Consider the following 72089-nt stretch of genomic DNA (forward strand, 5'->3'; position numbering starts at 1 on the left):
ATTGGAGTGCCTTTTTCACGACTCCATTGAACTGCCTCCGGATGTTGTTAAAATGTGACAAATGGATGTGATTCTTTGGATTGCATCCAAATGCGGTTAAAATGTGAGGAATGTAGTGCCTTTTTCACGACTCCGTTTGAACTGCATAAAAACATGCCGTGAAAGAACTAGTCTACATTGCACTACTTCCAATTTATTTTGCTGGGTAAATTACAGCTACTTCGGTCCAAAAATGTATCTAAAATCCTCAAAATACTAAAAATCTGGAGGTATCGTTATATGGGGGCTATACCAAAACATTGACCTATGTTGAAGATTTTTTGGTGGAGATGTTTTGTGACCACTGTGAAATTAAAGGTAGTTCGGCCCAAAAATGTAGCTAAATTCCTCCATATACCGAAAATCGGGAGGTAGCGTTAATGGGGGCTATACCAAAACATGGTCCGATATAGCCCATCTTTGAACTTGGCTTGCCTACGACACAAATAATCTCGGTTACTAAAATATAGCTTTCTAGCTCAATTATTGCGGACCCTAGAGTGATTATAACAAATCACCCTAGAGTGATTATAACAGACGGACAAGGCTATATCGAACCAGAATTTTATCTTGATCAAGAATATTTTGTTTTTCAAAATAGTCAGGCTTAATCCCATAGTCGTTGTTTTAATATTTTATTAAATTAATTTTTTCCCACTAATAAATTAAAGTTGTTTTAATAAAATATTAAAACAACTAGTATGGAATTAAATCCTGACTATTTTGAAAAACAAAATAGAAGTCGTCATCCCAAACAAAAAACGCCAACCCTCCTAATTGTGAGACCGGGCACCGTCAAAATGTTGTTTATTGCTGTAGTATGCAATACCAACAAATTAGTTATGTGTTTTTTCGTCGAGAATCGACGAACGCATAGCAGTGGGAAAAATTTGGTTTTGTTTGCAAGTGAAGTTGCTAGAGTTTAGGTAGTGCCAAAGAAATTCTCGATCAGAGTGTTTCTTGCGCACGTATCTATTTGAGCTAGCAATTGACACTTGGGTATAAAAAGTTTCTTGTTGAAAAACAAGAAATAAGGGAACTGATGAAGATCTGTGGCGAGATCTGAAACTATAGTATTCCCTGCCTTACCCCTTGGTAAACATCGCCAATTTTTTCCCACTAATAAATTAAAATTGTTTTAATAAAATATTAAAACAACGACTATGGGATTAAGCCTGACTATTTTGAAAAACAAAATAGAAGTCGTCATCCCAAACAAAAAACGCCAACCCTCCTAATTGGTCAAGAATATATATTCTTTATAGGGCCGCTATCACTTATAAACGGAAAAATAAACTTAATATACCCTTCATACTATGGCGGAGGGTATAAAAAATAAGATAAAGGTACGATACAGTGCGTAAATAACCTAGTACCAAGCGGAATTAATGTTCTGGATGAGTGTCACAACGTGTAGTCATCATCGCGTTAGCGACGTGAGGTCACACAGACATATGTGCCTTGAGGTCAACAGTACTTTTACATGCAACTTATAGGCAAACATAGCAACAAGGAGATAGCTATGCCCACAAGCGTTCAATTTTGACCAAACCTTCTTAGAGACAGTTATCAACTCACACTCCGAATACGAAAGCAATAGCTTCAGAAACACAAATGTTACAACGATGGAAGACGAAGTCAGCGAGAGTATTGCAAATCGCACAACAAAGAAGAAGCAGTGTCGAGGGGCACAACAACTCAAGATAAACCAGACGAAGCTAAAATAGGAAAACAGCTGGATGCTCCAAGGAAATCAAACCCACTACCTTCACTTCCTCGGAGGCGATGAAGAAGGATACTAACTTCCTGTCTTCAAATAGTGCTAGTCAAGATAGGGATAGGTAATGGAATGCAATAATCGATTTTCGACTTTTCGAATTTGGTCTAAAACCAAAAATGCGATTTTTCGGACTGGCGATTATTATAAAACTATAAAACCGCCAAGTCAACAATCTATGGGCAAACTCTCAGCATTTATGCTAACGAGGGTATATACGAGTACACTTTCATACGGGCAAAATGTGCCTCATCGAAATAATGGTTTTAGACCCCAAGTATGTTTGGACGAAATGTGTTTCAGACAATTTGGAGTCGATTGAGCAATGTCCGTCCGTCTGTCTGGCTGGCTGGAGCGCACGATAACTCTCGAACGGATAAACCGATTCGGTTCAAATTTTGGCTTTCGTAATATTTTACCCAAGCTTAGTTTAAGTTCGAAGATGAGCTATATCTGTCCAGATGAGCTATTCGGAAAATTTGTGCGCACGATAACTCTTGAAGGGAGTAACCGATTTGTTCCATACTTTACCCATCGTGAAATGTGTACCAGACTTAAATAAGGTTTCAATATGGACTCAATCGGTCCACTCATTGGGCTACCTCCCGCACAAAATTTCGGAAAAGTTCAGTCTAGGGCCATCTGTCGAATCGCTTTGATTCATCAGGGGTAAGGCCATACTTCCTGAGAAAATAGCCTGAAAGTTGCAAAAAACCGCTATGACACCGTGTGAGGTGGTTGGAGCGCAAGATAACTCTCGAACGGATCTGCCGATTCGGTCCAAAACTTGGCTTTAGTAATATTTTGTCCAAACATAGTTTAAGTTTGAAGATAAGCCATATCGGTCCACTCCTTCACGTACCTCCCCCAAAAAAGTTCAAAAATGTTCGGAAAAATTGTTCATACGGTAACTCTTGAAGGGAGTGGCCGAATTGGTCTATAATTTATACATCCTAATATATCTGCCAGATATAGAACAGGTTCAAATATGGACTATATTTGTCCCCTCCATCCGGTACCTCCCACACAAAATTTCAGATAAGTTCACTTTAAGACCTGATATAGAATCACTTTAATTTTTGTTGAAGCAACTTGCATTCGCTGCCTCAATTACCCCCTATGCCACCATATGTTGTGGCTGGAGATTCACTTCCATAACGGTCAATGTCGAACCATTCCTTTTAGTATCTCCTCCGCAAAAATTTTGATATCTAATCCTAATCGACATTTTTGTCGGTTCAAACGCCCAAAACTGTTAAAACCCCCTTAATACATAGTCCCATTTACATTAGGCGAGTTTACTTGCGGCAATTTTTCTCGTTCCCTTTTAAACTTGCCTCTTGTGTTTATAAAAGGCAATTCTGTTCCGACAAGTTTTATTTACAAAGCAATGAAAATAATGTCAAATACGAAAAATATAAAATGAATTGCCTGAGAATTGCCGGTACGATAAATTTTTTTCCATTTCCATTCTCCTTACGTGTCTCTTCTACAAACTGGGACTTGCCGCAAGTAAACTCGCCTAATGTGAATTGGGACATACGTATTTTGGGAAAAAATTGTTTCAAATGGCAAAGCCTACTGATACTTTTTACCTGTTATGTATGTCGACCGAAAGGTTTCTTGCGCTTCCGAAGTGGAAAAAATCAATTTCTATTCATGTAAACACCTTCGAAACGAACATCTATGCGACCAACATAGCTATACGAAATAACACGTAAACGCACACTTTTCCATGTAAATTTGGGTTGATGTATTTCGAAAGGACTGTCTTTAATAGAAAGAGAATGTTAAAATCACTCACTTGATTTGTAGCTGTCGAGTAGAATGCAAACTCTCGAATAACACAGAAAATCTTAAAACAAATTTGTGCAAGACATTCTTGAAACAAAATAAAAATTTTATAGACACGTTTTAAAGGCGGTTTCATTCATTATTTTGAAGAAATCAATTAAATAAAATAATTCAAAATACCGAAACATTTTTTTTTTCTCAAACAAAACAAATCACACATATTCCAATGTTTGTATGTACATACATATATATGGATTTTGTTTTTATTTCTCATTTGGCTCTCATTTATTGAACATAGTTGTACAAATGTGCATTCAAATTAGTAGTATTTCGCACTATAGTTTGCGAAATACATGAACGCCTTTTTAGACGGAAGTGAGTGACTGCTTTCCTTTCGTACGGGTTTTCGTGCGACATACATGAACAGGCTGTTAGACTTTTGACTGCAAAAAGTCGATTAATCGAAAGTCGACTTACCTATAAAACATGAGGAAGGTGTGATCGACCGCTGAATCGTCTGAGAAGCCTGGTAATTCTAAGAGGAAATTCCAGATCTTTCCGAAGAGGAATACAGCCGTTGAGGCGACTAAGGAGCTGCAATCTTTTTACGCAAAGAAAACATACAGAGACAAACTGTGGTATGCGATCCCCGCCCCTCTAGAGGCATGGTCCAATTGAAATCGTCAACAGCGCCTTGATGGGGCCACGTGCTTTCCACTCCTTGGAAAGGATGCAAACTTAAGCTGATGAGGAAAAATTACATTTTTCGCCTGACGAAAGTGGCGGTGTAACCTATGCTCGAAGTCATTGACAACCAAAATAAGACTTTGGACGTGAAGATATTGAAGTTTTCCACAGGAAGAAGAAGGAGGATGGAACTCTCCTTGTAGTGGGTCTCGACGATCTCTCCTTGACCAGTCTGACAAATATAAGGGACATGACGTATTACCTCTCAAGTGCCTTATATTTAAAAATAGACAAGAATAGGAGAGGACGAGGATGCCAGGGAGTTTAAAAGCGCAAGGAACACACAATAGAGAGCCGAAACCATCTGCGACTCCCGAAAATCACGTTTACTGAAGAACCAGTTATCGACGTCATCCAGATAAACTTGCATTGGAGAAAAACGGAAAGTGAGGCCCAGATAGGGAAAATAGACACAGGTCACTTACACCTTGGTTTAATTCAGGGTTTCAGGACCTAACCATATAAAAGATCAAATTTTATACGGTAATAGTGGACTCGACGGAAAATCATTACAAATCTGTATTGTATCAGACCGGATACCCGAAAAGGAACTAGTTCCGTAATGAACTAGTTCCGTAATATAGTTCCAAATAATTCCGAAACCGAAATAGTTCAACGAATCTTTCTCTTTCGTCGCTCTTTTTGTTTCCTTCGTTCCAAATAGTTCCGAGACCGAAATGTTTTCATGGTTTGGTGAATGAATTGACATAAAAATAAATAAATTGCGGCGAACAAACAGCAGCAACGAAAGATCGACGCAGGCGTTAAATTGAAGGAACGAGAAAAACCAAAGGAACTATATAAACGCAAGAGCTGGATATAGTTCCTTGTCCGGAACTATACAACTACACAACTCAACATATCATAGGGAAAACATCAAAATCCTATGGGGAATCTATTATTAGAGAATAATAGACTGACAGACATTTATACGGGGCACCTTGGTTTACAAGCAAATCTGCACCGAATGGGATATAAAGAAAACAAGTAAAAAAGTGTCAGTCGGCTTTGCCGACAGATATATACCCTCAGCCAATGTGAAGTGAAACTTTCACCTACGGACAGATCGAATGTATTTAAGGTCTCTTCAGAATATTGTGGCCCGTTTTTGGACATTTGAACTTACCGACAAAAAATGTGGATTAGGAATTAACTGCACTAAAACACAAATGCTGAACATTTGTGGAGAAGGTACCTTTAGGGAGGACCGATATCGGCCATTTTAGAAGTTAAACTAAATTTTGACAAAATATTAGGAGATCCGGAGTTTGGACCAAATTGGTTGCCCATTCAAGTGATATCGTCCTAGCATTTTAGTAACATTTTTGTAATATTGGGGAGAAGTACCGGAAGTTATGGAGCGGTATTGCCCCATGAAACTAAGTTTGGATATAATATGACAAAGACCAAATCGGTTGAACAGTGCGAGAGTTATCGTGCTCTCCGACAGCCACATATGGTGCTATAGGGATTTTTTACACCTTTCGGGCTGTTTTCCTAAGAAATATAGACTTGCCCCTGAAAGAACTTTTACCGTCGTAATGGACGTAGCGAATGCAAATCGCTTTAATAAAAATCAAGGTGATTCGAGAGCAGGCCTTAAGGTGAAGTTATCCGAAATTTTGTGTGAGAGGTACCAGAAGGAGTAGACAAATATAGTCCATATTCGAACCTGATCTATATCTGGTAGATATATTAGGATGTGCAAAGTATGGATTACATCGTTCACTCCCTTCAAGAGTTATCGTGCGCACAATTTTTCCGAACGTTTTTTAACTTTTGTGGGTGAATTACCTGAAGGAGTGGATATCGGTCCATCTTCGAATCAATACTATGTTTGGACAAAATATTATGAAGGCCAAATTTTGGACCAAATCGGCAGATCCGTTCGAGAGTTATCTTGCGCTCCATCCACTACACTCGGTGTCATAGGGGCTTTTTGCATCTTTCAGGGTATTTTATCAGGAAGTATGGACTTGCCCCTAATGAAACTTGTACCCTCGTATGGAAGGCAATGAATGCAAGTTGTTGCAACAAAAATCAAAGTGATTCGAGAACAGGTCCTAATCTGAACTTATCCGAAATTTTGTGTGGACCAATTGAGTCCATTTTGGAACCACATCTAAGTTTAGTAGAAGTTTCACGATGTGCAAAGTATTGATCAAATCGTTTACTTCCTTCAAGAGTTATCGTGCGCACAAATTTTCTGAACATTTTCGAACTTTTTGTGGGAGGTACCGGAAGGCGTGGACCGATATAGTCCATCTTCGAACTTAACCTAAGTTTGGGCAAAATATTACGAAGGCCAAATTTTGGACCGAATCGGTTAATCCATTCGAGAGTTATCGTGCGCATCAGCCAGCCAGACAGACGGACGGACATTGCTAAATCAACTCCAAATTGTCTGAAACGGATTTCGTCCAAACATACTTTGGGTCTAAAACCATTATTTCGATGAGGCACATTTTGGCCGTATGAAAGTGTATATACCCTCGTTAGCATAAATACTGAAGGTATAATTATGAATGCAGAATAAGTGTAGAAAACAACAAAATTTTTGAACGCTTTCTTCGCCATTGTGCAGCTTTCGTAAACCTCTGAACCCAGATTTTGGGAAAGGATACAATACGGACAATATTTTTTAGTCTTAGCAAGTGTTAGCGTTGGCTCTGTGCAACGACTTCCAAGTAATCTACCTCCATCATCATTCCACCTCCTATCCACAGAGAGCAGGTAATGCGTATAAATGTTGCGTTTGCATAGAAATTATTAAGATTTCATGTCTGTACAAAGTAGACAAAGTGGTTTCATTATCGGCATAAATTACTCGTGCTACTGTTTCGGTTAAGCCAACTTCCGTCCGCACATTCATTTGTAATAACAGCACGACAGCCCGACTGGCTGGCTGGCGGTCAGTCTGTCTTTCGGAGTCTGTGGTGTGTGTAAATGCGTGGTTTATGCAAACAATTATCTTGGTAAGACGTTATTTGAGCCAAGTTAGTAGCAGCTAGGCAGCCACACATGGCTAAGCCAAGCGAACTGTTTGTTGTTGGTGCTGCTTCAAAATCATGGTCTTGGGAAAAAGGTGATTAGTATCGGTGATTTCCTACTGTCTTCTTCTCTTTCCATGTAAATCAGAAAGGTGTAAGGTGGGTAAATATTTTGTGTCCAGTTAGGGGTACAAATGTTGTTACACATGTTGCCAGACACTTCGGAACAATGAACGTGCTGCAGTTCTTGTACATTTTTTTGAACATCTTGTTACCTACCACCGCAAGTGTTATCTTCATTACAAACAAATCGACATTACTTATAAGTTTTCCTTTATCTTTTGGTGGCCTAGGAGGCCAGGCCACTTGACTTCCTTTCCTTCGTACATACATAGGTCTAGGTTGGGTTATTTAATACCCAGTTGCAGTTACTTCACTCGTGTTTTGCAATTCACAGGCCATGACGTTGCAAGGTGCAAATTATTGAGTTTCCCTTCTTCTTCGTCGATCTTCTGGCATCTGTCAAATGTTAAAAAGGTATTTCCTTTTGTTATCGTTAACGCCACTTTAGCTGCTGCTGCTGTCGCCCTGATGCTGTTGTTGTGAAATGGATGGATGTTAAGGTATCACTTATGTAATCAGATGTTGTCTCATCATTCACCGAAGCAATAAAACAAATCTTAAAGATAATATTGCGTGTAATCTCTTCAATGGCAATCGCCGCCTTGCTTTTTCTTTTCATTGCCATAAATCTTATCGTTCGTGAAATAGTTTTTGACACCGAACCCTTTGGGCTCTTCTAATGAACTAGAATTTTTGATTTTATTGCCAATATTTATAGAAGTTTCTTTTCGTAAGAAATAGATCCGTTATAGATAATCTTTTAATTATTAAGCCGATAATATTCTAAATTTGAAGATGAAGAGAAGTAGGTCATCGCATCACAGTTAGATGGAAATGTAGGCGGCCATAGACACTTTAGGGGGGAAATAATAAAAAGGTTTGTAGATCGCGGGGGAAAAAAATCCATTCTATTGCAATCGTTGGCAACAAGATGAAGATGAAGATCGCGACTGCGATCACCTTGAAGGAATATTCATTCGATGGATATCTTTCAGTTCGAAAATAGGCATAAGAAAATTATTATTATATATTATATCATTAAGAACATTATTCGTCATTTTCGCCCACACATAACTCTGGCGTTTTGCATTCATTTTTATGGACTTAAGTTGTTTTCATTGTTACATAAAGGCACAGTCGAGCCCAAAACACACAGCTTGGCGCCAATATTGTAAACAAGATCTAGGTACTCGAGAAGTGGAGGAAATAGCAGCAAGGAGGTGATGCCGTGAAGGTGGCTGGAAAAGCCTGGAAGGCAGTAACGACACTATAAACAAGTAAAAAAGTATCAGTCGGCTTTGCCGACAGAGATATAGCCTCAGCCTATGTGAATTGAAATTTTCATCCACGGTCAGATCGAATTTATTTATGGTCTTTTCATTATTTTGTGGCCTTTTTTTGGACATTTGAACTTGACGACGAAAATATGTTGCAGAGGAGGTACTTAAAGGAATGGACCGACATTCTCCATTACGGAAGTGGATCTTATTTTGGGAGTCATATCTTTTCGATAGATATCGCGCCCACTAGTCATTTCATCGTATAACTTTTGGACCAGAATGCCGGGAAGCATGGACTTGTCCACGAAAAACATAATACCACTGTAAGCAGAACAACAACGAACAGCATCGGTATACATTTCTAAAGGATCTTTGAACAGACCTTAAACTGCACTTAGACTCAAATGTTGAACTTTTTAGGAGATTCAAAGTTTGGACCAAATTTGTTCATTTAAGTAAAATTTTTTAAATATTCGGGGGAAGTACCGGAAGTTGTGGACTGGTATTGCCTATCATCGAACTAAAAGTATGACAAAACATGAGGAAGCCCAAATTTTGGACCAAATCGGTTAGTTCGAGAGTTATCGTGGTCTCTAGCCACTAAATATGGTGCCATATGGGTTTTTTTACACCTTTCGGGCTGTTAGCTCAAGAAGTATGGACTTGCCCCTAACAAAATTTTGCCGTCGTAATTGAGTCAGCGAATGCAAGCTGCTTCAAAAAAATCAAAGTGATTCGAGAGCAGGTCTTAAAGTGAACGTATCCGTAATTTTGTGTGATACGTACCCGAAGGAGTGGACAAACATAGTCCATATTCGAACCTGATCTATATCTGGGAGATATATTAGGATGTGTAAAGTATGGACTAAATCGGTCACTCTCTTCGAGAGTTACCGTGCGAACAATTTTTCCGAACATTTTGTACTTTTGTGGGGGAGGTGCCTTAAGGTGTGGACCGATATGGCTTATGTTCGAACTTAAACTATGTTTGGACAAAATATTACGAAGGCCAAATTTTGGACCGAATCGACAGATCCGTTCGAGAGTTATCTTGCGCTCTACCCGTTACACACGGTGTCAAAGGGATTTTTTTGCAACTTTCAGGTTATTTTTTTCAGGAAGTATGGACTTGCCCCTGATGAAATTTGCACCGTCGTATGGGGGGCAGTGAATACAAGTTGTTACAACAAAAATCAAAGTGATTCGAGAGCAGGCCCTAAACTAAACTTATCCGAAATTTTGTGTGGGATGAGTTCATATTGAAACCTTATTTAAGTCTGGTAGACATTTCACGATTTGCAAAGTATGGACCAAATCGGTTACTCCCTTCAAGAGTTATCGTACGCACAAATTTTCCGAACATTTTCGAACTTTTGTGGGGGAGGTACCGGAAGGAGTGGATCGATATAACCCATCTTCGAACTTAAACTAAGTTTGGTCAAAATATTACGAAAGCCAAATTTTGGAACAAATCCACCTATCCGTTCGAGGGTTATCGTGCGAATCAGCCAGACAGACGGTCGGACATTGCTAAATCGACTCCAAATTGTCTAAAACACATTTCGTCCAAACAGGCTTGGGGTCTAAAACCGTTATTTCGATGAGCATAAATGCTGAGGGTATAAAAATGAAAATAACACTATACCAGACTATGGAGACTTGCATAAGCAGATGAGGCAGAATTTGGTCTCAGTTAAAAAATGATTCGAAAAATTTATGGGCCAATGTGCGTTGAAGGTAAAACCGGCGTCGTATGAACATGTTATACCAGCTGACCGACATCGATCGATTAGTAAAACGTTTATGCTACAGGGCGTGCGTTGGCCATGTCATGTCTACGGGATGGATAAAGAAGCCATAAAACTTGAGGTCCCATGCCATTGAACTAAATATATAATCGAGCTGAGAGAAGTATGCTCTTGCCCCGTAGTGGTTGTTCTTGGGAAAGTGTTATATCGAATTTAGAGACTTGAACATTTTGGCAAAAATTAATATAATTCTGTAAATTGACTTTTACGTGATTTCGAAAGAAATTTTAGATTTGTTGGGCATGTTGAAATTCAGCAGGTTTGGTTGGACAATTGCAAATCTATTGGTGCCTTTATTGGTGGTCATGCAAACATGTGGGCTTTAACAGCAATTTTTGGTAAGAAGTTTTCATGTGCACATAGAATTCGAAATATCGAACTACAGCTGATTTGAGTTGAAAATGAGTTTAAATCTTTCGAAATACCTGAAATCGGTAGGATTTATATTAAAATATAGACCTAAGTCAATGAGCTTTGAAAAAGGTAAATTGTATCCATAGTTAACTCAAAATTATGAATTACAGCTTGACAAAGTTTGGACCATATCGGATTTGGTATTAACATAAATGGGGTGTAACGGAAAACCACAGAAGTCGAACACAGGTAAGTAACATCCCATTAGTTTCAAAAAATAACTTAAAATTAGCGATCGAAACAATAAGACACACAATTCAATATCAATGCATTTTTATTTTTTTTTCTGCAATTTTGACCAATTAAAGAAAAGTAATTTACCGACTGTCCACCAATTAACCTTTTAAACACTTTCACACAATGCCAATATTGACTGTTTTTGTTTCGGCTTTCTTGGAGGGGAATTTTTACTCTATTGTAATTATTATTTACAAAACGATGCCAAACAAATGCAGCACAGTGGATTAGATAAAATATTAAAAGAAAAAAAATTGAGTGCATACCATCGAAGTTTTTATCACTTGAGCAAAAAAATCTTAAAACGAATTTTTATGGCGTTCGGTTAACGGTAAGAAGTAAGCGAGCCCATGTTACCATAGTAATAGAGCTTAAAATACCTAAAATCTACTAAATACATATGTACATATATGGGAGCTATATAAAAATCAGAGCCGAATTGTCCCTTTTGTAAGAGACTGCTTCTCGAGATGGGGAAGAGTAGTGTTTTAAAAAAGTTGCTGGCCGAATGATACAGATTGATATCCGCACCTGTATCATTCGTCTCTGCTGTTATCCTTGCAGAATACGATTACATAATTTACTCCTGTTTTATACAGTTCTTTGACATTCTGTTTGAGCATCCGTATTCTTAATCTCCATAAAGTCCTTAATATTACTTAAAGAGTGGTATGAAGGAGTGAAATGCCGAAATTCGAACGCGTTTCACTCTCTACTCGAATTCGAGTAGAAAAAAAAAATCGAATATACTAGTCTAGTTTTCTATGCTACTCTAATAAGTACGATATGTTTTGCTCGTTTTCGAGTTGGCATAAAACAGGATCGAAATCAAGCATACTCTACTCTTGCCGAGTACTCTTTTAGTTTTTGTACAACCTGTACCAATAAGCGTGGGTGTGAGTTTTTTACACTATCTCCCTGGACTGAAGAGCACAGCAGCATTAAATACCAAACAAACACAGAAAAAATTAATTTTTTTTCCACTCGATTTCACTCTCGGAATAAACATTTACTCTATTTTCATAATATCGACTCCCACTCTTATTTTTTAACAAGGAGTACTCGCGAGTGCTGTCACATTAAACAAAAGAATCGAGAGTAAACTTCTTGTACAACTCGGATGGCTTCTCACAATATGCTCGCGGGCAATCATTTTCGGATACACAGAAAAAAAAATCGCCGATAAAAAAATAATCATCATATTGGCGAAATTCGATAAAATCATTTGATACCACAAAAATTTTAATATTGACTAAAATATTTATCGATTTTTTTGTATTGTACTGATAAAATATTTCACATATTGACATATCAAGCAAAATGTTGAATATTTTGATAAATAGGTGATCAATAGGTGAAATATTTTATCTTTTTACTTTGTGATCAAATAATATTATTGAATTTTGTCAATATGACAATTTTTTTATCGCCGGAAAATCGAACAATTTTTGATTGAATCTTTGAATTTTATTATCAAATGGCTTAATTTTTTTTCTGTATTGGCTTGACGAGGACGAGGACTATGTTTGCTCGATAGTACTTGATATGCAGTTCTGGTTCCTCTGTGTGCAGATTCAAAACTTCTGCAACCCTGATTGCGTCCATAAAGAATCAGGAGACAATTGAGTGGGGTTAGGTGGGCAGCTAAACAAATGCGAAGGTTGTGCGGTGCCAATCCACATACAGGGCACGAGTTAGGTATAGTGTCATCTATTCGGGCCCAACGTAAATTGAGTCGGCTGCATCTTCCGGATCTTAACTGGGCTAAAACGAGTCGTGTTTTCCTTGGCATGGTTTCCAAGTACGGCATTCACATTGCAACTTTTGTACTGCCTGCGTAACTGCATCAGTATGAATGCTATTCAAGTCTGTTAGATAGGCTCGTTGATATAGTGATTATTGCTAAATCGACTCCAAATTGTCTAAAACACATTTCGTCCAAACAGGCTTGGGGTCTAAAACCGTTATTTCGATGAGCATAAATGCTGAGGGTATAAAAATGAAAATAACACTATACCAGACTATGGAGACTTGCATAAGCAGATGAGGCAGAATTTGGTCTCAGTTAAAAAATGATTCGAAAAATTTATGGGCCAATGTGCGTTGAAGGTAAAACCGGCGTCGTATGAACATGTTATACCAGCTGACCGACATCGATCGATTAGTAAAACGTTTATGCTACAGGGCGTGCGTTGGCCATGTCATGTCTACGGGATGGATAAAGAAGCCATAAAACTTGAGGTCCCATGCCATTGAACTAAATATATAATCGAGCTGAGAGAAGTATGCTCTTGCCCCGTAGTGGTTGTTCTTGGGAAAGTGTTATATCGAATTTAGAGACTTGAACATTTTGGCAAAAATTAATATAATTCTGTAAATTGACTTTTACGTGATTTCGAAAGAAATTTTAGATTTGTTGGGCATGTTGAAATTCAGCAGGTTTGGTTGGACAATTGCAAATCTATTGGTGCCTTTATTGGTGGTCATGCAAACATGTGGGCTTTAACAGCAATTTTTGGTAAGAAGTTTTCATGTGCACATAGAATTCGAAATATCGAACTACAGCTGATTTGAGTTGAAAATGAGTTTAAATCTTTCGAAATACCTGAAATCGGTAGGATTTATATTAAAATATAGACCTAAGTCAATGAGCTTTGAAAAAGGTAAATTGTATCCATAGTTAACTCAAAATTATGAATTACAGCTTGACAAAGTTTGGACCATATCGGATTTGGTATTAACATAAATGGGGTGTAACGGAAAACCACAGAAGTCGAACACAGGTAAGTAACATCCCATTAGTTTCAAAAAATAACTTAAAATTAGCGATCGAAACAATAAGACACACAATTCAATATCAATGCATTTTTATTTTTTTTTCTGCAATTTTGACCAATTAAAGAAAAGTAATTTACCGACTGTCCACCAATTAACCTTTTAAACACTTTCACACAATGCCAATATTGACTGTTTTTGTTTCGGCTTTCTTGGAGGGGAATTTTTACTCTATTGTAATTATTATTTACAAAACGATGCCAAACAAATGCAGCACAGTGGATTAGATAAAATATTAAAAGAAAAAAAATTGAGTGCATACCATCGAAGTTTTTATCACTTGAGCAAAAAAATCTTAAAACGAATTTTTATGGCGTTCGGTTAACGGTAAGAAGTAAGCGAGCCCATGTTACCATAGTAATAGAGCTTAAAATACCTAAAATCTACTAAATACATATGTACATATATGGGAGCTATATAAAAATCAGAGCCGAATTGTCCCTTTTGTAAGAGACTGCTTCTCGAGATGGGGAAGAGTAGTGTTTTAAAAAAGTTGCTGGCCGAATGATACAGATTGATATCCGCACCTGTATCATTCGTCTCTGCTGTTATCCTTGCAGAATACGATTACATAATTTACTCCTGTTTTATACAGTTCTTTGACATTCTGTTTGAGCATCCGTATTCTTAATCTCCATAAAGTCCTTAATATTACTTAAAGAGTGGTATGAAGGAGTGAAATGCCGAAATTCGAACGCGTTTCACTCTCTACTCGAATTCGAGTAGAAAAAAAAAATCGAATATACTAGTCTAGTTTTCTATGCTACTCTAATAAGTACGATATGTTTTGCTCGTTTTCGAGTTGGCATAAAACAGGATCGAAATCAAGCATACTCTACTCTTGCCGAGTACTCTTTTAGTTTTTGTACAACCTGTACCAATAAGCGTGGGTGTGAGTTTTTTACACTATCTCCCTGGACTGAAGAGCACAGCAGCATTAAATACCAAACAAACACAGAAAAAATTAATTTTTTTTCCACTCGATTTCACTCTCGGAATAAACATTTACTCTATTTTCATAATATCGACTCCCACTCTTATTTTTTAACAAGGAGTACTCGCGAGTGCTGTCACATTAAACAAAAGAATCGAGAGTAAACTTCTTGTACAACTCGGATGGCTTCTCACAATATGCTCGCGGGCAATCATTTTCGGATACACAGAAAAAAAAATCGCCGATAAAAAAATAATCATCATATTGGCGAAATTCGATAAAATCATTTGATACCACAAAAATTTTAATATTGACTAAAATATTTATCGATTTTTTTGTATTGTACTGATAAAATATTTCACATATTGACATATCAAGCAAAATGTTGAATATTTTGATAAATAGGTGATCAATAGGTGAAATATTTTATCTTTTTACTTTGTGATCAAATAATATTATTGAATTTTGTCAATATGACAATTTTTTTATCGCCGGAAAATCGAACAATTTTTGATTGAATCTTTGAATTTTATTATCAAATGGCTTAATTTTTTTTCTGTATTGGCTTGACGAGGACGAGGACTATGTTTGCTCGATAGTACTTGATATGCAGTTCTGGTTCCTCTGTGTGCAGATTCAAAACTTCTGCAACCCTGATTGCGTCCATAAAGAATCAGGAGACAATTGAGTGGGGTTAGGTGGGCAGCTAAACAAATGCGAAGGTTGTGCGGTGCCAATCCACATACAGGGCACGAGTTAGGTATAGTGTCATCTATTCGGGCCCAACGTAAATTGAGTCGGCTGCATCTTCCGGATCTTAACTGGGCTAAAACGAGTCGTGTTTTCCTTGGCATGGTTTCCAAGTACGGCATTCACATTGCAACTTTTGTACTGCCTGCGTAACTGCATCAGTATGAATGCTATTCAAGTCTGTTAGATAGGCTCGTTGATATAGTGATTATCGCTTTTATATTCGGACCTCTCTCTCCAGGTCATGAAGATGTCTTCTAAAGTGCTTTGGTGGGTAAGCCTGACCACTAGATCGTGTCGGGGATGCTCATGGCGATAATACCCAAGCAGGTACTACATCGACAACATCTTGTTGCGGTGATGTACCGATAAATCTTCATATCCTCATGAATATGGTCCACTGATGTCATGAGGAGAAACCTTGTTGCAGTCCTTAGTGTGGCAATCTGGCAGGTTTGAATAATGCTTCCACTGCGTACCATTTGCATACCACACTAGCCGCATAGCTTACCACAGATCCGTTTATAGCTTTATAAGAAATCAACAAGGTTGCTTTGTCAGCACGCCAAGTGCTGCCGTCCAGCGACTTGAGAAGAATTTTTTCTAATTCTGACCTGATTGCCAATAGCTGTGGCTTTCACGGACTACTTAAGCATGCTTTCGAATTATATACCCAATATTTTGGGATAGTTTGTGGTCGGAATCAGGTCACCATCGACAGATATGTTCAGTGGAGCCTCATTTCAGTTATCCAGATGGTGAATGGTGTGGTAGTGTATTTAGCGGCGGATATTTCTATATTCCTCAGATGGAAGAACTGAACTATGTCACTGCACTATGATGTAGGTGTGCTGAAGCAATTCGGCTTGGAGTATTCCGGTTTGGTGTAGACGGGTCGAAGGGACTCGACTTGATTGATGACATTTGGCTTGCTGAAGGCGTGTTGATGAGGCTCGGCTTGGTGCATTCGGAATGGTGAAGTCGTTTTAATTATACTTGGCTTGGTGTTGTCGGGTTAAAGAGACTCGACTTGGAGTAATGAGGTTGATGATACTCGGCTTTATGTAATCGGGCTGATGATACTCGGTTTTACGCAATCGGGTTGATGATATTCGGCTAGGTGTAGTCGGGTAGAAGAGACTCATTTTGGTGTTAATGATACTGGGCTTGGTGTAGTCGTGTTGATGATGCTCGGCTTGGTGTAGAGTCGGGTTGAAGATACTTAGTTTGGTGTTTTCGTGTTAATGCTACTGGGCTTGGTGTAGTCGTAACGTGCGGTAGTACATTAAGGTGGGGTGTGAATTAAGTAGGGATAACAAATGAAACAATGGACAATTAAGTTGAGAAATGAAAAGAAATGCGAGTGTCTATTATTCCATATTAAATCAAGATGGTGGAGTAAGGATAAATACAACTGTCACATTATTCTTCGTCCGTTGTCAGTAGTTTTACTGTAGAAAATATTTCCTGACAGTTACGCCAATGATATTCTCCTTGTTATACAAATCACGTAGAATATTCTTTATCTAGGCGCTTCATTACTGATGAGAGAGTCCTTGTCTTGGGACGGATCATTGGCACTAACATAATTTATGTTGATGAATTGTACCTCTATGAATACCAAGCTATATAGTTTACCAGTCACAGACCTGCAGCTAAACTATTATTACGGCCGCCTGTAAAGTCGAAGCCGCTATATTGAAAACGTTTATGTATGTCTGACCATTGACTAAAGAGACGTTTGATTTCGAAACATTAGCTGGTGCACATAAGAGCGGAAAATAAAACTTGGTATGAGTTGAAGTCTAGAAGAAGAGAATCGAGGCGGAGGAAAGTCCAATCCTACACTCGGCTTGAAGAGCAGGTAATTATTAGACAGCGGATTTTTATGCAACCCCTATTTTTGGTCCGATTTATGTCAAATTTTGGGACTGGGCATATTTTTGGCTTCTGATTACATTGCAATCGAAACATACGACATATGCAAAATTATGCAAAATGCATAAATTTTTGCATATGCCATTTCGGCGGGATATTGAGGACACAAGTTTCAAAATACCAGCAATCCGGAGGTACCGTTCTATGGGGGCTATATGAAGACGTGGACCTATGCCGACAAATTTCAGTCACCACAACGAAGACAAAATGCCAAATTTCAATCATTTCTGTGGGATATTGAGGCCACAACCTTCAAAATACCGAAAATCGGAAGGTACCATTCTATGGGGGCTATATGAAGACGTGGACCTACACCGATAAATTTCAGGTGGAAAGTTTTATACCCCCAACGAAGACTTCATACCAAATTTCAGCCATTTCGGAGGGGTATTGAGGGCACAACCTTCAAAATACCAGAAATCTGGAGGTACCGTTCTATGGGGGCTATATGAAGACGTGGACCTATACCGACAAATTTCAAGTGGAAAGTTTTGTACCCACAACGAAGACAAAATGCCAAATTTCAGTCATTTCGGTGGAATATTGAGGCCACAACCTTCAAAATACCGAAAATCGGGAGGTACCATTCTATGGGGGCTATATGAAGACGTGGAGCTATGCCGACAAATTTCAGGTTGAATATTTTATACCCCCAACGAAGACTAAATACCAATTTTCAGTCATTTCGGTGGGATATTGAGGTTACTACTTTCGAAATACCGAATATCGGTAGGTACCGTTCTATGGGGGCTATATGAAGAAGTGGACCTATGCGGACAGATTTCAGTTGTAAAGTTACATACCCCTAACGAAGACTTAATACCAAATTTCAGTCATTTCGGTGGGATATTTAGACCACAAATCCTTGAATATATTTTTGCATATGCTCATTTTATGCTGATGTGTAAAAATATGTCAAAATATGCACGATATGCAAAATATGCAAAAATTTCTGGGTCTAATTCGTTTTATTTTGTTATAAAACGAGTTTCTGTCTAATCAGATTTTCTCTACGACCATCCAAACCATATATGCATTTGCATAGGATTCCGCTGTCTAGTAATTATTAGACGGCGGAATTTTATGCAACCCCTATTTTTGGTCCGATTTATGTCAAATATTGGGACTGGGCATATTTTTGGCTTCTGATTACATTGCAATCGAAACATATGACATATGCAAAATGCATACATTTTTGCATATGCAAAATTTATGCATTTTGAATATTTTCGTATGCAACAAATATTTCAATAATAGGTACATGAAGGCCTGAACCTAAACCGACAAATGTTAGGTGGAAAATTTTTTAACCCCAAGGAAGATTTAATACCGAATTTCAGTTATTTCGGAGGGATATTGAGGGCACAACCTTCAAAATACCAGAAATCTGGAGGTACAGTTCTATGGGGGCTATATGAAGGCGTGGACCTATACCGACAAATTTCAGGTGGAAAGTTTTATACCCACAGCGAAGACAAATGGCCAAATTTCATTCATTTCGGTGGGATATTGAGGCCACAACCTTCAAAATACCGAAAATCGGGAGATACCATTCTATGGGGGCTATATGAAGACGTGGACCTGTGCCGACAAATTTCAGCTGGAATGTTTTATACCCACAACGAAGACTAACTACCAATTTTCAGTCATTTCGGTGGGATTTTGAGGGCACAACCTTCAAAATACCAGAAATCCGGAGGTACCGTTCTATGGGGGCTATATGAAGACGTAGAGCTATGCCGACAAATTTCAGGTTGACCAATTTTCAGTCATTTCGGTGGGATATTGAGGCAACAACTTTCAAAATACAGATTATCGGTAGGTACCGTTCTATGGGAGCTATATGAAGAAGTGGACCTATGCGTACAGATTTCAGTTGTAAAGTTGCATAACCCTAACGAAGACTTAATACTACTTAATAAAATTTCAGCCATTTCAGTGGGATATTTAGACCACAAATCCTTGAATATATTTTTGCATATGGTTTTGCATATGCTCATTTTATGCAGATGTGTAAAAATATGTCAAAATATGCACGATATGCAAAATATGCAAAAATTTCTGGGTCTAATTCGTTTTATTTTGTTATAAAACGAATTTCTGTCTAATCAGATTTTCTCTACGACCATCCAAACCATATATGCATTTGCATAGGATTCCGCTGTCTAGTAATTATGTAAGAATTTTTCCAGATTATTCCACTGTGCACCTCATCACTGCATTTTTTTGCAATTTACAAATAAGCCACAATACAAACAACAGCAATGGAAACTGCAGAATTATAGCCATAAAGAATTAAAAAAAAAGAGATTAAAGAAATAAAAAAGCAAACACTTAAATGAAAGTATTAATCCAAATTTTGCTGCTCTTAATGAGTTTTATAAATAACAGAAAATAAACAAACAGCGAATAATTCCAACGTATACGGCGCGTATTCTCAACACTTAAAGATGGCAAAATCAAACTTTCTGATTTTTGGAACATTGTAAATGTTTACTTTTTTTGCATGAAATTTATTTCTGCGGACGATGTGTTGTGGTGATGCGATATGATTCACGCAATTACATATCGACACTCTTACATGGGATTTCAAGAGCTTGATATGTGGCTGGGATTGTGAAAATGCCATGATTTGTTTTTTCATGACACTTCTTTCATTTTTTTGATGGACAAGTCGACAATTTGTTAATTTTTTTGCAGGCTAGTCATTGTTGATGTAATTATGGATGATTGTTATTAAAATCTCCCAAAAAAGGTCTTTAATGAAAACAAATTACAATTTTACCTTATTGCGAATGTATCCAAAAAGGTTAAAGAGCTTTTATTTTATCCCACCTTACATTCAAGCGAAAACTTAATTGTCAAATGCGGAAATGGAAACATATTAAAGGTGAATGTAAGTAAACTCACGTAATAGTTGGGCCTTGTTTAATGATTTTGGTTTGGGATATGTGTGTGAAAAATTTGACAAAATCCATATGTTCAATTGTGTGAACAAATTTGCAAAAAAGAAAAAAAAACAATACAAATTCCATAACTTCCGTTATGGAATAAAACATTAACTCACTTATGGGGTGTCCCAATTTCGTCTAAAATAAAAATATCAGCTATGACGTGCCACTAACTTTTGGATCAAAAACAAAACGACAAGTTCCCTCTCTATAGCTTGGATAGCTTGCGGGGGACCAGAGTCTGTCACAGGAATTTATCTTATAGAGACTGAGAGAGTAACAACACACGATTATTTGGGCTTTAATCAAAAGTTCGAGTTTATTAGGGGTTTGTTTCTAGTTTGTTTCTGACAAGGATCGGAAATTAAATGGTAACTCGGTGTCGACACGCTTTTCGGGCTAACGGTAGGGTTCCAATCGAGTGACCCTGCTGGTTTGTCTCTTTCAAAGGTCTGAGGTTGGATCTCTAGTGAAATTCGAGGGAGGCCTTGCTAAGCACTCCCTATGGTCCGGTTGTTGGCAAGGGGTTGGGCTGGTGTTTCTACCGAAACTCGGAGGGGATCTGGCTAGTACTCCTTATTGCCCTGCTGCACTTGGAGACCTGGATAAGTACTCCTATCGACGTTCGGGGAAGGCTTGGCTAAGTACTCCTCGTCGTCCGATTGCTCATGGAGACCTGGATAAGTACTCCTTGTGATGCGTTAACGGAGACCTGGATAAGTACTCCACTGGGTTACACGTTTGGTAACAGTGGACAGGTACCAGCGGTAATGGAAGGGGTTGAACCTAAGGAACGGGGCAGCTTCTAAGAGGGTTAAAGGTGTAGAGCTAGGCGCGGGGCCGGGATCTAGATTGGGGACCCAAGGGTTACGGACACCTCAGAGGGTTATACGCGAGACACAGTTCTAGGCCAAGGACCCAAGGGTTACGGACACCTCAGAGGGTTACACGGAACACGATTCTAAGCCGAGGTCCCAAGGGTTACGGACACCTCAGAGGGTTAGCCACGTAACGCGATTCTAAGCCGAGGTCCCAAGGGTTACGGACACCTCAGAGGGTTAGGCGCGAGAGCGGAGACCCAAGGGCTACGGACGCCACAGAGGGTTATGCGCGAGGGCGGAGTTCTACGTGGGAGACCCAAGGGCTACGGACGCCACAGAGGGTTATGCGCGAGGGTGGAGTTCTACACAAGACCCAAGGGCTACGGACGCCACAGAGGGTTAACGCGAGGGCAGAGTTCTAGATTGAGGACCCAAGGGCTACGGACGCCACAGAGGGTTAGACGCGAGGGCAGAGTTCTAGGTTAAGGACCCAAGGGCTACGGACGCCACAGAGGGTTAGACGCGAGGGCAGAGTTCTAGGTTAAGGACCCAAGGGCTACGGACGCCACAGAGGGTTAGACGCGAGGGCAGAGTTCTAGGTTAAGGACCCAAGGGCTACGGACGCCACAGAGGGTTAGACGCGAGGGCAGAGTTCTAGGTTAAGGACCCAAGGGCTACGGACGCCACAGAGGGTTAGACGCGAGGGCAGAGTTCTAGGTTAAGGACCCAAGGGCTACGGACGCCACAGAGGGTTAGACGCGAGGGCAGAGTTCTAGGTTAAGGACCCAAGGGCTACGGACGCCACAGAGGGTTAGACGCGAGGGCAGAGTTCTAGGTTAAGGACCCAAGGGCTACGGACGCCACAGAGGGTTAGACGCGAGGGCAGAGTTCTAGGTTAAGGACCCAAGGGCTACGGACGCCACAGAGGGTTAGACGCGAGGGCAATACTAGAAACTAAGGGGAAAACACCACTCTAACTCACCTGGGGTACTTTGTTTGGGTAGCTGTTTGCTTCACTATCCACTTCACGACTGAACCCTCTTCAATTTCCTGCCGTCCTTTTATAGGAAATTCTGGTGATACCTATTACTCCTTAAATACACTAATTAAATTTAGTTTCTGGTTCTTAGGGAACCTATTACCCTCTGGTGATAGGTACCACCTATTACTCCCTCGTGACCATGGATTTTGTCGGCCAATGACCCTAACGTACGACATGGGTAGACAATTACATCATGTAATTCAGATTTATTTATGAAATTCACTTATTAATTACATAATAATATTTCAATACCCAGATAATGTGTGGGCGAAAACGAAAGTATTGACTTTCGTCATCACACTACCCCCCTCCGCTAAATTTCTGTTTCTCCACGAATCGTGACGATTATCTTCCCTTGGCGATTGATTAGAACCCGCAACTTATGTCCTGCCACTGGAAATACCCGCTTATATGGCTGGGGGGGCTTCCTCCGACGTAATGCTTCTCGCAGACAGGGTTGGAGCTTTCGCTTCACTTCCTCGGATAGCTCCTCCCGGCATAAGAACGGTATGTCTCCCCGCGAAGGTGATGGAGGGGGAGGCACGACCACCACGCTTCGTAGATTCGGTGTTAATTCTCCTCGAAGATTTTCCAGCCTTCGATTGCCTCTGGGTGTCCTGGGTTCGGATTCCGAATCCGATGCGTAGCGTGGTGAGAAACATGAGGGAAGGTCTCGTCCTGGGGTTGGCGGCAAATCCAAGTCTAGGGAGGCACTGCGTCCTGGGGTGGAAAAGACATTTTGTCCGGGGGTTGGCAGCGAATCCAAGTCTATGGAGGCACTGTGCCCTGGGATATTCCGTCCGGGGGTTGGCGGCAACTCAACGCCCAGGTTAATATTACGGCCCGGAGTGGGAGGTAGACTACTGCCTATGGCGTTAGGTGGTGGAGACACAGACGGGGAAGGGGTAGCCGGATAATCGCTGGGATAATCTCTGGGATCTGGGGTAGCTGGGACTCCGAGTGGTGGTGTCGCCGGTTCTTCTCTCGAAGGTGGGACTCGGCGTGGTGGTGTCGCCACCTCGTCGTCGGAGGACAGAACGATCGTTTCTACGATCATTGGGGCCGGCCTCGACAAGTTTGGACGAACTCTCTTTTGGTATAATGGTCCAAACCGTGTGGTAGATGGGCGCACCTTACCAACAGGCTTGGGGGTGGAAACGGTGGTGGCCTTCTGAGTTCCTTTGGACGTGGCAGTTCCTTCGACATTTCCGGCTCTGTACTCCTTCCCTTTAACTTTTGAGAGTCGAACTGAGCAGGGCTTCATGGCGTCCATTAGCTGCCTCTGCTGTTTGGAGTCGGCTTTTGTGCGCAAGGGTTGTGTTGGATGCGACATTATGGGTTGGTTTGTAAGGTGTTCTGTGGAGAAAAAAGGTTGCATATTAGCATGGATGAAATGACAATTTTCCTTTGCATTAGATATGGAAACAAAAGGTTTGATGTCGCTAAGGTGGGCCGTTTTCGTATTATGTTCATCCGGCCGACGAACACGAGCTATGACCGGGGATAGAAAATCAACGACCTCAAAAGGACCGTCATACTTGGGGGCCAGTTTTGCCGCGAACTTGTCTATGGCTTTGGACAGGGGGTGCTGTTTGACAAGTACCAAATCCCCTATCACCGGGGTCCATTCGCGACGTCGTAGATTGTACCTACGCCGCTGGTCCTCTCCCGCTCGTGCCAAGCTTCTCCTCACGATTCCAAAGATCTCCTCCAGTTCGGAGGCCCTTTGCGTTGGGTTGGGGATTCGTGCTCCGGTACCTGTGGCGACTTCGTCAAACAATGTCCCCGGCAATCGGGGCTCCCGACCTTGTACCAAAAATGCCGGGCTATACCCTGTTGATTCCGAAGTGCCAGAATTCACCGCCAACATTATCTCTGGCAAGTATTCGTCCCATTGGTGGTGTTTATCCCGGGCCAGCTGGGCAATTATTGTTTTTATGGTTCGATTTGCTCGCTCGGTGGGATTTTCCTGGGGACAATACGGTGCCGTAAACTGCCTTCTAACCCCAATCCCCTTCAGGTACTTATCCAGGATGCGGCTGGTGAATTGGCTCCCGTTGTCGGTGATGATGAGCTTGGGGGTACCAAAACGAGCTAGGATCCGTTCCCTGAAAGCTTTGACTACTCCTTCCGCCGTGGCTTTCCGGAGTGGAATGAGCTCGACCCATTTTGAGAACCTGTCGAGAAATACTAAAAGCATACAGTTACCATGTTTGCTGCGTGGTAGTGGGCCCACAAAATCGGCACATATGGTAGCCCACGGTTCCTCTGGCACCGATAACAGCATCTCGCCTGCCGGGGCCATTTGGTTAGGTTTATACTTTTGACACAACTCACAACGCTGTACAAACCGTGTGATATCGCGGGTCATGCCAGGCCAGTAATAGCGCCCACATGTCCGGTGGATCGTCTTCCGGATACCCAGGTGTCCTGCCGATGGCTGACTATGGTTCTCATGCAGGACTCGTTCCCTTAGTGGTGTAGGGACGCATAATTTCCAAGGCGTATCGTCGTCGTCATTGGTGGTCTTTTGTATGTGCCGGTAGAGTTGTGTCCCTACAATAGAGTAATCAGGAAAATTCTTCGGGTTAGTTCTGACAGCATCCAACTTGTTTTCAAACCACCGGCATCGGCTAACAGATCCTTCCACCGCTCGTTGCAGGGACTCGGTGGGATTACGTGATAAGGCATCCGCTACCACGTTCAAACCTCCTCTTCGGTATTCGACCGTGAACGTATACTGTTGTAGTTCCAATGCCCAGCGGGCTAACCTTCCTGTGGGGTTATCTATTGAGTTTAGCCACTTAAGCGCCAGATGGTCGGTAATCACTTGGAAGTGGTAACCCTCCAAGTACTGCCGCATCTTTCTGATTCCCCACACTATCGCTAGGCATTCTTTCTCCGTGGCGGAATAGTTCTTTTCTGCTCCACTGAGGGTGCGGCTGGCGTAGGCTATTACCCGCTCACCTTCGTCGAACACTTGCGTAAGAACAGCTCCAAGGCCACAGTCGCTGGCATCGGTCTGCAAAACGAACTTGCGGCTAAAATCGGGACAGGCCAGGATTGGCGCCTGTGTGAGTCGGGCCTTCAGTATCTCGAATACCGTCTGCTGATCCTCCGTCCATCTCCAGTGCTTCCCCTTCTTTAGTAACGAGGTAAGAGGTTGTGTTAAGGTAGCAAAGTCGGGAACGAACCTCCGGTACCACGATACGACCCCTAAGAAACGCCTCAGCTCCTTAAGTGTTGTTGGAGCGGTCATCCCCTCGATTGCGGAAATTTTGTCCGGGTCCGTGTGTATGCCCTCGCCACTGACGACATGGCCCAAATATTTGGTCTGCCTTTTGAAAAATTCACACTTCTCTGGATTGATCCGCAGCCTGGCTTCCCGTAAGCGCCGAAATACTTTTTCCAAATTAGTCAGATGTTCCTCCAAGGTTCTGCCAATGACAACGATATCGTCGAGATATGCGAATGCATGGGGTTCCATCTCAGGACCGATTATGCTGTCCAACGCTCGTTGGAAGGTGGCGGGCGCGGAATGGAGACCAAATGGCATAACCCGCCATTGGAACAACCCTCGTCCGGCCACGGTGAAAGCGGTGTACTTCCTACTTCCTTCCTCGAGTGGAATTTGCCAGTAGCCATCCTTCAGATCCAGACTACTGACGTATTTCGCTTCTCTGAGACGATCCAGGATGGAATCGATACGGGGTAAGGGGTAAGCATCCGGTTCGGATCTGCTGTTCAGCTGGCGGAAATCGATGCACAGTCTCCATGTTCCATTCTTCTTTTGAGCCAGAGTAATAGGGGAGCTATAAGGGCTGTGGGACGGTTCGATATATCCTGAAGCTAGGAGTTCGCTTATCTTTTCATCGATTATAGCTTGCATGGCTGGGTTTCGAGGAGCATATCGAAATTTGAAGGGGCGGTCATCTTTCATGGTAATCCGATGGGTAGCAATAGTCGACGGTCCTTGAATGGTCTCAAAACTTCGTAGCTCTTTCTCTAAAAATTCCAGTATCCTGACCTGTTCATCCTGCGTATGCTCACTTACCATTCTGTGTCCGGAGCTTCCGGGCTCCTGAGCAACTGGCTCCCTCGAGGTAGTAGTGGTTGTCAGGTTTCGGTGGTGCTGGGTCTCTGCGGCCCGGCGGAACTCGCATGTGAGACCGGCGCATGTGATACGGGCCTCGCCCTTAGTTAGAAAGTCCAGCCCCAAGAGTAGTTCCTCGGTAGCATCGGGCATCACAAGGAAACGTAGCTGAAGTTGCCGTGCTCCGAACGTGACGACTGCGTCGACGGCCTCCGAAATTTGCCGCCGAGACCCGTCAGCCAAGGTGACTGTCGCTGCATACGGCACGGTCCGGACTTCATGAGTTATAAGGTCCTTAAGTTTCTCACTTATGAAGTTACTGGTGGCGCCGGTGTCGACCGTGGCAGATATCCGACGACCTGCGAGTAATACAGTTGCCACCAGCCTGGTAGACTCGGCGAATAGTGAGGTTTGTACTGGAGGATAGCTTCCTACATCATCGGGTCCGCTTCCCCCCGACTCTGGCGGACCCGGTTGCCGTTTCCCGACACGGGACGACAGCATGCTATTGTCCGCACCCCACGTCGCCCGCAATCCCAGCAAAATAACACTTGGGGGTTCCTGCACTGTGCCGCGAAATGATTCGGTTGCCCACAACGTCGACAAGCCGTCTTTGGATCAATTCGAGAATCCTGCTCGCTTTGATTCCCAGGATCGAGAAGACGATGCTGTTCACGAACAGGGCCGGTCCCCGGTGGTAGACTTTCTAAATCTTCTGCCATCTCGAGCAGGTCCCCAAGAGTATGGAAATCGCGGCGACGAATATACCATTGATACTCGGGTAGTGCGTTGCGAAAAATCCGTTCCAATTTCTGGTCATTCTCATAGTTTGTATGCCGCATAAGATTTTGCATGCCAAGGGTGTATGCCTTGAAGCTTTCTCGTGGCTTCTGTTTCCTCCTCCGAATCTCGTCCTCCAAATGCTCGAAATGGCGAGCTGGCAAGAAAAACCGCATGAAGTCCTCTCGAAAGGATTTCCACTTCCTCCAGTGTTGGTTATTGGTGCGGAACCAAACCAGGGCATTATCCCGTAGTACCTCAGGCATCATCCGCGGCAGTTCGTCCATGTCCACCTCGTACATGAGGGCCAGCTCCTCCAGTCGTTCTATGAATTCGAGCGGACCGCGTGTCCCATCGTAACTGACGTTCCACTTCCGTACCTGATCGGCTAAAGACCGGGGGTCCCTGACAGGGCGTCCCGTGTTTGCATCGGCTCGGGGATGCGTCGGGGACTTGTGGGCATTACAGTCGCCAGGTAAATCGAGGGTCGACTGGCCGGTTTTTTCCGAACTCGCTTTTCTGGAAACAGGGGAGCTGGGTGAGGTAACCGATATGAGAGGGATCTTGAGGGGAGTGGGGGATTTCGCCGCCTGGCTCGATGATGGTTTCTCGTGAAGGTCCTGCAATTCCAATATTCTTTCCAGTCGCTCCGCCTCGTGGAATTCTGCCAAAAAATGGGCAAAACGCCGACGCAGCTGGTCGACGGTTCCAGATGTAGAGCGCTTAAATTCCTCCAAATAGGCCACTAGGTCCTCCTTTCGAAGGGTGTATGCCCAGGAGATACGCAGTGATCCTGGCATATCCGTTCCCGTCAGCCAAACTATCAAACAATCCTATTCACCGGTTATATACTCTCTCGGTCCCTGCTCGGGCGCCACTGTAACGACAAGTTCCCTCTCTATAGCTTGGATAGCTTGCGGGGGACCAGAGTCTGTCACAGGAATTTATCTTATAGAGACTGAGAGAGTAACAACACACGATTATTTGGGCTTTAATCAAAAGTTCGAGTTTATTAGGGGTTTGTTTCTAGTTTGTTTCTGACAAGGATCGGAAATTAAATGGTAACTCGGTGTCGACACGCTTTTCGGGCTAACGGTAGGGTTCCAATCGAGTGACCCTGCTGGTTTGTCTCTTTCAAAGGTCTGAGGTTGGATCTCTAGTGAAATTCGAGGGAGGCCTTGCTAAGCACTCCCTATGGTCCGGTTGTTGGCAAGGGGTTGGGCTGGTGTTTCTACCGAAACTCGGAGGGGATCTGGCTAGTACTCCTTATTGCCCTGCTGCACTTGGAGACCTGGATAAGTACTCCTATCGACGTTCGGGGAAGGCTTGGCTAAGTACTCCTCGTCGTCCGATTGCTCATGGAGACCTGGATAAGTACTCCTTGTGATGCGTTAACGGAGACCTGGATAAGTACTCCACTGGGTTACACGTTTGGTAACAGTGGACAGGTACCAGCGGTAATGGAAGGGGTTGAACCTAAGGAACGGGGCAGCTTCTAAGAGGGTTAAAGGTGTAGAGCTAGGCGCGGGGCCGGGATCTAGATTGGGGACCCAAGGGTTACGGACACCTCAGAGGGTTATACGCGAGACACAGTTCTAGGCCAAGGACCCAAGGGTTACGGACACCTCAGAGGGTTACACGGAACACGATTCTAAGCCGAGGTCCCAAGGGTTACGGACACCTCAGAGGGTTAGCCACGTAACGCGATTCTAAGCCGAGGTCCCAAGGGTTACGGACACCTCAGAGGGTTAGGCGCGAGAGCGGAGACCCAAGGGCTACGGACGCCACAGAGGGTTATGCGCGAGGGCGGAGTTCTACGTGGGAGACCCAAGGGCTACGGACGCCACAGAGGGTTATGCGCGAGGGTGGAGTTCTACACAAGACCCAAGGGCTACGGACGCCACAGAGGGTTAACGCGAGGGCAGAGTTCTAGATTGAGGACCCAAGGGCTACGGACGCCACAGAGGGTTAGACGCGAGGGCAGAGTTCTAGGTTAAGGACCCAAGGGCTACGGACGCCACAGAGGGTTAGACGCGAGGGCAGAGTTCTAGGTTAAGGACCCAAGGGCTACGGACGCCACAGAGGGTTAGACGCGAGGGCAGAGTTCTAGGTTAAGGACCCAAGGGCTACGGACGCCACAGAGGGTTAGACGCGAGGGCAGAGTTCTAGGTTAAGGACCCAAGGGCTACGGACGCCACAGAGGGTTAGACGCGAGGGCAGAGTTCTAGGTTAAGGACCCAAGGGCTACGGACGCCACAGAGGGTTAGACGCGAGGGCAGAGTTCTAGGTTAAGGACCCAAGGGCTACGGACGCCACAGAGGGTTAGACGCGAGGGCAGAGTTCTAGGTTAAGGACCCAAGGGCTACGGACGCCACAGAGGGTTAGACGCGAGGGCAGAGTTCTAGGTTAAGGACCCAAGGGCTACGGACGCCACAGAGGGTTAGACGCGAGGGCAATACTAGAAACTAAGGGGAAAACACCACTCTAACTCACCTGGGGTACTTTGTTTGGGTAGCTGTTTGCTTCACTATCCACTTCACGACTGAACCCTCTTCAATTTCCTGCCGTCCTTTTATAGGAAATTCTGGTGATACCTATTACTCCTTAAATACACTAATTAAATTTAGTTTCTGGTTCTTAGGGAACCTATTACCCTCTGGTGATAGGTACCACCTATTACTCCCTCGTGACCATGGATTTTGTCGGCCAATGACCCTAACGTACGACATGGGTAGACAATTACATCATGTAATTCAGATTTATTTATGAAATTCACTTATTAATTACATAATAATATTTCAATACCCAGATAATGTGTGGGCGAAAACGAAAGTATTGACTTTCGTCATCACAGCTTCTGATTACATTGCAATCGAAACATACGACATATGCAAAATTATGCAAAATGCATAAATTTTTGCATATGCCATTTCGGCGGGATATTGAGGACACAAGTTTCAAAATACCAGCAATCCGGAGGTACCGTTCTATGGGGGCTATATGAAGACGTGGACCTATGCCGACAAATTTCAGTCACCACAACGAAGACAAAATGCCAAATTTCAATCATTTCTGTGGGATATTGAGGCCACAACCTTCAAAATACCGAAAATCGGAAGGTACCATTCTATGGGGGCTATATGAAGACGTGGACCTACACCGATAAATTTCAGGTGGAAAGTTTTATACCCCCAACGAAGACTTCATACCAAATTTCAGCCATTTCGGAGGGGTATTGAGGGCACAACCTTCAAAATACCAGAAATCTGGAGGTACCGTTCTATGGGGGCTATATGAAGACGTGGACCTATACCGACAAATTTCAAGTGGAAAGTTTTGTACCCACAACGAAGACAAAATGCCAAATTTCAGTCATTTCGGTGGAATATTGAGGCCACAACCTTCAAAATACCGAAAATCGGGAGGTACCATTCTATGGGGGCTATATGAAGACGTGGAGCTATGCCGACAAATTTCAGGTTGAATATTTTATACCCCCAACGAAGACTAAATACCAATTTTCAGTCATTTCGGTGGGATATTGAGGTTACTACTTTCTTAGGGAACCTATTACCCTCTGGTGATAGGTACCACCTATTACTCCCTCGTGACCATGGATTTTGTCGGCCAATGACCCTAACGTACGACATGGGTAGACAATTACATCATGTAATTCAGATTTATTTATGAAATTCACTTATTAATTACATAATAATATTTCAATACCCAGATAATGTGTGGGCGAAAACGAAAGTATTGACTTTCGTCATCACACTACCCCCCTCCGCTAAATTTCTGTTTCTCCACGAATCGTGACGATTATCTTCCCTTGGCGATTGATTAGAACCCGCAACTTATGTCCTGCCACTGGAAATACCCGCTTATATGGCTGGGGGGGCTTCCTCCGACGTAATGCTTCTCGCAGACAGGGTTGGAGCTTTCGCTTCACTTCCTCGGATAGCTCCTCCCGGCATAAGAACGGTATGTCTCCCCGCGAAGGTGATGGAGGGGGAGGCACGACCACCACGCTTCGTAGATTCGGTGTTAATTCTCCTCGAAGATTTTCCAGCCTTCGATTGCCTCTGGGTGTCCTGGGTTCGGATTCCGAATCCGATGCGTAGCGTGGTGAGAAACATGAGGGAAGGTCTCGTCCTGGGGTTGGCGGCAAATCCAAGTCTAGGGAGGCACTGCGTCCTGGGGTGGAAAAGACATTTTGTCCGGGGGTTGGCAGCGAATCCAAGTCTATGGAGGCACTGTGCCCTGGGATATTCCGTCCGGGGGTTGGCGGCAACTCAACGCCCAGGTTAATATTACGGCCCGGAGTGGGAGGTAGACTACTGCCTATGGCGTTAGGTGGTGGAGACACAGACGGGGAAGGGGTAGCCGGATAATCGCTGGGATAATCTCTGGGATCTGGGGTAGCTGGGACTCCGAGTGGTGGTGTCGCCGGTTCTTCTCTCGAAGGTGGGACTCGGCGTGGTGGTGTCGCCACCTCGTCGTCGGAGGACAGAACGATCGTTTCTACGATCATTGGGGCCGGCCTCGACAAGTTTGGACGAACTCTCTTTTGGTATAATGGTCCAAACCGTGTGGTAGATGGGCGCACCTTACCAACAGGCTTGGGGGTGGAAACGGTGGTGGCCTTCTGAGTTCCTTTGGACGTGGCAGTTCCTTCGACATTTCCGGCTCTGTACTCCTTCCCTTTAACTTTTGAGAGTCGAACTGAGCAGGGCTTCATGGCGTCCATTAGCTGCCTCTGCTGTTTGGAGTCGGCTTTTGTGCGCAAGGGTTGTGTTGGATGCGACATTATGGGTTGGTTTGTAAGGTGTTCTGTGGAGAAAAAAGGTTGCATATTAGCATGGATGAAATGACAATTTTCCTTTGCATTAGATATGGAAACAAAAGGTTTGATGTCGCTAAGGTGGGCCGTTTTCGTATTATGTTCATCCGGCCGACGAACACGAGCTATGACCGGGGATAGAAAATCAACGACCTCAAAAGGACCGTCATACTTGGGGGCCAGTTTTGCCGCGAACTTGTCTATGGCTTTGGACAGGGGGTGCTGTTTGACAAGTACCAAATCCCCTATCACCGGGGTCCATTCGCGACGTCGTAGATTGTACCTACGCCGCTGGTCCTCTCCCGCTCGTGCCAAGCTTCTCCTCACGATTCCAAAGATCTCCTCCAGTTCGGAGGCCCTTTGCGTTGGGTTGGGGATTCGTGCTCCGGTACCTGTGGCGACTTCGTCAAACAATGTCCCCGGCAATCGGGGCTCCCGACCTTGTACCAAAAATGCCGGGCTATACCCTGTTGATTCCGAAGTGCCAGAATTCACCGCCAACATTATCTCTGGCAAGTATTCGTCCCATTGGTGGTGTTTATCCCGGGCCAGCTGGGCAATTATTGTTTTTATGGTTCGATTTGCTCGCTCGGTGGGATTTTCCTGGGGACAATACGGTGCCGTAAACTGCCTTCTAACCCCAATCCCCTTCAGGTACTTATCCAGGATGCGGCTGGTGAATTGGCTCCCGTTGTCGGTGATGATGAGCTTGGGGGTACCAAAACGAGCTAGGATCCGTTCCCTGAAAGCTTTGACTACTCCTTCCGCCGTGGCTTTCCGGAGTGGAATGAGCTCGACCCATTTTGAGAACCTGTCGAGAAATACTAAAAGCATACAGTTACCATGTTTGCTGCGTGGTAGTGGGCCCACAAAATCGGCACATATGGTAGCCCACGGTTCCTCTGGCACCGATAACAGCATCTCGCCTGCCGGGGCCATTTGGTTAGGTTTATACTTTTGACACAACTCACAACGCTGTACAAACCGTGTGATATCGCGGGTCATGCCAGGCCAGTAATAGCGCCCACATGTCCGGTGGATCGTCTTCCGGATACCCAGGTGTCCTGCCGATGGCTGACTATGGTTCTCATGCAGGACTCGTTCCCTTAGTGGTGTAGGGACGCATAATTTCCAAGGCGTATCGTCGTCGTCATTGGTGGTCTTTTGTATGTGCCGGTAGAGTTGTGTCCCTACAATAGAGTAATCAGGAAAATTCTTCGGGTTAGTTCTGACAGCATCCAACTTGTTTTCAAACCACCGGCATCGGCTAACAGATCCTTCCACCGCTCGTTGCAGGGACTCGGTGGGATTACGTGATAAGGCATCCGCTACCACGTTCAAACCTCCTCTTCGGTATTCGACCGTGAACGTATACTGTTGTAGTTCCAATGCCCAGCGGGCTAACCTTCCTGTGGGGTTATCTATTGAGTTTAGCCACTTAAGCGCCAGATGGTCGGTAATCACTTGGAAGTGGTAACCCTCCAAGTACTGCCGCATCTTTCTGATTCCCCACACTATCGCTAGGCATTCTTTCTCCGTGGCGGAATAGTTCTTTTCTGCTCCACTGAGGGTGCGGCTGGCGTAGGCTATTACCCGCTCACCTTCGTCGAACACTTGCGTAAGAACAGCTCCAAGGCCACAGTCGCTGGCATCGGTCTGCAAAACGAACTTGCGGCTAAAATCGGGACAGGCCAGGATTGGCGCCTGTGTGAGTCGGGCCTTCAGTATCTCGAATACCGTCTGCTGATCCTCCGTCCATCTCCAGTGCTTCCCCTTCTTTAGTAACGAGGTAAGAGGTTGTGTTAAGGTAGCAAAGTCGGGAACGAACCTCCGGTACCACGATACGACCCCTAAGAAACGCCTCAGCTCCTTAAGTGTTGTTGGAGCGGTCATCCCCTCGATTGCGGAAATTTTGTCCGGGTCCGTGTGTATGCCCTCGCCACTGACGACATGGCCCAAATATTTGGTCTGCCTTTTGAAAAATTCACACTTCTCTGGATTGATCCGCAGCCTGGCTTCCCGTAAGCGCCGAAATACTTTTTCCAAATTAGTCAGATGTTCCTCCAAGGTTCTGCCAATGACAACGATATCGTCGAGATATGCGAATGCATGGGGTTCCATCTCAGGACCGATTATGCTGTCCAACGCTCGTTGGAAGGTGGCGGGCGCGGAATGGAGACCAAATGGCATAACCCGCCATTGGAACAACCCTCGTCCGGCCACGGTGAAAGCGGTGTACTTCCTACTTCCTTCCTCGAGGGGAATTTGCCAGTAGCCATCCTTCAGATCCAGACTACTGACGTATTTCGCTTCTCTGAGACGATCCAGGATGGAATCGATACGGGGTAAGGGGTAAGCATCCGGTTCGGATCTGCTGTTCAGCTGGCGGAAATCGATGCACAGTCTCCATGTTCCATTCTTCTTTTGAGCCAGAGTAATAGGGGAGCTATAAGGGCTGTGGGACGGTTCGATATATCCTGAAGCTAGGAGTTCGCTTATCTTTTCATCGATTATAGCTTGCATGGCTGGGTTTCGAGGAGCATATCGAAATTTGAAGGGGCGGTCATCTTTCATGGTAATCCGATGGGTAGCAATAGTCGACGGTCCTTGAATGGTCTCAAAACTTCGTAGCTCTTTCTCTAAAAATTCCAGTATCCTGACCTGTTCATCCTGCGTATGCTCACTTACCATTCTGTGTCCGGAGCTTCCGGGCTCCTGAGCAACTGGCTCCCTCGAGGTAGTAGTGGTTGTCAGGTTTCGGTGGTGCTGGGTCTCTGCGGCCCGGCGGAACTCGCATGTGAGACCGGCGCATGTGATACGGGCCTCGCCCTTAGTTAGAAAGTCCAGCCCCAAGAGTAGTTCCTCGGTAGCATCGGGCATCACAAGGAAACGTAGCTGAAGTTGCCGTGCTCCGAACGTGACGACTGCGTCGACGGCCTCCGAAATTTGCCGCCGAGACCCGTCAGCCAAGGTGACTGTCGCTGCATACGGCGCGGTCCGGACTTCATGAGTTATAAGGTCCTTAAGTTTCTCACTTATGAAGTTACTGGTGGCGCCGGTGTCGACCGTGGCAGATATCCGACGACCTGCGAGTAATACAGTTGCCACCAGCCTGGTAGACTCGGCGAATAGTGAGGTTTGTACTGGAGGATAGCTTCCTACATCATCGGGTCCGCTTCCCCCCGACTCTGGCGGACCCGGTTGCCGTTTCCCGACACGGGACGACAGCATGCTATTGTCCGCACCCCACGTCGCCCGCAATCCCAGCAAAATAACACTTGGGGGTTCCTGCACTGTGCCGCGAAATGATTCGGTTGCCCACAACGTCGACAAGCCGTCTTTGGATCAATTCGAGAATCCTGCTCGCTTTGATTCCCAGGATCGAGAAGACGATGCTGTTCACGAACAGGGCCGGTCCCCGGTGGTAGACTTTCTAAATCTTCTGCCATCTCGAGCAGGTCCCCAAGAGTATGGAAATCGCGGCGACGAATATACCATTGATACTCGGGTAGTGCGTTGCGAAAAATCCGTTCCAATTTCTGGTCATTCTCATAGTTTGTATGCCGCATAAGATTTTGCATGCCAAGGGTGTATGCCTTGAAGCTTTCTCGTGGCTTCTGTTTCCTCCTCCGAATCTCGTCCTCCAAATGCTCGAAATGGCGAGCTGGCAAGAAAAACCGCATGAAGTCCTCTCGAAAGGATTTCCACTTCCTCCAGTGTTGGTTATTGGTGCGGAACCAAACCAGGGCATTATCCCGTAGTACCTCAGGCATCATCCGCGGCAGTTCGTCCATGTCCACCTCGTACATGAGGGCCAGCTCCTCCAGTCGTTCTATGAATTCGAGCGGACCGCGTGTCCCATCGTAACTGACGTTCCACTTCCGTACCTGATCGGCTAAAGACCGGGGGTCCCTGACAGGGCGTCCCGTGTTTGCATCGGCTCGGGGATGCGTCGGGGACTTGTGGGCATTACAGTCGCCAGGTAAATCGAGGGTCGACTGGCCGGTTTTTTCCGAACTCGCTTTTCTGGAAACAGGGGAGCTGGGTGAGGTAACCGATATGAGAGGGATCTTGAGGGGAGTGGGGGATTTCGCCGCCTGGCTCGATGATGGTTTCTCGTGAAGGTCCTGCAATTCCAATATTCTTTCCAGTCGCTCCGCCTCGTGGAATTCTGCCAAAAAATGGGCAAAACGCCGACGCAGCTGGTCGACGGTTCCAGATGTAGAGCGCTTAAATTCCTCCAAATAGGCCACTAGGTCCTCCTTTCGAAGGGTGTATGCCCAGGAGATACGCAGTGATCCTGGCATATCCGTTCCCGTCAGCCAAACTATCAAACAATCCTATTCACCGGTTATATACTCTCTCGGTCCCTGCTCGGGCGCCACTGTAACGACAAGTTCCCTCTCTATAGCTTGGATAGCTTGCGGGGGACCAGAGTCTGTCACAGGAATTTATCTTATAGAGACTGAGAGAGTAACAACACACGATTATTTGGGCTTTAATCAAAAGTTCGAGTTTATTAGGGGTTTGTTTCTAGTTTGTTTCTGACAAGGATCGGAAATTAAATGGTAACTCGGTGTCGACACGCTTTTCGGGCTAACGGTAGGGTTCCAATCGAGTGACCCTGCTGGTTTGTCTCTTTCAAAGGTCTGAGGTTGGATCTCTAGTGAAATTCGAGGGAGGCCTTGCTAAGCACTCCCTATGGTCCGGTTGTTGGCAAGGGGTTGGGCTGGTGTTTCTACCGAAACTCGGAGGGGATCTGGCTAGTACTCCTTATTGCCCTGCTGCACTTGGAGACCTGGATAAGTACTCCTATCGACGTTCGGGGAAGGCTTGGCTAAGTACTCCTCGTCGTCCGATTGCTCATGGAGACCTGGATAAGTACTCCTTGTGATGCGTTAACGGAGACCTGGATAAGTACTCCACTGGGTTACACGTTTGGTAACAGTGGACAGGTACCAGCGGTAATGGAAGGGGTTGAACCTAAGGAACGGGGCAGCTTCTAAGAGGGTTAAAGGTGTAGAGCTAGGCGCGGGGCCGGGATCTAGATTGGGGACCCAAGGGTTACGGACACCTCAGAGGGTTATACGCGAGACACAGTTCTAGGCCAAGGACCCAAGGGTTACGGACACCTCAGAGGGTTACACGGAACACGATTCTAAGCCGAGGTCCCAAGGGTTACGGACACCTCAGAGGGTTAGCCACGTAACGCGATTCTAAGCCGAGGTCCCAAGGGTTACGGACACCTCAGAGGGTTAGGCGCGAGAGCGGAGACCCAAGGGCTACGGACGCCACAGAGGGTTATGCGCGAGGGCGGAGTTCTACGTGGGAGACCCAAGGGCTACGGACGCCACAGAGGGTTATGCGCGAGGGTGGAGTTCTACACAAGACCCAAGGGCTACGGACGCCACAGAGGGTTAACGCGAGGGCAGAGTTCTAGATTGAGGACCCAAGGGCTACGGACGCCACAGAGGGTTAGACGCGAGGGCAGAGTTCTAGGTTAAGGACCCAAGGGCTACGGACGCCACAGAGGGTTAGACGCGAGGGCAGAGTTCTAGGTTAAGGACCCAAGGGCTACGGACGCCACAGAGGGTTAGACGCGAGGGCAGAGTTCTAGGTTAAGGACCCAAGGGCTACGGACGCCACAGAGGGTTAGACGCGAGGGCAGAGTTCTAGGTTAAGGACCCAAGGGCTACGGACGCCACAGAGGGTTAGACGCGAGGGCAGAGTTCTAGGTTAAGGACCCAAGGGCTACGGACGCCACAGAGGGTTAGACGCGAGGGCAGAGTTCTAGGTTAAGGACCCAAGGGCTACGGACGCCACAGAGGGTTAGACGCGAGGGCAGAGTTCTAGGTTAAGGACCCAAGGGCTACGGACGCCACAGAGGGTTAGACGCGAGGGCAGAGTTCTAGGTTAAGGACCCAAGGGCTACGGACGCCACAGAGGGTTAGACGCGAGGGCAATACTAGAAACTAAGGGGAAAACACCACTCTAACTCACCTGGGGTACTTTGTTTGGGTAGCTGTTTGCTTCACTATCCACTTCACGACTGAACCCTCTTCAATTTCCTGCCGTCCTTTTATAGGAAATTCTGGTGATACCTATTACTCCTTAAATACACTAATTAAATTTAGTTTCTGGTTCTTAGGGAACCTATTACCCTCTGGTGATAGGTACCACCTATTACTCCCTCGTGACCATGGATTTTGTCGGCCAATGACCCTAACGTACGACATGGGTAGACAATTACATCATGTAATTCAGATTTATTTATGAAATTCACTTATTAATTACATAATAATATTTCAATACCCAGATAATGTGTGGGCGAAAACGAAAGTATTGACTTTCGTCATCACAGCTTCTGATTACATTGCAATCGAAACATACGACATATGCAAAATTATGCAAAATGCATAAATTTTTGCATATGCCATTTCGGCGGGATATTGAGGACACAAGTTTCAAAATACCAGCAATCCGGAGGTACCGTTCTATGGGGGCTATATGAAGACGTGGACCTATGCCGACAAATTTCAGTCACCACAACGAAGACAAAATGCCAAATTTCAATCATTTCTGTGGGATATTGAGGCCACAACCTTCAAAATACCGAAAATCGGAAGGTACCATTCTATGGGGGCTATATGAAGACGTGGACCTACACCGATAAATTTCAGGTGGAAAGTTTTATACCCCCAACGAAGACTTCATACCAAATTTCAGCCATTTCGGAGGGGTATTGAGGGCACAACCTTCAAAATACCAGAAATCTGGAGGTACCGTTCTATGGGGGCTATATGAAGACGTGGACCTATACCGACAAATTTCAAGTGGAAAGTTTTGTACCCACAACGAAGACAAAATGCCAAATTTCAGTCATTTCGGTGGAATATTGAGGCCACAACCTTCAAAATACCGAAAATCGGGAGGTACCATTCTATGGGGGCTATATGAAGACGTGGAGCTATGCCGACAAATTTCAGGTTGAATATTTTATACCCCCAACGAAGACTAAATACCAATTTTCAGTCATTTCGGTGGGATATTGAGGTTACTACTTTCGAAATACCGAATATCGGTAGGTACCGTTCTATGGGGGCTATATGAAGAAGTGGACCTATGCGGACAGATTTCAGTTGTAAAGTTACATACCCCTAACGAAGACTTAATACCAAATTTCAGTCATTTCGGTGGGATATTTAGACCACAAATCCTTGAATATATTTTTGCATATGCTCATTTTATGCTGATGTGTAAAAATATGTCAAAATATGCACGATATGCAAAATATGCAAAAATTTCTGGGTCTAATTCGTTTTATTTTGTTATAAAACGAGTTTCTGTCTAATCAGATTTTCTCTACGACCATCCAAACCATATATGCATTTGCATAGGATTCCGCTGTCTAGTAATTATTAGACGGCGGAATTTTATGCAACCCCTATTTTTGGTCCGATTTATGTCAAATATTGGGACTGGGCATATTTTTGGCTTCTGATTACATTGCAATCGAAACATATGACATATGCAAAATGCATACATTTTTGCATATGCAAAATTTATGCATTTTGAATATTTTCGTATGCAACAAATATTTCAATAATAGGTACATGAAGGCCTGAACCTAAACCGACAAATGTTAGGTGGAAAATTTTTTAACCCCAAGGAAGATTTAATACCGAATTTCAGTTATTTCGGAGGGATATTGAGGGCACAACCTTCAAAATACCAGAAATCTGGAGGTACAGTTCTATGGGGGCTATATGAAGGCGTGGACCTATACCGACAAATTTCAGGTGGAAAGTTTTATACCCACAGCGAAGACAAATGGCCAAATTTCATTCATTTCGGTGGGATATTGAGGCCACAACCTTCAAAATACCGAAAATCGGGAGATACCATTCTATGGGGGCTATATGAAGACGTGGACCTGTGCCGACAAATTTCAGCTGGAATGTTTTATACCCACAACGAAGACTAACTACCAATTTTCAGTCATTTCGGTGGGATTTTGAGGGCACAACCTTCAAAATACCAGAAATCCGGAGGTACCGTTCTATGGGGGCTATATGAAGACGTAGAGCTATGCCGACAAATTTCAGGTTGACCAATTTTCAGTCATTTCGGTGGGATATTGAGGCAACAACTTTCAAAATACAGATTATCGGTAGGTACCGTTCTATGGGAGCTATATGAAGAAGTGGACCTATGCGTACAGATTTCAGTTGTAAAGTTGCATAACCCTAACGAAGACTTAATACTACTTAATAAAATTTCAGCCATTTCAGTGGGATATTTAGACCACAAATCCTTGAATATATTTTTGCATATGGTTTTGCATATGCTCATTTTATGCAGATGTGTAAAAATATGTCAAAATATGCACGATATGCAAAATATGCAAAAATTTCTGGGTCTAATTCGTTTTATTTTGTTATAAAACGAATTTCTGTCTAATCAGATTTTCTCTACGACCATCCAAACCATATATGCATTTGCATAGGATTCCGCTGTCTAGTAATTATGTAAGAATTTTTCCAGATTATTCCACTGTGCACCTCATCACTGCATTTTTTTGCAATTTACAAATAAGCCACAATACAAACAACAGCAATGGAAACTGCAGAATTATAGCCATAAAGAATTAAAAAAAAAGAGATTAAAGAAATAAAAAAGCAAACACTTAAATGAAAGTATTAATCCAAATTTTGCTGCTCTTAATGAGTTTTATAAATAACAGAAAATAAACAAACAGCGAATAATTCCAACGTATACGGCGCGTATTCTCAACACTTAAAGATGGCAAAATCAAACTTTCTGATTTTTGGAACATTGTAAATGTTTACTTTTTTTGCATGAAATTTATTTCTGCGGACGATGTGTTGTGGTGATGCGATATGATTCACGCAATTACATATCGACACTCTTACATGGGATTTCAAGAGCTTGATATGTGGCTGGGATTGTGAAAATGCCATGATTTGTTTTTTCATGACACTTCTTTCATTTTTTTGATGGACAAGTCGACAATTTGTTAATTTTTTTGCAGGCTAGTCATTGTTGATGTAATTATGGATGATTGTTATTAAAATCTCCCAAAAAAGGTCTTTAATGAAAACAAATTACAATTTTACCTTATTGCGAATGTATCCAAAAAGGTTAAAGAGCTTTTATTTTATCCCACCTTACATTCAAGCGAAAACTTAATTGTCAAATGCGGAAATGGAAACATATTAAAGGTGAATGTAAGTAAACTCACGTAATAGTTGGGCCTTGTTTAATGATTTTGGTTTGGGATATGTGTGTGAAAAATTTGACAAAATCCATATGTTCAATTGTGTGAACAAATTTGCAAAAAAGAAAAAAAAACAATACAAATTCCATAACTTCCGTTATGGAATAAAACATTAACTCACTTATGGGGTGTCCCAATTTCGTCTAAAATAAAAATATCAGCTATGACGTGCCACTAACTTTTGGATCAAAAACAAAATGTATTTAACTGTTTTATAAAATTCCGTTTATTAAATACAGATTAGGTCAACAATACAGTAGGTGTGGGCTAATCACAATTTAATTGAATAAAACCTTTATTTCTAAGAATTAAAAAAGCCAAGATTCCGCAACTCTGCGCAATATTTAAAATCCCATTAAGCATTTTGCGATGTAATTGAGTTATTTTCATGTACAAACAGCACCGATTTTGATTTATAACACCTATTTGAAAACCCAACATCCGCCTTAACTAATTCACACAGTTATTTTAAACAAATGGATTTTAACAAAGTTAATGGTCAAATTGGGCAATTTCATAAATAATATCATTTATAAAAGCCATGAATAGCAAATAATGTAGAGTAGCAGGGGGGGGGGGCACCCATCTACCAATACCGCTTATATTACAATATGCAACACTGAAAATGCAAACAACTTCAAGTACGCATTTTTTGAAAGTACATATTTAGACTACAAAAACCCTAGTAGGGTTTTGTCCTGTCAGATCCAGTTCGGATTTTATGGCCTCATCTAAAGCGGGCTAAATCTACACTTTTTGGCATTTATCAGGCCTTTATGACAGAAAGGAATAGAAATTTGGCCTTGCTGTCTTTAGCAATATTGTAGCCCTAAACTAGTAGAACTTATCTTTTGAAAAAACCACACAAGAAAAAATCCATATAGGTCATCAAAATCTATAAAATATAGAACATTTTACATAATTGCTGAAATTCTGGTCAGTATCGGCTAAACTATTGGAAGGTGAACCAAGTAACCTGTTGCAAAAATCTTCCAAATAAAGTTCTTAACAATTCTTTAGAACATTCTGAAACAATAAAATGCTTACTTCATGTTGTATCAGCGATATTTTGCATCATATCTTGTACAACACGTATTTCAAACACAGTTCACACCAAGAGTTTATTCTCGCATTTCGGATTTCACTACATTATTGACATTTTTATTAAATCGTCGTTGAAAAATGTACTGAAAACAACGGGATAGAGGCATTTTACAATAATGACATGTTCTGAAGAGTAGTGTATTACTTACTTACTTAGTTGGCCCATTACATAACATTTGTTACATAGACCGAACTAAGAAAAGATCTCCATTCCTCTCTGTTTTTCGCTTGACTTGAAGAGTAGTGTATTACACTCCAATATTTTTCTAAAACAAAATATTCAGAAAAAATTAACTGTTTTGGAGATACGGTGCGAAATGTAAAAAAATTGTGGAATTTTTGCATATATTTTGAAATTTGAGGCAATAAATGTAGTGTTTCGAGTTCATTATTTCTCCCAATATTTTATTCTTGTCCTTATCTACAAATTTGCTTCAGAGGTCAGAAGAAGATTCGCATTGGTTTCAGAGATATAGCCCCGAATTTCTTTAAAAACTCAATATTTAACCATTTTTAGATGGGACCATAAAATCCGAGCTGGATCTGACATAACAAAACCCAACTAGGGTTTCTTGTCGTTTGGGTCTGTACTTTCAAAAAATCCTCAGTTCGAATTGTTTGCTTGCACAAGATCACCTTAAAAATGTTGCACAGTGTTATCTATCTATACATATAAAAGAGCTCAGTGATAAGTAAGTTACTAACATATCATCGCCCAGACGAAACCGCTAAAGCTAGAAAGTTGAAATTTTGACTGTGGGTTGCTGTCGGTGTGTAGGGCTGAGATAAGGCTGGGTTTTTGGAAATTCGACCTAGAAGGGTACGAAAAGTACTAAAAGGTATTAAATATGGTACCCTTTGTATTAGGCAAACGAGAAGAGCTAGAATTCTGACATTTGGAATGAGGGTAACTGATGGAGAGTTAGAAAGATGTACGAAAGTGTTTTTGGAAGTTCGACCTCTGAGTGTACGAAAAGTACTAAATTTAGTACCAATTGTATATTTTGAACGGATTTAGCTAGAAACTTGGAATTTGGTATAAAATGAAGGTTGGGAAGTAATGTTTATAAAAGGAAATGATTTGTGAACTTCGTACTCATGTGTACGAAAAGTACTAAATTTAGTACAATTTGGATTTCGGTGAAAGGGTAGAGCTGGAAATCTGAAATTTGGAATTAAGATTATTGACGGAGTATAGGATTGAGATATGCGGGGTAGTTTTGGAAATTCGTACTTATGTGTTCGAAAAGTACTAAATGGTACTTAATTTGGATTTGGGTGAACGGATAGAGCTGGAATCCTAAAATTTGGAATTAAGATTACTAACGGAGTATAGGATTGCGATATGGGGGTAGTTTTCGAAATTCCTATATATGGGTACGGAAAGTACTAAATGGTACTAAATTTGGTACAAATTGGATTTTGGTGAACGGATAGACCTGGAAACTGAAATTTGGAATTAAGGTTACTGTTGGAGTATAGGATTGGGGAAGTTTCGGAAATTCGTACTTGTGGGTACGAAAAGTACTAAATGGTACTAAATTTGGTACAATTTGGATTTGGGTGAACGGATAGAGCTACAATCCTGAAGTTTGGAATTTAAGTCATGTTTATATTACAGCCTTTTACAGGGTTAACCTTCTTTATGAGGATTTATTTGAAATATAATCAATGGAATTGACATTTGAACCAGTGGGTTTGTTAAATCCAGTTATATATAAACATACTTGATCTGTTCCAGAACCTGCAAGAAGCTTCTACTTTTTACTAAAAATTTTTCCTTTATGTTATCGAAAAAAATAGTAAAAATTAGTAGATTCTTGCAGTTCTGGAACAGACCAACTATAAGATTACTGTTAAATTGTAAGATTGAGTTAGTCTTGGAAATTCGTACTTATGGGTACGGAATGTACTAAATGGTACTAAATTTTGGTGCAATTTAGATTTGGGTGAACGGTTAAAAATAGAATCCTGAAATTCCAATTAAGGTTACTTTTCGAGTGTAGGATTGAGGAAGTTTTGGATATTCATACTTATGGATACGGAAAGTACTAAGTGGTATTAGATTGGAATTTGGGTGAACGAATAGAGCTGGAATCCTGAAATTTTGAATTAAGATTACTGTTGGACTTGGGATTGAGGTAGTTTTGGAAATTCGTACTTAGGGGGTACGAAAAGTACTAAATGGTACAATTTAGATTTGGGTGAACAGATAGCGCTGGAATTTTGATATCTGAAATTAAGATTACTCAATGGTAGAATTTAGATTTGGGTGAACGGATAGCGCTGGAATCCTGATATCTGAAATTGGTGTTGGAGTGTAGGATTGAGGAAATTTTGGGACTATATTTGGTACTATATTTGTAACAATTTGGATTTGGGTGAACGCATAGAGCAGAAATCCTGAAATTTTGAGTTAAGGTTACTGTTGGAGTGTAGGATTGAGGAAGTTTTGGGAATTCATACTTATGGGTACGAAAAGTACTAAATTTGGTACAATTTGGGGTTGAGCGAACGGATAGCGCTGGAATCCTGATATCTGAAATTAAGATTGCTGTTGGAGTGTAGGACTGAGATAGTTTTGGAAGTTCGTACTTATGATTACGAAAAGTACTAAATGACACTAAATTTGGTACAATTAAGATTTTGGTGAACGGATAGAGGTGGAATCCTGAAATTCGCAATTACTGTTGAAGATAGTTATTGAAATTCGTACTTTCATACGAAAAGTATTAATGGTATTGTGTGTGTAGGGTCGAGATATGGATGTGGTTGTGGATATACGTACAATAAGTGAACGAAAATTACTAAATGGCACAGAATTTAGTTCAAAATGTTATTGTGTAAAGGGGTAGAGCAGAAATTGTGAAATTCGGTATTAGTATAGCAGTTGGCGTTTAGTGTGGAGATAGAGAGGAAGTTTTGGAAATTCGTACATATGTATACGAAAAATACTAAATCGCGGTTGGGATATAGTTTTGGATAAAAGAAAGTAATTTTTGAAACTTATACATATTATAAGTACTAAATTTGGTACAATGAAGGGATATACTTATATATACCAAAATGAATGTCTCGACGAGCTGAGTCGATCGGATCGTCACCACATTTTGGGTGTTGATGAGGGTCCCGGAGGGGAAGAAGCCTATTAATTTTGGTGATGGTCGGGTAATATTCAGCGGTCGGAATAGGTAAAGAACTTATTTGGAGAAAAAGTCAACGTTTTATTGCAAATCGAGTATCTCCGCATCTATAAGGGGTATATAAAAAGCAAAACCTGCTAATGAAAGTAGAAAATATCACCTTTAAAACGATGATGTCGTAGGTGGTCAAACAACGAAGATATCGCAATAGTCGCTTATACAACCCAACTTTTGTGATTTTAATTTTTTGGGATTTTAATTATAATGACAAATATCACAGATTTAGTTGGGGAGCTTCCAAAAGCAAAGCCTGACTATGAAAGTAGAATCTCCTACCTTTATAATGATGCAAATTATGTTGGGGTAGGTGGCCAAAAAACGGAGATATAGCAATTGTCGGTAATACATCCCATTTTTAAAATGTTTTCGAAATTTTGGGGGTTAATGGTGGTTCCACAGAGGAAAAAGCCTATTGATTTTGTTGGTAATCGGATAATATTTAGAATTCGGAATAAGCAAAAAGCTTATGTGGAGAAAAGTCAACGTTTTTTTCTTATGCGAATATCTCCGCTTTTGGTAGAAGTATTCCAAAAGGAAAGACCGTTAATGGAAGAAGCAAATATCTCCTTCATATTGATGCTAAGTATGTTGGCGTAAGTGGGCAAACAACCGAGATATCGCAAAAGTCAGTAATATATCCAATTTTTCCATTATTTGTAATCATGCTACAGGTTAAAATTTTGATCAGATAGTCACGAAATTTTGTGGGTTGATGGGGGCCCCACAGAGGAAGAAGCCTATGGATTTTGGTGATAGTACGATAATATTTAGGAGTCGGAATGGGGAGACAAATTCAATGTTTTATTCTTTGTGAATATATCGGCTGCTACTAGGGGTATTCCAACGGCAAAGTCTGTCAATGGAAGAAGAAAATATTACCTTTACATTGGTGTAAAGTACAACAACATGGTCACGAAATTTTGGTTTCTTATGGGGGTCCCAGAGAGAAAGAGGCTTATTATGTTTGGTGGTAGTCGAATTATATTCCCTAGAAGAAATGTTTACCAGTGAAAAGCTTATGCACAGGGGTAGTGGTCTAGGGTATTACATGGTCGGCCACGTCCCGACTATAGCCTTTACTCACTTGTTTTTACATAATTTTTGCCATAAACGAACAATTATTACGACATTTTTTACATTTTTGGTCTTTGCAATACATTTGTTAACTAACTGTATGTACCACATAAGATGTTTTTAGGCTTCTTATTACTTGTCGTTCGACATTAATCCGTCGAATTTTTAGAATACATGAATAAATCCACATTTCAAAAGAATTTAGTCGTTTAACGCCGGCTACTTTTAGCGTCCAGATCACGGCAGAGTATAACAATATTGACCATATGTACTGACATTATAGTATAGTATGATGACATTATAATAGTATTCAAATTGGAAAGACAATGTAATCGATTGGAGATATTGGAAATTTTGCATTAGCTCGGCTTGTGGGAGAATAGTTCTGTATTAGACCACCTAAACAATTATATAAGTATGTAGGTATAAATTATGAATTTACTATTTTAACCTATAATAGTAGTTTTATTCCTTGACCGTATATTTTCTACCTGTATACCGAAACCTCAATATGTGTTTTGACTGAACAAAACGAGATAAACATTTGGTGAATGTTAAAATAGCGGTTTATTTTTGGTTTAGTTTGCGCGCAAAGTGTATAATTAAAGTAATTAAGACTAGCCAATAAAATTAACAAGATGCTTGTTACACAAATGACAACAACATTAGTTTAATGCCACAATTAACAGAAAAGAACACAACAACTAAAGAAGCACAATAAACTTTTGTCTGCATTTTTTTCCAATTTATCGGCCATCTGAACCATGCGCGTCGTGTTGCAAATGAACAATTGATGCATATTTAATTGCATATCTCAGCCAAATAATAATTAAAATACTTTAAAAGCATTTGTTCTTCGTTTTCTTTGTCGTTTTCTTGGTTGACTACTCTAAGACATTATGTTTCTTGGGTGCTTCTTAGCCAGAACAAGTCTTCACCAAATGTGAAATGCAGAGAATTTTCATTTCAATTTGGCGCATCTTGGCGATGTATAATGGGAAGCTTAAAATTGTTAACAAAAAGGCAGAATCTTAAACTTTTTTTATGGTTATTAATTGGACACGTAACCAAAAATGGCATGTGGTATATACGAATTATTTATGCCCTGCAATTGTATTCTTGGGGAAAACTACTGACGACAAGACATGGGATGCTGCATGTTAATCAAAACTTCAAATAAAAAATTCTGATATTTTTGGGTGATTTTTAAATATTTGTGTCATATTTGAATATAATATATTCAAATATGTTAGGTTAGGTTGAAAAGAGGGGTGATGCAGGATCACCACATGTCCGTGTGGACATACACTTAAGCCATAAAGTAGGCCTGTTGTGCGCTCTAATTTGCGGTCAGTATGAGGTTGTAAATTTAGTGTATGAATTAGTTAAAATTCATGATTATTCTATTGACGTTAGTCTGAGATTTCTGTCATATTGACATAGTCTCTTAATGTTTTGAGCTCGATTGCCTGATGTGGCCGAGTCCTTGTATTATGTCGCTCCCTAGTAGCTGTTTTCTCGGGTTTGTGAAGGCCTGGCAATGACAGAGTTAGTGTTCCAACGTTTCGTCGTCCTCTGTGCATGCCCTGCATTCACTGCTCCCTGAACAACCTATTTTGTGCAGGTGCGCTTGTAGACCCAGGTGTCCTGTAAGGATACCCGTCAGTCTACTAATGTCTTTTTTACTTAGTAAAAGTAGTCCCTTTGTTTTGTCCTCGTCTGGGTTCCCCCATAGGATTTTTGTGTTTTTTCCCTTGTCTTCTCTATTGCAGAGGGATATATGTGCATCTTTTGCCCATGCCTTTAGCTCTATGCGCGTCGCCTTTAAGGGCTTGGTGTTATCTACTCGTAGGCTGACTATAGGTTGCTCCCTTGCCTGTTTTACTAAGGAGTTTGCTATTTCATTACCCCTAATCCCAATATGCCCTGGTACCCATTTAATGTTTACCGTACCATGTTGAGAGTAGTTGTTAAAAAACTGTATGCATTCCAAAAAAAAATTCTTCGAAAGATCTACGGGCCAATCTGTGTTGACGGCGAATATCGGCGTCGTATGAACAACGAGCTGTATCAACTATACAATGTAGTTGAACGAATCGAGATACAACGATTGCGATGGCTAGGCCATGTTATAGGAATGAGTGATGATGAACCCGCTAAAAAGGCGTATAAATACGGGCCGCATGGAGGTTCTCGCAGATCTGGAAAGCCAAAGCTTCGTTGGATCGAACAAGTCAAACGAGATATCAGAAAGCTACATATCTTAGATTGGGAAAATACGGCAGCAAACAGAGAGGATTGGAAATTTTTTCTTAGTTCGGCTTATGGAACAAATGTTCTGTAAATGCCAGCTAAGGAAGGAAGGAAGGCATTCCATGACAGTTCTAGATTTCACTGTCTTGGCCGTTATAGCCGTGATGGCTGCTTTGCTGTCCGTAAGGATGTTCGCAGTGGTAGGCTTTGTGTGAGTGTCAAACCAGTTCAGACACTCTGTTATCGCTCGGACTTCCGCCTGAAGAATCGTATTATGATTCGGCAGTCGGAGGGAGATTTTCGTTTCCGGTTCCATTATATATAGACCCATTCTGGTTCTCCCCTCTAGCACAGCCCCATTCCAGCGGGAATCTGTGCTAGAGTTCCATCGATCCACATGTCTCTGTCTGGTATTGAAACTTCACACAAAGCTACTTCACTAGTTTCAGGTATGCGGTCTGATACTATTTGGTTTATAGATTCACCAGTTGTGACCTTTAGTATGTTTTGGTGGTCTCTACTGATCCACTCGCTCATCGACTTTAGCCTTGTAGCTGCGATGGCTGCCTCATACCTTACCTGAATTTCTATTGGGTGTATAAACAAAATTGTTTCTAGAGCCCTAGTCGGTGAGGTCCTCATTGCCCCGCTAATGCTTAAGCAACGTGTTCTTTGGACTTTTTGCAATATCTTCATATTGCATTTTTTGTCCATAGCTGTCCACAATACAACAGACGCGTATGTTAAGATTGGTCTAATTACGCCTCTGTGTAGCCAGTGTGTCATCCTAGGATTGAAACCCCATTTTGAGCCTATTGCCCTTCTACATGTTGACCAACATCTTTGTGCCTTGTCGGCCCTTTCCTGAATATGGTCTTTCCAATTTAGTTTCCTATCCAGAATTACTCCTAGGTATTTAACTGTGCGGGGAATATTTATTTATGTATTTATCGTCCTATTTAAGAAAACTGGTTCCTCGAAGTTACCCATTTTCGTTTTCCTCGTAAATAGACATATTTCCGTTTTTTTCGCGTTAACGTTCAGGCCTCTCGGTCTGACCCAGTTGTATGCAATTTTGAGAGCCGTTTCTGCTCTTTTGCAAAGTATATTCGGATTCTTTCCCCTTAGAAGTATTATAACGTCGTCTGCGTAGCAGACTGGGACAAATCCTTCTTCGGTTAAGGTCCTTAAGAGACTGTTTATGGTGGTAACCCACAAAAGAGATGATAGTATCCCTCCCTGTGGTGTTCCTTGTCCGACTTTGTCTCTTATTTTGACGTCATATAGCCCGCAGCTTATCCATCTGTTCCTTAGCATATGGTTAATCCAGTTCCTTAAGGCCCTGCCCATCTGAAACTCGTCTAAAGAGTGGATAAGCGTTTCGGTGCTGACGTTGTTAAGTGTATACATCTTAATTTCAAAGGTTCTATCTATATGGTGTACTACCTCTTGCAACGCGGTTTCCACTGATCTGCCTTTAATGTATGTGTGTTGTTTGAATTTGAGTAAGGATGAAGTTAAACTTATCGGGCGATAAGATTTTGGTATTGCTAGCTTGCCTTGCCAGCTTTAGGGATAAAAACTACCCTTGCCTCTTGCCAGACTAGCAAATTTTAGACAAGCGTTGAAGATCCCGACCAGTTTGGACGCATTAAGGTCCACTTCCCGCTGTAATAGGGCCGGGAAGATCTGGTCTGGTCCCGCTGCTTTGTATGGTGAAAAGCTCGTGATGGCTTGTTTGACCATCGAGCTGTCAATTTTTGGTGCATATTGTGATGAGTAACCCGACTCAATTGGGTGCCACCGTGGTGCAATGGTATACACGCCCGCCTTGCACGCAGAAGGTCGGGGGTTCGATTCCCCGGCCAACCAACATCAAACATTTTTCAACGGTGGCAAAATACCCCTCAGTAATGTTGGCGACATTTCCTGAGTATTTCAGCCTTGAAAAACTTCTCCATAAGTGGTGTCTTAAGACACGCCGTTCGGACTCGGCGATAAACAGTAGGTCCCATATCATTGAGCTAAATATGAATCGGGGTGCACTCATTGATATGAGAGAAGTCTCCCTTGTCCCGTATGGGATGTTGTGGAACAATTTTTTTTTTGTTTTAACCCGACTCAATCGATGACTCGGTGCTGGCGTTTTCATCAGAAGCCCTAGAGTTTCTTCTGTTGTTTCCGTCCTTTTAGTATGGGTTTTGGACATAAACTTCTTAATTTTCGAAACGTCGTTAACACTATCCACCTGTTCGCAGAATAGCTTCCAGAAGTTACGTTTGGCGTTCCTTGTAATTTTGTTGTATTCCTTCAATTTTACCTGGTAGTTGTCGCAGAATACAGCAGCTTTTTTACATTTTGCCCTATTATAAAGTCTGCGGACCTCCTTGCCTTTATTCCGAATTTCCCCTGTCATTCAGGGTTTTTCGTAGGCAGATTTCCTCTCTCGAAGGGGAAAACTTTTCCCGAACGACTTTACTAGTGCCTCAGTTAACTTTAGGACATTCCTATCTATGTCCTCCTTACTTAGGCATTCCTCAACTGCTTGCCCTAGTCTTTCTTTTACTCGTTTTCTGAATTTAGTCCAATTTGTTTTAGATTTTTTTCGGAAGGTTATCGGGTTTGGCGGTTGCCTCGCTGTTTTAAATCTAATATACCTATGGTCTGAGAAGGAGTATTCTACAAAACCCTCATGTACCTCGTTTATTAGATTTTCTGAACATATCGTTATGTCTAATACTTTCTCCCTAATTAACTCTATTAACAAATGTCGCCCTCAGTAATGTTGGCGACATTTCCTGAGTATTTCAGCCATGTAAAACTTCTCTATAAAGTGGTGTCGTAAGACACGCCGTTCGGACTCGGCGATAAACAGTAGGTCCCATATCATTGGGCTAATATGAATCGGGGTGCACTCATTGATATGAGAGAAGTCTCCCCTGTCCCGTCTGGGATGTTTGTGAAACAATTATATATAACAAAGGTTGGGGTATTTCCTGTGTTAAGTGTAATCAGGTCGTTAGTATGTAAGTAGTCTATAAGGGCTTAACCCCTTTTGTTAGTGTTAGTACTACCCCACGAGATGTGGTCGAAACCTACTAGTACTTCGTTACCTGTTTGCTTGATCCTTCTCACCAGTGGCTGCAATTCCGACGACGGTGGTAATGTCGGGCAGTCGAACGACAGGTATTGTGATGACAGGTATATATGTCCATTCCCCTTCTTCAATACTGTGACGTCCGACGATGACAACTCTGGAGAAAAAAGAAAGCATGCGTTTTTGTGGCATATAATACAGGTCCTCGGGTGGGATCCCGTATTTGCGTAAACAAGTTGATAATTTATATTGTTACGAAATTAGATTTAACTAATCTCCATGTAGACGTTGTTTTATTCCCCGATACGATTTGTACCAAATAAAACAGGGTTCGTTTCAGATTACGTTTCTACAATGCTTTATTTACTTTATTACACTTATTCGGAACCGACTTTAATTACTAAGCACACAGCTTGTCTCTAGATAGCAGGCAGCTATTCTTTAACTGATCTGTTCATTTCAACGCTTAAAACACAACTAACTCGTCGTTGCTGGTTCCACCTTTATTTACATAAAAATCCCCTCGTTCAAGAATCCTCTAGAACACGTCTGGCAACACCTCGAGTCTGTGCAGCGAACGCACAGACGCACATTCGCACTAAGCGAACAACCAGACTCTCATACATGGGTGAAGATCAAACAAGTGGTCAAGCACACTAATGACTTAATTACAACAACAAACAAATGCAAGAAATAAAGAAGTAGCAAACTAAACGATAATTACATGATTATGGCAAAACAAAGCACATTAAGCAAAAGCACATTAAAGAAAGGTAAAGTAAGAACTAGATTGATGAAGAGAATTCTACATGGTAGTTGTTGTTGCTTAAATAAAGTGACTGCGTAATAAAAAAACTTTACGTTACAATTCAAATTTTTAAATTAACGGAAATAAAACTAAATTAACTTAAACCTATCAGTTACATTCTTAACAATATGGTTCAGTCCAGAAACCTTATTTTTTATGGTCCAAGGTTCTTGGATTAAACCAATATGTATATTACCTTTAGTTATTTTTCCATCAGGGCTAGTGTTGCCGTCTCGCTCCGATGGAGGTTGACCTGGATGACCTCAATCATTGGTCCTCCAGTAGGTTGGCTTCCTGGGAGTCGCTAATTTGCTCTTCTGCTCCTCCCTCCTGGGTATCTTTGGTAGGTTTGACCTCCTGGGTGGTAGTCTTGGCATTCTCTTCGTCGCCCACTCTTGCCTTTCCAATTTTGAAGTACACTGAGTTCGAGACGAAATACGCCTTTCCCTTAGTCTTGGCGAGCCCGGCAAGTGAGAGGTCGTCGATCCCCACCACAAGGAGAGTGCCGTCTTCTTTCTCCTACCTGTGGAAGACCTCCCACCTCTTCACTTCCAAGGTCTCATTTTGGACACCAAGGACTTCGAGAATGCGCTCCGTCTCGAGCTTGCAGCTGTACCCTTTGACGTACACCGACGCTTTGGTCAAGTGAGGAATTTGGTCTTTCCTCACCAGCTTTAGTCTGCCACCTTCTCATGGAGTTGCTATGCTGCTGACTACCTCCCCGAGTGCTGCAGAGTTTGTGTGTGGGTCCAAGTGGGCTCACAGCAGTCAATTTTTATTGAAACACGCCCTTTTAGGATTTGTTCCAGTAGCTTGTCGTTGATCAACTTCTCGATCTCCAACAAATGGTCTTTATGTAGCCTTCCAGATCCTTTGCTGGTGTCGATTACTGCATAGCACAGATCGTCCCTGTAGTATCTCTTGGCTACCTTGGCGTAAGTCGATGGCGGCTCCGTTCCTGTTTCCGCTTCCATCTTCCTCTGCTGGATGGTCTTAGACTTCCTTGTTGAGTCCCCGGCCATTCCAGAAGGTTCTGACGTCTCGCTCACCCTCTTCGTGTCCGAACTCTCCTCACCAGTCTCCGTTGAAGGATACTTTTGGCAGTCTCCTCTGCTTGGGTCCTGATGGGGTTTGTCCTGGGCATTTGAAGGTGGGAAGCTCTTTTTCTTCTTACTGGGTTTAACGGTGTTCTGCTCCTCAGGAGACCTTATCCTCTTCGCCGCTTCCGAAGAAATGGGCCCCTGACCACTGTATTCTCTTTGCAGTCAGCTTCGCGATGCTCTCGCTAACTTCCTCCACCATCTTGTGGACTTCCTCTTTTATGGGATTTTCCACAACGGTGATGTTGGTTTTGCCGCAGATGGTTGGGTCAAGTTAAATCTCTCCCTGTGATGCCCATTATCCTCCTCCGTTGTAACTCAAGGTTGTGTGCTTGTCGCATTACCTTCGACCACAGATGCCAAGGCACCCACATCTGTGGGAGATGTTTGCTCACGATCGCATGATATCGACGAGGTGTGACTCGTAGGCAGATCACTAGTACCCGCCGGTACTGGGTTTATTAGGCCCTGCACCGTAACTTTTTTATTCATTTTCCTCCTTGCATGGTTGCTTATTGTTTTAGGGGAACACTCCCGTAGTCAGTTTTTTGTCCGCGGGAAACTCTAGGTTCGCCATGCAAAAAGTGTTGGACAGAGTGGTACGACCATCCGCCTCCCCCTATCCGCCGGTGGGGACGCGCCCGGTAGGAGAACTGACAAACTCCCTCGGGAATCAAATATGTACAAATATGGCAAAATATATTCGAAATCGGGTAAGAATATCAAAATTTTTCTAATTGAATATGCAAAATCCGTTGTCTACTGATGACATAGTATACATATTACATACATCAAGAAGATTTTTGACTGAAAACTGTAACTGAATGACGGATTTGTTATTATTGGATTACTTTTTTGGCTCCCGATTTTAAGGTCGCTTTAAGTAAATTGATTAAATAGGGGTTTTAATAGTGGCGTGTTTACCTTTTCAAATACAATCCGATATATTATCCATATTTTATATAATGTATCTCCTTTATAAATAAGCAAACGCAACTACTAATTGAAATTTTCTAAATATTTATAAATTCAAGTTATGTCTCCTTGTCAAGAAGGGCATCCAAACGTAAAGAGCTCTGTCCCACAAGTATCCACCATTATCTTCAAGTCGTACACAAAAACCTATAATAATTTTAATCACTTAAAACACCACCCATGGTGTGTAAATTTCCCATAGTCGTTGGCACTTTCCCATGTGCAGAAGAATTCACGAAGGTGTTTACAATGTTCAACTGGTTCGCCAACTCTATCATTGCTTTGGCGTTTTGTTGGCTAATTTTATGACTAACTGAGGCTACTCGGCAGTTGACTAATTCGTGACAAACTATTAAAAATCATGAACATGGAATGACGACTGACAGTAGCAGTCATAACAGCAGCCGGCATAAAATCCATAACATGAAACTTTAGCAAAATGTGGATGGATTTGGAACATTATAATGACAAGGACACGCTAACTCTGAATAAAATTCTTGTGACGAGAATCAAGTGGACAGTGAAGTTAAATTAATTACGAGCAAACAGTGGCCTTAAATGAAATTTCAACAGTAAATTGCAATTTTTATTTTATGTTTCTATTCATTACAACCTCATTTATGCAAATTTAATATGAATTAAATTTAGTAAAATATACAACAAATTATACAAAGTATTTTTCCATGAGTCTTAACATAATTTACGAGATTTTTATGTTAAGTGGCGCTAAATGGAAAATAATGTTTTTTGAAGAATTTCTTGCCTAAGATAAACGAAATGGTGGGAGAAAATTCCTCCTTACTGATTTATGTGATTATAACAGAACTTTTATTCTTGTTGATTACGTCCCTTTGTCTGTCTACACGCTGAGAATAAATATGGTTGACAAGTAAAAAAGTATCAGTCGGTTTCGCCGACAGAGATATACCATCAGCCTGTGTGAATTGAAGCAATTTTCCCCCCCAAAAACTTATGTATTTAAAAGATTTTCAAAATTTTGGGCGTATAAACTTTCTGGCAGAAATATGGATTTCGATTAAAGCTCAAAAGTTTTGTGGTACCTAAAGTAATTGACCGACATAGTCCATTTTGGAAGTGGGTCTTATTTTGGGACTCATTCCTCTCGATAGATACCGCGCCCACCAGACATTCCAGTTGGTCATCATATAATTTAGAGCTTGTCATGAAACATGAAATCGCTATAAACAGTACCTTCGGTAAAATTTTCCAAAGCAAAAATGTTGAATTTTTGTGTGGGTGGTACCCCAAGGACTGAACCGATAGGACCCACTTTTGAACATAGACTAAGTTAGGACAAAATATTTCAAGATCCAAAGTTTGAACCAAATTCGTTGCTCCATATAGAAATATTGCGCGTACCATTTTAGCGAATATTTTCGTACTGTTGTGTGGGAGGTATCGGAAGGAGTGGACCTATAAGCATCATCTTGGAATTTTATCTAATATTCGAAGAAATATTACGATATGTAAAGTGTGCACCAACTCAGTATTCGGTTCAATGGTTGTCGTGCGCACCAACCACTACACATGCTGTCCGTAGGTGTTTTTTAAAGCCTTCGGGTCATTTTCTCAAGAAGTATGGACTTGGAACTCAAAAAACTTGTACCATTGTAATAGGGGCCTTGAGTGCAACCTGCTGCAAGAACAATCAAAACAAATTTAGGAGTTGACATGTACAGACCATATTCCAACGTGACCTACATATCGCTCATTTACTCAATGAGTGGCATAACTCCAAAAATGTCTAAGACTTCTACTTTATGTTGTGTCAAATTTTCATGCTGATATCTCAAAAACTCATCGAGTTACAGCTCATTTACTACGGGTTTGGCATAATTCAACAAAAAAGTGTTTTGTTTGTTTGAAGCACTAAAACACTTCAAATCATGCTTAATTTTGCACATGAATTTAGCACTGGTATCTGGCTAGTTGCTTGCAAAATATGGTCCAAGTCGTTATTTTATTTCTTGTGTAAAAATCTTTTTAAGTTTAAGTTTCAATCGCCAATTTAAAACGCGTTTTTCTCGAAACTAGATTTTTTGAGATATGCCACTCCTTAAGTAAATAAGAGATATGTCTCGTAGAAATATTAAGATGTGCAGAGTATGGACCAGATCAGTTACTGCCTTCGAGAATTATTGTGCCCACAATTTTAGCGAAAAGTTTTGAACTTTTGGGGGAGGTATTAAATGGAGTCGACCCATATGGTCCATCTTATAAGTTGATTTAAATTTAGGCAAAATATTATGACTGCCAAATTTTGGAACGTATCGGTTTATCCGTTCGTGCGCTCCATTCACTACACACGGTGCCATAATGGGTTCTTAGAGCTTTCAGACCATTTTCTAAGGAAGTATGGACTTGCCCCTGACAAAATGTGTAACGTCGTAATCCGGCCAGCAAATATAAGTTGTTACAACAAAAATCAAAAGGATTCAAGAGGAGGTTTTAAACTGCACTCCATATGTCTACTCTTTCGGGTACCTCCCACACAAAATTTCGGAAAATTTCAATTTAGGACCTGCTTTCGAATTGCTTTGATTTTTGTTATGAAGTAAAAATGTATCGATCGGCTTGCCGACAGAGATATACCCTCAGCCCGTTCAAGAGATATCGTGCATAGCATTTTAGTGACATTTTTTAAAATATTGGACGGGAAGTTCCGGAAGTTGTGGACCGGTATTGCCTATCTCCGAACTGAAACTAAGTTTGGACAAAATATGAAGAAGGCCAAAATTTGGACCAAATCCGCAGTATTAAGAGCTATTGGATTACACTGTGCAACACTGAAAATGCAAACAACTTCTAGTATGGATTTTTTGAAAGTACATATTATTGTAGGGTTTTGTCCTGTCAGATCCAGTTCGGATTTTATGGCCTCATCTAAACCGGTCTAAATCTACACTTTTTTGCATTTATCAGGCCTTTATCTCAGAAACGAATAGGAATTTGGACTTGCTGTCTTTAGCAATGTTGTAGCCCTAAACTAGTAGAACTTATCTTTTGAAGAAACCACATAAGAAAAACTGCATCTAGGGCTTGAAAATCTATTAAATATAGAAAATTTTACATAATTGCTAAAATTCTGGTCAGTATCGGCTAAACTATTGGGAGTTGAACCAAGTAATCTTTTGCAAAAATCTTCCAAATAAAGTTCTCAACAATTCTTTAGAACATTCTGAAACTCTAAAATGCTTACTTCATGTTGTTTCAGCGGTATTTTGCATCATATCTTTTACAACACGTATTTCAAACACAGTTCAACCAACAGTTTATTCTCGCATATCGGATTTCACTACATTATTGACATGTTTATTAAATCGTCGTTGAAAAATGTACTGAAAACAACGGGATAGAGGCATTTTTCAACAATGACATGTTCGGAAGAATTGTGTATTATATTCCAGGGAATATTTTTTCAAAAGAAAATATTCAGAAAAAATTAACAATTTTGGAGATACGGTGCGAAATGTATAAAAATTGTGGTATTTTTGCATATATTTTGAAATTTGAGGCAATAAATGTAGTTTTTCGAGTTCATTATTTCTCCAAATATTGTATTCTTGTCCTTATCTACAAATTTGCTTCAGAGGTCAGAAGAAGATTCGCATTGGTTTTAAAGATATAACCCCGAATTTCTTTAAAAACTCAATATTTAACCATGTTTAGATGGGGCCATAAAATCCGAGCTGGATCTGACACAACAAAACCCAACTAGGGTTTCTTGTCGTTTGGGTCTGTACTTTCAAAAAATCCTCAGTTCGAATTGTTTGCACACGATCACCTTAAAAATGTTGCACAGTGTTATTGTAAGGAAGCATCGAGTTGCCCACGGAAAGCATAATATCGCTGAAAACAGAATTACCAAGAGTACCTTCAAAAAAAACGAAATCTTGAACTTCGTGAGAGAGAGGTATCCGAAGATGTGCTATATAAGGAAGAAATTTTTCGATGTGCAAAGTTTCTGTCAAATCGGATATTCAATTCGTAAGTTATCGTGCTCATCAGTCATTTTAATTGGTGCTGATCGGGGTTTTTCCAGCATTTGTCCGTTATCTCCAAAAGTATCGACGAAAACACTTTACCTTTATAATAGGAAATTTTGTATGGGAGTGAACCTATATAGTCAATATCCTTCTTGATCTTGCGCACTAGTTTAGCGAACAATTTTGAACTTTCATCTGAAGTGAACACTGACCCCCACGAAGTGTCACCTGGGGAGCTGCCTTTAACACCCGTTAAAGGTAGTGACCTAATATGTGCCGCGCGTTCACGCATGATAATGTAAAAAAACTTTTAAGGACCATGATCTGCGAATAAGCACAAGTAATGATCGTACTCTTTAAAGAGAACACTAAAGGTGACGCAGTGTATTATAGCTGCCTTGACATAAAGCATGAGTTTGGTTGCGGATTTGTAGTTGGTCGGAGTTTAAACCAGCTGGTCTCCAGCTTCACCCCAGTGCTACAATTCGGATGAAAGCTTAATTTTTTAACATACATAAATCTTGCTACAATTCGGATAAAAGCTTAATTTTTCAACATCAACCTTATTTGCGTACAGGCTCCCACTGAAGAAAGGGACGAACAGACCAAAGATATGCTTTATAACCTCTTAGAAAAAACATATGACACCGGTCCCATGACGTTACAATTATTCTAGGCGATTTTGATGGCAAAATTGGAAAGCAGAATATTTTTGGCTCAACAGTAGGGAGCCAATCCCCACAATGAAACATATGAAAGCGTAATGAGGTTGGTAGACTTCGCAGCGGCGAAAAACATGGCAGCACCAGATTTATGTACATCTCGAAATTCATAAAGGTACCTGACTGTCACTAAATCAAGAAAAAATAAACCAAATGTATAAATGTATAGACTCGGACCTCTACATAGTTGCACCAAAGGAACATACGTACCAGAATAAACGTTGAAAATAAAGTACGAAGAGTCACAAAACAGAGGTAGGACATCGGAATGCTGCAATCAAGCAGTTAGACACTGAATATTCCACTCAATTTCTTAATGAAAGCACTCTTCGTTCCTGTAACATATCACCACAGTGACAAAGTATTGTCTATTCCATACTTGGATACCAGAGCCCTCCACCAAGGAACCCATGGTATTACCAGTAGTGTCGTGCTTCTAACGAAGTGCAGAATTTGGCACATACTCGTAGCGCTATTCTACTATTCGAAGCAACGCGTATCGTACGAGATAGGTGTCGGGTAAAAACGAGAGAGGAAAAACGTCTTTTCAGCAAAAAAGAGAGAAATTAAACAGTGGGAAGAGTAAGGAATAAAGTCCGAATATTCTCAAGTTATGAAAAGATAATTTTTTATAAACTGTTGGTATTCACTACTATCGAAGGCGACGAAGATACCACAGATTCAATCCCAGAAGATTGTGCGAAGTGTATACCGCCAGGCCAGGATGAAATAATAAAGATTGCAATAAACCAGCTAAGGAACCGAGCCGGAGCCGCCATCAGCTAGTTACTACCATCTGCAGAAGAATGATTGGAACGTGAGCATTCTATATCCCGTCCATAAGAAAAGAGAAGACTGTTTGTTCAAATTTTAAGGACATAAGTCTGCTCCGTATTTTGCGAACACCACTAAAACCTATGCTAAATTAAATAATTATAATTGAACAATATCAGTGCGGCTTTAGACTTGGTAAATGTACAACGAATGGTGGTGCAGAAACGGATATATTCAATAGGCTAAATAACTCGAGATCAGCATTTGGACGACTACATTACTGTATGGAGAAGCACACATATATCCAGGAAAATCAATCATAAAATATTCGAAGCATGTATAAAATCGATTCTGCTTTAGGTCAGTCAGGGCTATATAGGGTACCTCCCACACGGGTACCTCCCACACAAAATATCAGTTTAGGACCTGCTCTTGAATCGCTTTGATTTTTGTGGTAACAATTTGTATTCGCTGCCCTCATTACTATGGTACAAGTTTTATTCAGGAGCAAACCCATACTTCATGAGAAAATAGCGTACGATAACCCTCGAACGGATCAGCCGATTTGACCAAACTTAGCATAAGTTCGAAGATCAATCATATCGGTCCACTCCTTTCCGAATTCGTCCATACTTTGCACATTGTAATGTGGGCTATATACGCCCACATCTTCGTGTACCTCCCACACAAAATGTTGGAAAAGTGCAGTTTAAGACCTCATCCTGAAATCCCTTTGATTTTTTTGTGACAAATTGTATTCGTTGCCCCCATTACGATGGTACAAGTTTTTTCAGGGACAAGTCCATACTTTCTGAGAAAATGGCCCGAAAGCTGTAAAAACGTACGATAACCCTCGAACGGATCAGCCGATTAGGTCTAAATTTAACCTTATTTTGTCCAAACTTGGTTTAAGTTCGAAGATGAGCCATATCGGTTCACCCCTTTAGGTACCTCCCCCACAGAAGTTCAAAAATATTCGCAATAATTGTGTCCATGATAACTCTTGAAGGGAGTAACCGATTTGGTCCATACTTTGCACATCATAAAATTTTTACTAGACATTACACGTTCCAATATGGACTCTATTGGTCCACTTCTTCTGGTACCTCCCACACAAAATGTCGGAAAAGTGCAGTTTAAGGCATGCGCTCGAATCGTTTTTAATCTTTTTGCAATAATTTGTGTTCGCTGCTCCCATTACAAAGGTACATGTTTTTAAGGAGCAAGTCCATAATTCCTGAGAAAATGTTCCGAAAACTGTAAAAAACCGGATTCGATCCAAAATTTGCTACTTTCTGTCCACACCTTTCGGTACCGTCTCCCAAAAGTTAAAAAAAAAAACTGTCACCAAAATGGTACGGCTTCTAATACATAGTCCAACTGTAGTTAAACTTCGAAAGTTATCCATATCGGTCTTCTCCTTAGGGTACCTCCCCCACAAAATTTCAACATGTTCATTTAAGTGCAGATTAGGCTCTGCTTGAAGATCTTTTAGGTAATTATAACAATGCTACTTTTGTGGCCCTGTTTACATCGATATAATGTTTTTCTTTGGCAAGTCCATGTTTCCTGGCATAGTGGTCCAAAGGATTTATAGAGGTATACATTTCAATGTGTTTAACATGGAAATTTACGCTCCCTTGCTCTCAGAAAGCGCCCACTGGTGCATGTGCTCCTTTTTTTTGGCTTTTGGATTTGTATTTGTTTGCGCCCAAACATATAATCTGTTTGCACCCAAAAATATGTTTTGTTTGGGACTGATTGCAAATAAATATATGTTTGCTGCAAAATATGTTTGTGACATATGTTAGAGAAGCATTTTTTTCCTCCGTGTAAGTCATACGGTGACCAACTGAAATGACTGCCGTAATATCTATCGAAAGGAACCTCACAAAATAAAATTCATTTCCAAAATGGTCCATCCATTCCTTCAAGTACCTCCTCCGTAACACTTTTGAACTTCATCCAAATATGTTGTTTGTCGACAAGTTCATACGTCCACTAAGGGCCACAAAATCTGAAAACCTCCCTAATACATACACGCAGAAAAATTTATGTTAGAAATATGTTTGGATCCAAACAAATATATGTTTGGGACCGTTTGCAAACAAATATATGTTTGGATCCAAACATAATCAATTTGATATGTTTGGGTAAAACATATTTTTTATGTTAGAACATTTTTTTCATGGGTGGAGAGAGGATGTTTGTCAACGAGAGTAATAACAGTGCTCTCGCGGCTGTGGAATGCTGCTTTATAATAAAGAGTTGTGTGTATTTTATAATAGAAGACGTAGAAGCGAAGAAGGGGGCTTTGGTGGCATGTATGCGTCAAACTCGTGTGTTTCTTGTTTTGTTGTTGTTAACCAACGAAGAAGAAAAGAAGAAATGATATGAATTATATTTTATTAATTTTCTCGTTTAGAGTTAAGCTTAATGATCTGAAATTATTTGCAAGTGAAAAAGGAAAGCCATGATATGAATTATATTTTTTTTCTTTCTTCAGTGTTTTAGTTGCCTTGTAGAGTCAAGACGGTAAAGTGAGTGAATAAATCAGTGTTTTGTGTTTTCTTAAAGAAATTGTGTTTTTAGTAAATTAAATGCCCAATACATTTTATAATTGAATCGGAAAGTTGAATGGAATTATTTTATTGGACAAGGAAGAAATCGCATTTAATATTGGTAATTACATACATACTTATGTATATTTGAAATATGGCATATCCATATTTATTTATTACATTACATAATCATTTGATTCTAGATGCCGATTCCCCGCTGATGATTTCAACTAAGAGGACAATTTGTTTTATTTCACAACTAAGGAGAAGCGTTCAACTACGTTTCTATATATTTTTCCTTTTTAAAAGTGTGACTACAAATTATTTCAATCAGTTTTTCTTTTATTAAAGTGTGTTATGTATTTCTTTGGAATTTTGTATGTACCTATGTGTTTGTTGTTGTTCGTTTGCCTTTTAATAAAAAACCACGACATTTGTGTGTATACCATAGAGATAGCCAGTGAGCTCATACTGAGAGCAAGTGAGCACACATTTTAAAGTGTTTTACATTGAATTTTACGCTCCCTTGCTCTCAGTAAGCTCCCACTGGTGCATGTGTTTGTTTTGTTTTTGTGCCTTTTGGGTTTGTATTTTTTTGCACCCAAACATAAAATTGTTTCCACCCAAACATATCTTTGTTTGCACCCAAACATATATATCTTTGCACCCAAACATAAATATCTTTGCACCCAAACATAAATATCTTTGCACCCAAACATATATATGTTTGCACCCAAACATATATTTGTTTCCACCCAAACATATATATGTTTGCTGCAAAATATGTTTGGGACATATGTTAGAGAGGCCGATTTTTTTTTTGCGTGTAAGTATTGGGAAAAAGGATTTTGTTTTCGTAGCCGGTATACGACATTGTCAATAGATGAACGTTTCAATTCACACAGGCTGGGGGTCTATCTCTGTCGGCAGATACTTTTTTACTTGTTTTATCTGGTGACAGTCAAGTTCCCTTGTGAATGTCGAGATGCGTAAACTGCACCTTCTTAAAAGGGTCTTAAGCTGCACGTAATGATACGCATATCCTTAAAAACGTTTTGGGGGGTGATCAACTTAAGAGGTTTGTTTTTTTATAGGGGTGTGTTACTAACCCTCCCCTCATAATAAATGGTACTAAAATAGGCGTTTCCTTTCCTATGTATGGTAAGGATAAATGGCAATTACAATTTTGAAATTTATTAATGAAAATAATTCTTGCAAAATCACTCAGGCAACACATCACCCAGAACTCCACCGTCATCATCAAATAATCATTTTAAACATAGGTGCAAAATAAGAAGGGGTCAAAGTTTTGTTAGACAGCAAACTTTTCCAAACTTATTGTACATTTTTTTTAAATTAATGATAGTAAACTCTATGAAGTGTGTTTAACTTTTCTTACATTGACCTTGGTTAAGTAAATCATTTCTAAACTTGGAGAGAGATTAAGTATCTCATCTCTAAACTAAACACCCCCAGCAGAAGAACACAAAGTAAAGAAAACAAAAAAAAAAAACACGCATAAAATAGCACATTAAAAACAACAACCTCAGAAGATTCGTCGAACATATTTTAAGTCAACACCCGTGCCACAGGGGTGTTTGCTTTCATGTTTATTTGCTTGTTAAAGAGATAAGCCAGCCAGTGAGCCGGCCAGACTGTCGTGTGTGGCAGATGGATGATGTTATTACCTCATATTATCATACCAGCAACTACCATTACTACTGCTGACTTTTATTTACCCATCATCCAAGTTAGACTTCCACCTATGGAGATTGTCCACCATAACATATTGCTGTGCGTTGTAGTGTTTGGTCAATAACCCCTCCTTATTGTTTGAATGTTTTAATTTCTTTTTTGATTGTTGTTGTTTAAATTTTGTGGTCAGATGGCTTTGTTCGGTTCAGTTCAATTTATTTGGTCACTTTAGATAGGAGTCCAACTAATAAAAATATCATGGTTTTGGAACACCAGTCAGCCAGCACTTTAAGATACCACACGAAGAAGAAGAAGAGTAATATAAATTATTTAATTGTTTTCGAAGGCATATTCACTTTATTTTATGTCAGTCTTTTCTTTGAATGACCTTAACATTGATTTTTGTCTGGGGGTTACCTGTTGGAAAAAATAAGAGGGATTTTTATTATTATTTGTCTATAACGCTTCTAGAAAAAGTGTAAAATTTATTTTAATATCATTCTATAAAAAGGTTTATTAGAAAATAGGTGGAGGTTGCAGTAAAATATTCCTATGCTATAATAAGTCGATATCTGAGAACTGAACAGATGAATTGGTTAAAGGTTAATTTGATTCACATTGACTGATGTTGTCTGTTCATGTACCACTTCTGTCACCAACGAAGAACAGACTCCCAAAAAACCTCAAATTTCAATTGAAAAAGATACGCATCTTCCTTCTTAAAAGCCAAATACCATAAAAAGCTGAATGGAAATGCGCGTGGGTGAGCGTAGCCCAAATAAACTAATTAGCTGCAGGTTTTTATTGTTTTCTTTTATTAAAAGTGCCTTTTGTTTGGCTGAAGTTCTTCTGAACTGAGATATTAGATAAATATTTTTTTGGAATTGTTTTAATGTAAATTTTATTAATCGATAATGGGAACATTCAAATTATCGCCAATAAGAAGTGTGGGTAAAACTAAAGAACAAAACATAAAGGATAGAAAGTTAGTCCCAGAAAAATTAGTGCATTACTTTAAGCTATTAACGCTTTGACAATTTTATGAACACTTAATTATTTATTTTGGTTCTACAACCTACTTTTGGTCTTGATGTCAATTTGCTGTATTTTGACGACAGATTTAGAAAGAGTCAAAGCCCAGGACTTATCTTAAAACCTCTTTCATCACATGTGGATACTGACCACCCAAGGTGCTACGAAAATCGGGGTGCTACCGTTCTTTGGGAGCCATATCAAAATGTGGACCTAAGCTGACAAATGTTTGGGGGATGGGTTTACCCCGTTCTTTGGGGCTGTATCAAAATTTGGACCTGTACTGACAAATTTCAGGTGGAAAATTTTGTAAACTTAAAGAAGACTAAATACCAAATTTCAGACATATCGGTTTGAAACTCGGAAGGTACCGTTCTATGGAGGCTATATTAAGACGTTTTCCTATATCGACAAATTTCAGCTGGAAAGACGTTTACGTCCAACGAAAACTAAATGCCAAATTTCAGACATGTCGGTGGGATATTGAGGTCACAACTTTCAAAATACCGAAAGTAGGGAGGACATGTTCTATGGAGGCGTGAACCTATACTGACAAAAAATCAGGAGAAAAGTTGTTTACCCCCAACAAAGACCTAATGCCAAATTTCAGCCATGTCGGTGGGAGATTGAGGTCGCAACCATCAAAATATCGAAAATCGGAAGGTACGGTTCTATGGGGGCCATATGAAAACGTGGACCTATACCGACAAATTTCTAGTGGAAAGTTTTATACCACCAACGAAGAGTAAATGCGAAAATTCAGACATTTCGGTGGAATATTGAGGCCACAACCTTCAAAATACCGGAAATCGGGAGGTACCAGTCTATGGGGGCTATATGAAGACGTGGATCTATGCCGACAAATTTCAGGAGGAAAGTTTTATCACCCCAAAGTGGACTAAATACCAAATTTCAGCCATTTCGGTGGGATATTGAGGAAGAACCTTCAAAATACTTAAAGTCGGGGGTATCGTTTTGAGGGGGCTATTTGAAAACGTGGGTCTATACCGACAAATTTCAGGTAGAAATATTTGCTCCCAACGAAGACCAAATGCCTAATTGCATCCATTTTGTTTTCATAATGACGCTGAAACCTTTAAAACGCCGTAAATCGGAGGGTACCATTATATGAGGACTATATGAAAGCGTGGACCTAAACCGACAAATTTCTAGTGGAAAGTTGTATGTCCTCAATCCATTTCGGTTTGATAATGACGCTGAAACCTTTAAAATACCAATAATCAAGAGGGCCGATAAAGACGTGGACCTATACCAACAAATTTCAGGTGGAAAGTTATATACCACCAACGAAGACTAAATGTAAAACTTCAGCCATATCGGGGAGATATTGATGCCACATTCTTCAATATACCAAAAATTGGGACTTACCGTTCTACTGGGGGCTATATCAAATATCTTTGGACGTACGAACTTTCCGACCATAGTATGGATTGGATTAAAGTTCAAAAGTGTTGCGGAGGAGGTACCTGAAGGTGGGATATTGTTCGGGATGGTTCATTTTGAAAGTGGGTCTTCTGTTGGAAGTCTGTTCTTGTCGATATATCGACGGTGTCATGCTTAAGTGTTCCATAGGCCATTTGCCCGTTTTGAGATAATCGCATTTTAATGTTTTGCGTCATAACTGCGTGGAGCTGATTAAAGTAAATATTTATATTTTTGACTTGAAATATTAATAATAGTATATAGAACATATTTGCAAAAATTTAGAGGAATATGTATTGGAATATGAAAGTTATAGAGATTTTTTAAAAAAAAGAATTTTTGTCGATTTGTTCCATATCCGCACTTGTGAAAGTGACAAAAAAAATGTCCATATTTGCCTCAATAAATTAAATTCTTCTAAATCGAAAATCGAAAATTCTGATTTTTGAAATGTGTTTTTAAACTTGCAAGTTTTTAAAATATTAATTTCATAACTGAAAAAAGTTTAGATAGGAGAAAGCCGACTAGAAATTCAGAAAGAGCATACCGGAAAACCCTAGAAACCACCTGTATCTCAAAAAGTCAAAAATGGCGTATGGAACACTTAAGCATGACACCGACGATATGTCCCGCCCACAAGAAAGGAGATAAAACTCTCTGTTAAAATTATGGCATAAGACTGATCCCTACTGCCGATAAGATCAATCGCACTGCGACGGTTCTAAGCACCGGATAGAAACGAAGGAACCTTCGATCAGGTATCGTCCTACGAGGATAAGATCAGATTGACACAGATCGGCTGACATCAATATTGTGATACCCGGTCTGATAAATGACATGTCCTGGCAACCCGTTATTTTTCTTTGGCCCAGAACATCTTTCGATCATCTTCTTTTTTAACAGAGCACATAACTTCATAAACTCTGATCTTTCATCTTTCTGAACCATGGAAAAACTGATTGGTAAGGGTTTCGAGAATTTGCCAATCATCGCTTCATAGGGCTGCCCATATAAATTGGTATAGCATTTTTTATAACTCCTAGGATGTTTGGTATTAAAAATGGGTACTTTAAATGTTTCTGCGTCATTATTAAATCGAAATGAATGAAATTTGTCATTAAGTCTTCGATGGTAATAGCTATATGCTGTATGCCCACTAATCTGGTATCTGCAATAAACAAAGTTCATGTGCCCAAAAAACCCTGCACATGTACCATTTTTTACTAGTTACGGAATTGGAATACATTTTAATGCTGATGACAGGATGACAAGTTTACAAAATTGTATTAGCTTTATTGGCATAGTCAAATAATAACCTTACAGTAACAAGTATTAAAACTAAACAAGTAAAAAAGCATCAGTCGGCTTTTGCCGACAGAGATATACCCTCAGCCTGTGCAAATTGGAACACTTTTTTCACAAAAAACTTGTGTATTTAGGGGGTTTCAAAATTTTGGTCGTATGAACCGACAAAAATGTTGATTAGGATTAAAGTTCAAAAATTTTGCGGAAAAGGTACTTAAAGGAGTGGATCGACATAGACCATGTAGGTGCCATAGGGTGTTTTTACACTCTTCGGGCTGTTTTCTCAAGAAGTATGGACTTGCCCCTGAAACAACATTTACCATCGTAATTGAGGCAGCGAATGTAGGTTGATTCAACAAAAATCAAAGTGATTCAATAGCAGGTCTTAAAGTGAACTTATCCAAAATTTTGTGTGGGAGGTACGGGATGGAGTGGACAAATATAGTCCATATTCGAACCTGATCTATATCTGATAGATATTATGAGAATGTGTAAAGTATGGACCAAATCGGTCACTACCATCAAGAGTTATCGAGCGCACAATTTTTCTGAATATTTTTGAACTTTTGTGGGGTAGGTACTTGAAAAAGTGGACCGATATGGCTTATCTACGAACTTAAAGTAAGTTTGAAAACAATATTACGAAGGCCAAATTTTGGCCGGAATCGGCCATCGCTTCCACCCATAAACATGGTGTCATAGGGTTTGTTTTTCAACTTCCAGGCTATTTTCTCAGGAAGTATGGACTTGCCCCTGAGGAAACTTGTACCTTCGTATAGGGCACAGTGAATACAAGTTGTTACAACAAAAACCAAGGCGATTCGAGACCAGGTCCTAAACTGAACTTTTCCGAAATTTTGTGTGGGGGGTACCCGAAGGAGTGGACCGATTGAGTCCATATTGGAACCTCATCTAAGATTGCTAGAAATTACACGATGTGCAAAGTATGGACCAAATCAGTTATTCCCTACAAGAGTTATCGTGCGCACAAGTTTTGCAACAATTTTTGAACATTTGTGGGGGAGGTACCTGAAGGAGTGGACCTTTATAGCCCATCTTCGAACTTAAATCGAATCTGGACAAAATATTTCGATACCCAAAATTTGAACCGAATCGATTGATCCGTTCGAGAGTTATCGTGCGCACCAGCCAGCCAGACAGACGGACGGACATTGCTAGATCCACTCAAAATTGTCTGAAACGGATATCGTACAAACATACTTGGGGTCTAAAAACATTATTTCGATGAGGCACATTTTTGGTCGTATCAAAGTGTAAATACCCTCTTTAGCCTAAAGGCTGAGGGTATAACTAGACTTTCCGCACCTTAGACAAGTCATTACTCCGAATAATTGTGCGTCAAACTTCAATAGATGTTTATATTCCTTAATAAGTCATTTTCCACTGGCGTGTGGAATACTTCTTTATCTCTCAACAAAAAGAAAAGTAAAACAATAAACGTTGATTGAAATGGAATTTATTCTTTTTTCATATCACCCGCAAAGTCAAGCAAGAAAGTAAAGTATTTGACACAATTCTTTTCAAATACTAACGCAAATAAAGTCAATTGAAAAAAATAAAAGTTTCCTACTACTCTCTTGATTGCAGACCATATCTACCACTTTTCTGTTATTCTGCTTCTAAAAGGAGAAATTGCATTTCATTCATCTATAGATTAATTTTCATCATAATTAGTAAATTGAAGAGGATTTTTCAAAAAAAAAAAAATCCCAATGCAATTGTTTGTAATGAATGAGTCAAACACAACAAAACTAAATCATTTCAAAGCGGAATATTTGCAGTGATAGTGAGTGAGTGTGCGCGGCTGAACGTAGCAAAAATATGTCTTCCTTAAAAACGACAATACGACAAAAACAATTTCATTGCAATGAAATATTTGAAAAGTGCGGCAGCTTTTGCCGGTGAAGTACGCCAATGACATTGACAACATGAAAATCTTGGCAGGCACAGTGATTCTCAGGCAGATAAAACATGTTTGATATGAAATCGTTACGAAAATTAATGGGTCTATCTTGTATTGCCACTAAACTTGAGTTGAGTTGTCAGTTGTCTGCGCGACTGAGACGAAATGTTGTACCATTAATGTCAACTCAACTGGGTGGTCGATAAACATGTTATCGATCAGTGTTTTTTCAAACTAGTGACCTCTATTCGCCAAAAAAAAAAACATTTTAAGAATAATTGCGCTTTGGATAACTCTTTTGTGTATTCTGGACAATATTTTAATATTTTGGCTGTTTTCGAGCAAATTTAGAAAACAACCCAAGATTGGAATACAACCTACCCCTTTGAATCTTCGGATCGTCAAGTTTTATTTGCTGTCCCAAAAAATGATAAGTTCGGTGGAATTATTTTTTGATGATGAAGAAAATGTAAAGGACATTGCATCAATTAGAAGAAATTTGAGGGCAAGTCGAATCCATTGGAATTGCCATCTGCACTGTAAGCTGATGATCATGTGGAAAGATCTGTATAATAAGTAAATTATCTCAGGTTTAAGGCGTATTTTGGATTGCCAAAGGATGCCGTAGTTTACGTTGTGGAAACGTTAAAGGATGACTTCAAAGAAAGTTACATATCAACAGGAATACCCCACTTTTAAAAGTGTACGCAGCGTTGCGATTCTTGGAGGACGGAAGTTTCCAAAAGTCCCATGGCAATGATTACAAAAATTGCATGGCTCAATCTACATTGTCGAAAGTATTGAAGTTGTCCACTTGATAGAGGACAAATTGTGCCAAAATTGGATCGTTTCGAAGTTGACAGAGGAGGAAAAAAGGCAAAATAAAAACCATTTTTTATTCAAAAACCACTTTTTATTCAAACGTCATTTGTACTTAAACTGAACCTACTGTATTTGTCACCAAATTCATTTGCAAAAGATTTGCTGCTGTCCGCTCCAAAGGCGATAAATTCACTTATTGTGATGGACCACCACCAGTGTCATTGAAGTTTATTTTATTTTGAGGCATTTTCTTTTTCAACTTTGCTTTAAAGTGAATCCAGACTCTGCCACTCTTCAGGTGTTCGTGTTGGAGGTTCATGGCTGTTTAAACTGTCCGAAATGGACCTCCACGCTTCATCCGCTGTGACTTTGGTTGTACCAAACTCCCGAACTCCTCGGGCTATGTTTGGATTTTCACTCAGTTTATCAATTAATATTTCGAACTGCTGCTTTGTCGATATTTTTACCATATTGATACACAAAATTAATTAATGATGCAAAGAATCAATAATTGTTAACAAAATGTTTATTTTTCGTTCTATTTTACTTCTTGTTTCTTCGAAAATGTTCACTGCAACTGAAAATTTGTGGTTGCTGAAAAACAGCCGTTTCGTCAACTGAGTTTCGCAACTTCAGTTGAGAGTTGCCATACGTGGATCAATTTTGACAACTGGCAACGCCACTCAACGATAATTGTTA

At 41.0% G+C, this 72089-nt stretch overlaps 2 protein-coding genes across 3 annotated transcripts; both read right to left on the reverse strand.

The window, feature by feature from the left end:
* Positions 1-31013: 31013 nt before the first annotated feature.
* On the reverse strand, positions 31014-35176 carry LOC141388927 (uncharacterized). The gene is made up of 2 exons (XM_073959694.1): positions 34882-35176; positions 31014-32183 (listed from the first exon to the last, which is right to left on the reverse strand). Exons 1-2 carry the CDS (start codon positions 35003-35005, stop codon positions 31141-31143), a joined length of 1167 nt encoding a protein of 388 aa, XP_073815795.1. The 5' UTR covers positions 35006-35176; the 3' UTR covers positions 31014-31140.
* Positions 35177-35216: 40 nt separating this feature from the next.
* On the reverse strand, positions 35217-38445 carry LOC141388928 (uncharacterized). 2 transcript variants are annotated; one of them, XM_073959697.1, is made up of 2 exons: positions 38194-38445; positions 35217-37192 (listed from the first exon to the last, which is right to left on the reverse strand). In XM_073959697.1, the coding sequence occupies exon 2, from the start codon at positions 36498-36500 to the stop codon at positions 35352-35354; it is 1149 nt and encodes a 382-aa protein (XP_073815798.1). In that variant the 5' UTR covers positions 36501-37192; positions 38194-38445; the 3' UTR covers positions 35217-35351. The 2 variants fall into 2 exon arrangements, with proteins under 2 accessions (XP_073815798.1, XP_073815797.1); XM_073959696.1 differs by having other exon boundaries at positions 35217-37195.
* Positions 38446-72089: the final 33644 nt, after the last annotated feature.

Source organism: Musca autumnalis, unplaced genomic scaffold (assembly GCF_047663935.1).
Source record: "Musca autumnalis isolate F117 unplaced genomic scaffold, ASM4766393v1 scaffold_1, whole genome shotgun sequence".
Classification (NCBI taxonomy): domain Eukaryota; kingdom Metazoa; phylum Arthropoda; class Insecta; order Diptera; family Muscidae; genus Musca; species Musca autumnalis.

Excerpts from the sequence above, each read along its gene's own strand:
- LOC141388927 (XM_073959694.1), bottom strand. The coding sequence starts at position 35,005 with ATGCGCCGGTCTCACATGCGAGTTCCGCCGGGCCGCAGAGACCCAGCA. Across the intron at positions 32,184-34,881 it reads GAAGCTCCGGACACAGAATG|AACACCTTACAAACCAACCC; the intron begins GTAAGTGAGCAT and ends TTTTCTCCACAG.
- LOC141388928 (XM_073959697.1), bottom strand. The coding sequence starts at position 36,500 with ATGCCAGGATCACTGCGTATCTCCTGGGCATACACCCTTCGAAAGGAG.